This window comes from Callorhinchus milii, unplaced genomic scaffold (assembly GCF_018977255.1).
Source record: "Callorhinchus milii isolate IMCB2004 unplaced genomic scaffold, IMCB_Cmil_1.0 Scaffold18, whole genome shotgun sequence".
Classification (NCBI taxonomy): Eukaryota; Metazoa; Chordata; class Chondrichthyes; order Chimaeriformes; family Callorhinchidae; genus Callorhinchus; species Callorhinchus milii.
In genome coordinates, this window is record NW_024704759.1 from 1,396,058 (window position 1) to 1,462,296 (window position 66,239).

General features: G+C 47.4%; 2 protein-coding genes across 2 annotated transcripts in view; one reads left to right on the forward strand and one right to left on the reverse strand.

Annotated features, from left to right (window-relative positions):
• The window catches only part of sdc4 (syndecan 4), an 11,146-nt gene extending 9,350 nt beyond the window's left edge, over positions 1 to 1,796 (forward strand). The window contains exons 4-5 of the mRNA XM_042341795.1: positions 280 to 460; positions 1,431 to 1,796. Of these exons, the coding sequence (XP_042197729.1) occupies positions 280 to 460; positions 1,431 to 1,582 (333 nt within the window). The 3' untranslated portion in view covers positions 1,583 to 1,796. The remainder of the gene's footprint in view (positions 1 to 279; positions 461 to 1,430) is intronic.
• Positions 1,797 to 45,459: 43,663 nt separating this feature from the next.
• Positions 45,460 to 60,441, reverse strand: oser1 (oxidative stress responsive serine-rich 1). The gene is made up of 4 exons (XM_007911510.2): positions 60,340 to 60,441; positions 50,564 to 50,673; positions 48,140 to 48,259; positions 45,460 to 47,767 (listed from the first exon to the last, which is right to left on the reverse strand). Exons 2-4 carry the CDS (start codon positions 50,641 to 50,643, stop codon positions 47,083 to 47,085), a joined length of 885 nt encoding a protein of 294 aa, XP_007909701.2. The 5' UTR covers positions 50,644 to 50,673; positions 60,340 to 60,441; the 3' UTR covers positions 45,460 to 47,082.
• Positions 60,442 to 66,239: the final 5,798 nt, after the last annotated feature.

Consider the following 66,239-nt stretch of genomic DNA (forward strand, 5'->3'; position numbering starts at 1 on the left):
TCAAATTCCCTGTTGCCTCAGTGACTATTCTCTCCCGTCAGTCCGTCACCTTCACCCTGTGTGTCTATGTGAAGACCCTCCTCTTCTACCGTATCTCCAGTCAACCCCCCCCCCCCCCCCCCCCCACCGGCTCGGGCTCGTGTATCACCACTGTCGAGCGCTCTGGAACCCTGTGTGAGGTGCGTTGTGTAAGTGTGTGTATGTGCGAGAGAGAGAGAGTGGGGCGGAGGCGAGTGCTGAGATTCGGGGTGTGATGGGAATCTCTGTGTGCTTTCCCAGCTTGACGACTTGGACAACATGATTAACGAGACTGACCCCTGGGGGTCCAAGGAGCTGGAGGAGGTGCAGCTGGGAAATGAGGTGGGGATCCTGAAGAAATCATCGCCAAACCTCCAGAGCAATAGTGTGTCCATGGCCAGCTCCCACGGCAACCTGCTGGACAGCACCGAAGTGGTGGCAGGTAAGCAACTGCCTCTCGTACCCTCTGCAACCCGCACGGGGCAGCTCACAGCGGGGAGGGTGGTGTGTGTCTGTGGTTAAGCGCTCTGAGACGCTACCTTCCCTGTACGGGGCTATGTAGATGCATGGTGGGGGGGTGGGGGGTGAGCGTGCATATGCGGTGTGGTGTAGTGAGGTGGTGCTGACTGTGTGTGTGTGTGTGTAGTGAGGTGGTGCTGACTGTGTGTGTGTGTGTAGTGAGGTGGTGCTGACTGTGTGTGTGTGTGTAGTGAGGTGGTGCTGACTGTGTGTGTGTGTGTAGTGAGGTGGTGCTGACTGTGTGTGTGTGTAGTGAGGTGGTGCTGACGGTGTGTGTGTGTGTGTGTAGTGAGGTGGTGCTGACTGTGTGTGTGTGTGTGTAGTGAGGTGGTGCTGACGGTGTGTGTAGTGAGGTGGTGCTGACTGTGTGTGTGTAGTGAGGTGGTGCTGACTGTGTGTGTGTGTGTAGTGAGGTGGTGCTGACGGTGTGTGTAGTGAGGTGGTGCTGACGGTGTGTGTGTGTAGTGAGGTGGTGCTGACGGTGTGTGTGTAGTGAGGTGGTGCTGACTGTGTGTGTGTGTGTAGTGAGGTGGTGCTGACTGTGTGTGTGTAGTGAGGTGGTGCTGACGGTGTGTGTGTAGTGAGGTGGTGCTGACGGTGTGTGTGTGTGTAGTGAGGTGGTGCTGACGGTGTGTGTGTAGTGAGGTGGTGCTGACGGTGTGTGTGTGTAGTGAGGTGGTGCTGACTGTGTGTGTGTAGTGAGGTGGTGCTGACGGTGTGTGTGTGTGTGTAGTGAGGTGGTGCTGACGGTGTGTGTGTGTGTGTGTAGTGAGGTGGTGCTGACGGTGTGTGTAGTGAGGTGGTGCTGACGGTGTGTGTGTGTGTAGTGAGGTGGTGCTGACTGACTGTGTGTGGTGAGGTGGTGCTGACTGTACCTGGTTATGTGTCCGCAGCACTGATCGCCGGTGGAGCCATTGGGCTGCTGTTTGCTGTGCTGCTGATCTTGCTGCTAGTTTATCGCATGAGGAAGAAGGACGCAGGCAGCTACGACCTGAGCAAGAAGCCCATCTACACCAAGGCCCCCACCAACGAGTTCTACGCATAGACCTTCACACTCCCCCCTCCTCCCCGGCCTCCGCCCACCCCCTCAGGTGCCGCTTTCCTCAACAGTTCAGGTTCACTTTGTTCATCTCTGACTTAATGGACAGAAACAGACTGGAGAGCGAGTTCCATCACTACTGTACTTTCTGCGTCTTTTTTAACAAAGGACCTTTTTTTTCCCCTCTCGTTTTGTCACTGTTTTTATATAGAAAAAGGATTTTTATATAAATATATATAAAATAAATATATAAAAAAAATGCTCCTGCTGATGCGAATGTTTCCTCTCCCCACCTCCTCCCGTCTGAAGCAGATTTTAATAAATGTTAAACATTTTAAAAGAAACTTAAAACCAGACCAAAAATCTGACAATTTGTAGTATTGACAGAACTGTAATTATTCTCTCCCCGACTCCCACCCCACCCCCCCCATCCCCTAAATGGGTCTCAAGTGAGTTGCTTTTGAGACGAACATGATTGAAATAATTGTGTTTTTTCTAACCTGCTGTCTTAACGGAAATGTTGTGATATCGTGAGATTGTAGGGGGAACCACACTTTCTCACTTTTCTGTGTAAGCGCCATATTTGCAGGAATCCTTGTATACGCACCAACCCCCCTCCCCACTCAAAACACTAGCTATGTCTACTATCTGACAGTGGGGGGAGGAGATGAGAGTGGGACAGGCAAAACAAAGTCGCAATTCAAACAAAATATCGAAGGGAACGCAGTACCAATTTGGGGGAAGGGGGAAATGGTATGAATGGGATCAGTGGGATTGGCATGGAGGGCAGCGTGGTGTGTGAGCAAACCTAGGAGCGTTCCTCTTTTCCTGTGTAGTATATTTTGTCACGCGACCCCCCCCCCCCCCATGCGGAGGGAGATTCCTGCAGAAATGGTTGTTGTAAAAAAAATATTAATTTATCTCATTAATCAAGAATATTTTAATTGTCTTTTTCCCTTGTTTTTATTTTTAAGGTGTGATATTTTGAAAAATGAAAAGATTCAATGTTTATTTCCATGTAAGGACGCGTTGAATTCTAGGATTCCAATGTGCCCTTTATCTTTAACTGTAAATCTCGGTGACTATACTTCCAGCAAAGCTTCACCCCAACTCTCTTGTAGAAACCTCTTCTGCAAAACTGTAATGTAGTTCAGTTATTCTGGCGGTTAAAGGAATTCCTAGTTAATTTTAACCTGATAATTTTCTCCCTCTGGAAAAACACTGGGGTTTGCTTGTTGGGGAATTTTTTTGCATCCTGGGGATGTGTCCGCACCAGCGAGTGTACTGTTAAGTTGGGGGTGGGGGGGGGGGGGGGCTGATGATTTGAGCGTAGAGGGCCATGTGCTCAGAATGAGCTAACGAAACACTACAGAAAGGAGAAATTCTTGCACAATTCCTGTAGAAATCTGTTGTGTGCTGATTTCCTAATGAAAACCACAAATTGTCAGAATCACATTATTGGGGGGAAAATGATTCCTCATATCCGCAGCTGGGTTTACTTCACAACCCACCGCTTATTTCGCAAACTCCTGTGCGGGTGCACTCTCTCTCTCTCTCTCTCTTTCTCACTTGTGGACTTTTTTCTCTCTTTCCCTCACCCTCTCCCATTTTTTTGTGAAACCAAATAGTGTGGAGCTTTGTACGTCTCTGGGTTGGCTCTGAATTGCTCCCAGAATTGCTCCTGTCGCTCAGTGTTTAGAGCACTCGCCTCGCAAACCAGAGGACCTGGGTTTGATTCCCGGGCAGGGCTGAAACGTTGGGCAGGTTTCCTTACTCCACACACCTCTGTTTACCAGCAAGAAGTAGGAACCTAATTGTTAATCAATTGGTGGATCACATTTTCTGGGGGTAATGATCCCTCCAAAAAAATAATGATAATTTGGTCACTCAATCTACAACTGCTTGTGGGGCACTGCTGTGTGCCATGTTTTGCTCACAAACTTTCTTGTACCAAACAGGAGGAGAGCACATTCTCAGCGATGGTTTCTGAAGCATTTGATGGGTGTGGTGTGACTTGGTGCTAAATGTCTTATTTTCAGGTGGGGGGAGAGAAATAGAAGTTCATGTCTTCTCCCCTTCACAGTAAATACCTCCTCACACTATCCCATTCCAATTTTTTTTTGGGGGGGTGGAGTGGATAAAGAGACCAACCTCTTTACTTTTCCCCTTCTCCACCTTCCCCCCCAACTCACCACCACTTTGTGGCTTAAACTCTTTTTTTAATCTTGTTTGTCTTTTGCACAATAGTTCTGAGGTACGGGTTGTAAAGCACATTTTAAAGTGAGCAGATGTTGATGTTGAATTGGGTGCGTTATGTTATTTTATTATTAAGCTGCATTGATGGAGAGGATTTGCCACACAATAATAAACTCCAGCATCATTTTTATATTAATTCTCCAAGCTGGAGGGTGGGTGGTGAGGGGAAAGAGCTTTTATAATGTACAAAGAGCAGTGTTGACTTGCCTGCTCTCTTGCCTTCGCCCCTCTCTTGCCCCCCCCACCCCCAGCCTCTGGCAACTACTAATTGAAGTGTGAGTCCCCTATATTCAATGGGGTGATCTCTCTCTCTCTCTCGCTCTCTCTGTTGCTCTCTCTCTCGCTCCCTGTGATGTAAGCATTTGTTAGAGCATTTGTGATACTGAACCGTGTTCTTAATCTTGAACCAAAAAGAACTTGAGCAGAGATTGGGCTGTCACTCCCTTCTCTGTTCGTTTTGGGACCCGGGAGCCTGGTGGTGGGTGAGTAGGGGTGGGGGGAGATGGAGATAGGAGAATAGAAGGGGTGAGAGTAGGCTTGGATGTGGTCCTGGCACGTGGAGTGGGAAGAGCCTGGCTTTGTGTGTGATGGGTGGTGAGGCCCAACGATATAAACCATTGGTACTCTGTCCACATGATCTGCCCTGATATTGGGGGGTAGGGGCAGAGAGTGGGGTTGTTGTTATAACCAGCCAAAGGTACAATGTCTCCTAATACAATTGTTCCTCGTCTTCCAGTTGACTAATTTTATCTGAATAAAAAAGTTTTGTTTTGCTGTATTTTTTCCCCCCTCCAGATCTGTACATATTCATATGTTTTAATTTGTTCTGTTACTGGATGTATTATGTATAAATAAAACATTATCTTTACATCAGACCAGTACTGGGGGGTTATTTTAAGGGGCGGGGAGGAGGCGCGGGGCAGTAATAATATTTCTTGCATTTGATGCAGCGCCTTATGTCGTTGAGACGTCTCAAAGCGCTTCACAGGATACACTGTATACTGCGCCGCAGGATCTTTAAAGTCCTCCTGAACAGGCAGACGGGAGTTTGGTTTAACGTCTCATCCTAAGGACGGCATCTCCAACAATGCAACAGCTCCCCGCACACCCAGAGCGTCAGCTTAGCCTATGTGATTCCAACATCCTTCTGACTCCGAGGTAAAAGCGCTACCGCTGAGCCAGGCTGACACGCAAACAAACCATTGTGTAGTGCAGCGACTGTATTTTGTAGGTGAACGAGGCAGCCAATTTGCAACCAGCGAAGCAATGTCCCACATGCAGCCATGAAGTGAATGGTCAGGATAAATGGGTGACCAGACAATACAATAAATTAAGGTGGCAAATTTGAACTCACTTGTTCAATACAACTCAATATTAATCCTTCACACAGTTGAATTATCACTCGGCCATTTCAGTTCCTTTCTCTTTCCCTCCCCACCCCACCTAAAGCCGCCCTCTCGTTAGCGGATTCCTCGTGTTTAATGGAAGCCTGGCTCCGTCCACACATTTGCTCTCTGTTGTTTTACTTGCTAAGGGTCCCTTTGGTGTGACTCACGTTTCAGAGGAACAGAACAAAGGAGCAAAGGTTACTGGATTTAATGACTTCAGTGCAACACAGCTGGGAGTTGGAGGAGAGAGAGCGAGTGTGTGTGTGGCGATGATCATTGCCTGCTTCCCTCCCAGGAATTCATCATAAAAAGGAGACTGGGGGCCGCTCTCCTCCCCCCCCCCCCCACACACACACACTTTTGCTCCAATACTAACAGTGCTTATCAGATCTCATGTCAGGTCTTTGAGAGAGGAGCGTTGTCATAAGGTGCCATCCTCTTGGATGAGACATTGAGGCCGGGAAGAGAATTTCTCTCTCTGCTGGTGTCCATTGGAACCATTGAAAACCAAGCCTGGATATAGAGGCCCAAGGCCCTTGGGCAGTGATCATATATAGCCCACCAGTCCTCTGGCTGCTGTGTGTCCAAATCTGATCCCAGGGATGTGTGTGGTTCTCTAATCTGACACACCAGTCCCTGTGTCCTCTGCCTGATGCAGGTTACTCAACCCTGTGTCACCGTCCTCCCCCCTACCCTCCAGCCCTCCTGATCCCAACCCGCAGCTCAGGTCCTAATCCCTGACTCTCCAGTGCCTTAGGACCTCCTCCCGCTGTGAAAGATGACGTAAATAGCGACAACTTGTATTTACTTCTACATATATTTCACCCACAAAATATACACTACTTTTCAGTATATCCTGTGAAGCGCTTTGAGGCATCTCAACAATGCGATAAATACATTTTATTTAGGAAACGTTATGAAGCTCTTTAATGTGTTTTGATGTAACGACAGGCCCTGTGCCAAAATTATTTATTTGTGATCACAAAAAGGCACATGTTTTCTCCGCTTGGCTTTGCCTAGCGGATCCAAGACTGTAAGGAGAAGATGTGTTTTGCAGAAAAGTGAGGGCAAGTGTTCTGGGGGAAATGTTCAGGGAATATTCTAATCCAGGAAGTTCAGCTTGGCTTCGGAGTCACATTTCCAGTATTATTCTTGGGCCCCAAGTTTTCTGGGAATGAAAGGGAAACAGTGTGGAGTGGGGCCGGGCGGAGGTGCAGTATATCAGGCGAGTGCGGGCGGATTTTAATGGGATTGGGATCAGAATTGCCTTGGAGTGACAGGTGAGTGGGTTCATTCCTGGCTCTGCTGAGCTTCTGTCACGACCCCCCAGGGTTCAAACCCTGGGGGAAACACTGGGGAGGTGGGATATGAGAGAGCACAGCATTGTCAGATGCACTGTCCTTCAGCTGAGACATTAAATCCGAGTTTCCCACATCTGCGCCTGTTGAGCTGGAGTCAAAGATCATGGGACGCTATTGGGAAAGAGAAGGGAGTTTCTCTCTCTCTCTGCTGGTGTCCTGGCCAACAATCCCCCCAATAAAACTGGTCGTTCACGACTATTATGTGCGCAAATCGGTTGCCTTAGGCAGGTTTCCTTACTCCACACACTCTGTTCACCCAGCAGTAAGTAGGAGCCCGGTTGTCAGTCGATTAGTGGATGGCTTTTCGGGGGGTAATAATCCCTTCAAAAATAATAATAATGTGTGTGGGTGCTCCTTGTGTGTGTATGCGCATGTTCATGTGTGTTTGTGCATGTATGTGCACGTGTGTATGTTAGTGTGTGTGTGAGTGTTGGTTATTCAGGAGTCCTGTTGGGTTCATTTCCAGGCAGAGGGCAAAACCTTGGGCAAGTTTCCTTACTCCACACGCTTGATAATAATCCCTCCAAAACAAAACAATAATAAATTGGTCATTTTCAATCCACGACTGTTTGTGGGACGCTGCTGTGCGCAATTGGCTGCCGTGTTTTGCCCACAAATATACAGTCAATTCACAACAGCATATTCTGGGAAACGCTTTGAGACCTTCAACTGTCTTTTCTTCCCCACATCCAAGCCATGACCCGCTCTGCCTTCCCTCACCTCCGTAACATTGCCCGACTCCGCCACTACCTCACCCCTCAGGCGCTGAAACTCTTGTTTATGCCTTCATCACCTCCAGACTCGACTATGCAAACGCCCTGTTTGTCGGCCTTCCCAACTCCTCCCTCCACAGTCTGCAGATAATCCAGAACTCTGCAGCCGTGTCCTCTCCCGCACCAAACTCCGTGACCCCATCTCCCCCATTCTCGCCCGACTCCATTGGTTCCCTATCCTTCAGAGGATCCAGTTCAAGATCCCGGTCCTCACCTACAAAGCCCTCCATGGCCTCACCCCACCCTACCTCTGCGACCTCCTAACCCTCTACCGACCCGCCCATTCCCTACGCTCAGCCGCTCTGGCTGCTCCACGTCCCCCGCCCCACCGTTGGCGGGAGAGCCTTCAGCCACTGAATCCCCAACCTCTGGAATTCCATCCCCCAATCTCTCTGCCTCGCCCCCTCCTTAGCCTCCTTCAAGTCCCGCCTCAAGACCCTCCTCCTTGACCATGCCATTGGCCACCCCCCCTCCCTTCCCTTCTCCCCCCTGACCCCAGCTCGGGTCTGAAATGCTGTACACTGTACAGTGAGTTGGGACATCTTCCAGATGTGAAAGGCACTATACAAATGTAATTTTGTTGTTGTCTAGAAGACGTGAAAAGTGTTATATCAAATGCAAGGATTATTATTATTATTATTCGATCCACGACTGTTTGTGGGGACGCTGCTATGTGCAATTGGCTGCCCCGTTTCGGCCACAAAACACAGTCACTCCACTTTACAGTATATTCGCTTTGAGACGTCTGAACGACCTGATAAGGCGCTGTATCAAATGCAAGAATTATTATTGTTAGTCAGACAATCCAGTCAGATCTTTAATGTCTCTAATGATTGTATTGCTCAGCAGTGTATCATCCTCCGCCTTCCCCTTCCCGCCCAGCTGTGAGCTCTTACTCAAGTTCCTGTGGACTCATTCATCTGTGCGGGGGCTGGAGGTCTGCGACTCAGTGTGTGATGTGTGAAACAGCTGCCGGTTTGACTCAGGCAAAATAATCGTCAAAGATAGTGCACAAGCAAGTCAGTCAGTGTGTGTGCGTGCTGTGTGTGTGTGCTATGTGTATGTGTGTGTGCTGTGTGTGCGAGAGAGACCGAGTAACAGCAAAGGACATTCTGACGTGTCTCCCGATAATCAGACATTCCTGCCCTGGTGAGCAGCATTCCAGGGCATATCGACCTCCCTGTTTGGTTTGGGCCCCATCAGTAACTGCTCCGGCCTCGCTCCCCCAGGTTTTACACAGGGTTTTGGGGGGTGGGGGCGGCGTGTAATTCGGATCAGAAAACACCCAAACCACAAGTGCTTAATGGGAGCTATTGCGACGGTTTCTGATCACATCAACAAAGCACACGGCTCAATGCACAGTCTTTAACCCTAAATCCTTCGGCCACATTCTTATTCTAGTGTACAGTTGGAGTCGTGTAGCTCAGTGGTTAGAGCTCTCGCCTTGCAAGCCAGAGGACGATTCCCGGGTCAGGGCGAAAGCTTAGGCAAGTTTCCTTACTCCACCCGCCTCTGTTTACCCAGCAGTACGTAAGAACCGGGTTGTTAGTCAATTGGCCGATCCCTTTCTGAGAGTAATAATCTGTTCAAAATAAATAATAATAAAGTGGTTACTCAATCCTCGACTGTTTGTGGGGACTCTTCTGTGCGCAATTGGCGGCTGCGTTTCTCCCTTAAATATACAGTCACTCTACTTTGCAGTATATCGTGTGAAGTGATTTGAGACGTCCTACTCTCGCTCCTCCCCCTGGTTCACCACCCACCTCCGCTCACTGAAGAGCCAGGTGCGGGCCGCTGAACGCACCTGGGTCAAATCTGGCCTAACGGTCCACCGACAAATCTGGCTGGACCTCCTCAAAATCTACCGCTCCACTCTAGCCTCGGCCAAATCGTCCTTCTACTCCAGGATAATCCTGGAGGCGAAGGACAACCCCAGGCTACTGTTCTCTACCACATCCCGACTCCTCCGTCCCCCCNGCCACCCCGCGCAGGTCATCTCCTCCAACCTTCACTGCGAGGAGATGCTGGATTTCCTTGAATCCAAGATCAAGGGAATCCGCTCCGCGGTCACTTCCCCTCCAACATCCACCCACCCCCACCCCTTCCCTCCCACACTCCGACTCCTACCCATCCTCCCCTACACACCTTCGTACCCGTTTCCCCACCCTCTGTCACCAAACTCATCCTCTCCCTGAAACCACCACCTGCTCCCTTGACCCCATCCCCACTCCACTCCTTATCTCCCAGCTCCACCTCCTTGCCCCACATATCACAGACATCGTCAACCTGTCCCTCTCCTCTGGCTCTATTCCCATTCCCTTAAAAACTGCCACCATCACTCCCACCTTAAAAAAACCCTCCCTTGATGCGTCGCAGCTATCAAGCTACCGGCCCATCTCCAACCTCCCCTTCCTGTCCAAGGTCCTGGAACGAGTTGTCGCCTCCCAGCTGCGCTCTTTCCTCTCCAACCATTCACTATTCGAACCCCTTCAGTCGGGTTTCCGTGCTGCCCATAGCACAGAAACTGCCCTGGTCAAGGTCACCAATGACATCCTGACCATCTGTGACCAGGGCTCCCTCTGCCTCCTCGTCCTCCTCGACCTATCGGCAGCATTCGATACGGTCGACCACACTATCCTCCTCCACCGCTTGTCCTCCCACCTCAACCTTCAAGGCCCTGTCCTTGAGTGGTTTAGGTCGTACCTTTCTCACCGTCTTCACTTTGTCTCCACAAATGGTTTTTCCTCCACCCCCCGCACTGTCTCGTGCGGTGTCCCTCAGGGCTCTGTCCTCGGTCCCCTCCTCTTCACCCTCTATATGCTCCCCCTTGGTGACATCATCCGCAGACATGGGGTTAACTTCCACATGTATGCGGATGACACCCAACTCTACCTTTCCTCCTCTACCCTCAACTCCACGACCCCCGATGTCCTGACAGCTGCCTGTCCGACATCGAGTCCTGGACGAGAGACAACTTTCTTCAGCTCAACGTGTGCAAAACTGAGGCCCTCCTGATTGGCTCACGTCAGCGCCTCCGCACCTCAGGCGCTGACAGCATCAGCATCCAAGGCTGCACTCTCCACCTCTCAAAGCCAGTCAGGAACCTCGGGTTCTGTTCGACCCTGAGCTGTCCTTTCTCCCTCATATCCGCACCACAACTGGCACCGCCTTCCATCACCTCCGGAATGTCGCCAGACTACGGCACTACCTCACCCCTCACGCTGCTGAAACTCTGGTCCACGCCTTTATCACCTCAAGGCTGGACTATGGGAACTCTCTCCTCGCCGGCCTTCCCGCACCTCCCTCCACACTGCAGGTCATTCAGAACTCTGCAGCTCGTGTACTGTCCCGCACCAGGCTTCGCGACCACATCACTCCCACCCTCGCTCGCCTCCACTGGCTCCCCATCCCCCAGAGGATCGAATTCAAGATCCTCATCCTCACCTACAAGGCCATTCACGGCCTCGCTCCCTCCTACCTCTCCGACCTACTATCCCCCTACCTACCCGCCCGTACCCTCCGTTCCTCTGGCTCTGGTCTGCTCCACATCCCCCGCCCCAACCGCCCTACCATCGGTGGCCGGGCCTTCAGCCTCTCAGCCCCGAGACTCTGGAACTCTATCCCCCAGTGCCTTCGCCGCTTCCTCCCTTTCCTCCTTCAAGGCCGGTCTCAAGACCTTTCTCTTTGACCGAACCTTCAGCTCCCCTCTCGACTCTCTACCCCCTCCTCGCTCCCTCCCTTCCCTCCCCTCACCCTGACCATCTCCCCCCCAATGCTCGGGTCCTGACCCAACTGTACAGCGCCTTGGGACGTCCTCCCGACGTGAAAGGCGCTCAATAAATGGAATCTTGTTGTTGTTGTTGTTGTTGCTAACAACGAGATAAGGCGCTGTATCAAATGCAAGGATTATTATTTGTTCCTTCCACCCATATACCCTTAGCTTCCTCCACAGACACCCCCCACCATAGACACACAGCACCAGTCATCTCCACACCCCCCACTCCCCCACCCCCATACTGGGACACCAGGTTGGACTGTCAATGTGGGGCTTGAACCCACAACTTTCTGACTCACGAGACTGAACCAAGATTCAGCAGAACTAACTCATGGGGGGGTCAACTGCTGAGCTGAGGGTGGGAGGAAGGGGAGGAAGGGACTGCTACGTTTTTGAAGGTAGAGTTCTTCAGAAGACATGTTAAACCGAGGTCCCGTCTGAACTCTGCCCGTAAGTAGCCGGGAGTTTCCAGCCTGTAAATCAGCTGCTGAGACCTTCACCGAGGCCCCAGGTCCCGCTGTGTCTCTGCTGATCGTATCTCTCTATCTCTCTATCTCTCTATCTCGCTCAGCGCGTCTCAGTTAACTTCAGGGCTTTCTAAACGAGGTTCTGTTAAGCTGCGCAATGGGCTGATCTCAGCAACTCGCCTCGATAAGATCACGCTGCTGGAAATGTGGTTTCTGATTTCTCTCAATTGTGTCTGTGTGTGGGTGCTGCTTGTGTGCGTATACCGCACGTGCATGTGTATTTGTGCATGTATGTGCACATTTATATGTTAGTGTGCATGTGTGTGTGTGTGCGTGCATGTGTGTGTGTGTGTACATATATGGATGTGTGTAGCATAATAATAATAATAATAATCCTTGCATTTGATATAGCGCTTTTCACGTCGAGAGGACGTCCCAAAGCGCTTCACAGAACACACTGTAAAGTGAATTGACTGTATATTTGTGGGCGAACGCGGCAGCCAATTGCGCACAGCAATGTCCCACAAACAGTCGTGGATTGAAAATGACCAATTTATTATTGTTTTTGGAGGGATTATTATTAGGCTCTGTGTGGAGTAAGGAAACTTGCCCAAGGTTTCGCCCTCTGCCTGGAATTGAACTCAGGTCTCTCACTTGCAAAGCGAGTGCTCTAACCACTGAGCTACAGGACTCCACTGTATGCATACATATGTGTGTGTGTGTATGTTTTTGTGCATCTACATGTGTGCATGGCATGGCGTCCTGTAGCTCAATGGTTGAGCACTCACTTCGCAAGTGAGAGGACCTGGGTTCAATTCCCGGGCAGTGTGAAACATTGGGCAAGTTTCCTTACTCCACACACACACACCTCTGTTTACCCAGCAGTAAGTAGGAACTCGGCGGATCGCTTTTCCGGGGTTAATAATCCCTTCAAAATAATAATAATAAATTTGTCACTCAATCATAGAATCATACAGCACAGAAAGAGGCCATTCGGCCCATCGCGTCTGCGCCAGCTCCAAAAAGAGCTTCCAACTCAATCCCACCGGCCGCTTTCTCTCCATAGCCCTGCAATCCCGTCCTCCCCAAATACCCATCTACTTCTCTCTTAAAAGTTGTTATTGAATCGGCTTCCACTACCCTTTCAGGTAATGCATTCCAGATCCCAACACCTCGCTGGGTGATATTTCCTAACCTCCCCTCTGTTTCTTTTAACAACTATCTTAAATTGGTGTCCTCGGGTTACTGACCCACATGACAGCGGAAACAGTTATTTCTGGTTCAACCTATCAAATCCTCTCATGATCTTGAAAACCTCTATTGAATCCTCTCTTAATCTTCTCTGCTCTCGGGAGAATAATCCTAGTTTCGCTAACCTCTCCTCATAACTAAGATCCTTCATTCCGGGTACCATCCTGGTAAACCTCCTTTGCACCCTCTCCAATGCCCGAACATCTTTCCTAAAGTGCGGTGCCGAGAAGTGAGCGCAGTCTCCAACTGAGGCCTAACAGCATTTTATCAATATTCAACATAACCTCCTGACTTTTGAATTCTATGCCCCTATTTATAAAACCTGGTAACCCGTTTGGTTTTTAACAGCTGTATCTTCCTGTCCTGCCACCTTCAGAGATTTGCTTATGTGGATCCCCAGGTCTCTCTGTTCATTTGCCCCCTTTAGGATTGTACCATCAGCTTATATTGCCTCTCCTCATTCTTCCCACCAAAATGCAACACTTTGCATTTCTCCACATTAAATCTTATATGCCACGTTTCTGCCAATTTTACCAATCTGTCTAAGTCCCCTTGGAGTCTGGTGCTATCTTCCTCACCACTTTTCCTAGTTTAGTATCGTCTGCAAATTTGGAAATTGTGCTCCCACGACTTTTTGTGGGACACTGCTGTGTGCAATTGGCTGCTGTATTTTGCTCATAAAATATACAGTCACTACACTTTACAGTATATTCTGTGAAGCACTTTGAGACGTCTCGAAGACGTGATAAGGCGTTGTGTCAAATGCAAGGATTGTTATTATAAGAACATAAGAATTAGCAGCAGGAGTAGGCCATTCGGCCCTTCATGCCTGTGCCCCACCATTCGATAAGATCATGGCTGATCTTCTGACCTAACTCTAATTACCTGCCCTATCCCCATATCCCCTAATCCCTCTATTTGTTAAAAATCTATCAGTCTCAGCCTTGAAGGTGTTCAAGGACTGAGCATCTACAGCCTTCTGGGGTAGTGAATTCCATAAGTTCACTACCCTCTGAGTGAAGAAATGTTTCCTCAACTCTGTTCTAAAAGGCTGACCCTTAATTTTAAGACTGTGACCCCTGGTTATAGATTCTCCTCCCGGGGAAACAGTCCCTCAGTGTCTACTTTATCAGCCCTTTAAGAATCTTATATGTTTCAATAAGATCTCCCCTAATTCTTCTGTACTCCAGAGAATACAGCCCCAGTTTATTCAGCCTCTCCTCATAGGTCAGTCCCCTCATCCCAGGCACTAACCGAGTGAATCTACGCTGCACCCCCTCGAGGGCAAGTATGTCCTTTTTTAAATCATTATGATGATGATTATTATTATTATACATGTCTCTGCAGGCGTGTGTGAATGTGTTATGAAGAAACCTTGTCCTATGACTGTCCTGCCTATCGGGAGGGTCGTGGGCCCGAAACGTTGACTCACTTTCCTCTCTCCATAGATGCTGCCTGACCTGCTGAGTGTTCCCAGACACTTCTGTTTTTGTTTTCAGATTTCCAGCATCTGCAGTATTTTGTGTTTTGTTTGTTGGTGAGAACAAAAACACAGGGAAATAAAAACACACACACATTGAAGTAATTTAAAGCTCGCTATTTAATCAAATCTAATCTAATCTCGGGATGAGTGTTAATTACCCGTTCCTTGCTCTCGCAAATTATATGGGGGGGAAACATTCTTTGTTTTGGTTGAGGTGAGACAACAAAAACAACAACACGTGACACAGAGGGAGGACCTCCCAAGGCGCTGGACAGTCTAGGATTTGGACCCGAGCTTGGTGTGGGGCGGGGAGGGTGGGGGTAGGAGTGTTGACTGAAGGCACGGTCAAAGAGGAGGGTCTTAAGGCATGCTTTGAAGGACGCAAGGGAGGGGGCGAGGGGGAGGGACTGGACTCTGGATGGAGTTCCAGGGGGTGGGGGCAAAGATTAAGAAATCCCCACTTTGGATTTCATAATTACGAAATACAGCGAAATTGACAACTGACTTTTTTTTGGGGGGTGGGGAGGCTTTGCAGTGAACCTCTCAAGTGCTTTGAGGCGCGCCCCCCACACTGTGTGTAAAACCATTGTTGACGTAAAGGGCCGCAGAAGAGAATAAGAGAAAGGAGAGGGAGAGGAAAGGGTTAAAAGTGGTCGGAACCAACAACGGAGTCCAGTTACAATCGGAAAATATGAGAGGCCGCGTTTGCGAGGAGAATAAATTCCAAAGGCAAACTTCGAAGGGTGAACCAAACAAGAACCTGTGTAATTATTAGCAGATCCCAGCGTGGAAACCCGACTGGGATTGTGCGGGTTGGGGACCCGGAGCTTGGCGTTGGGTTACCGGTTATCTGTATTAGGAACCGACCAGCTGCCAAGAGCAACACAAAAGACTCTCTCTCTTTCTCTCTCTCTCTTTCTCTCTCTCTCCCCCTCCCTCTCCCCACAGACAAGGTTCCCATTGATTGTTTGGCCAGGGACGGTCTCTGAAACATGCAATCAGCCCACGATACCCACAGCCCCACACACTTTCCCACCAAGGTCACTGTCGTTTGACGAAACTCTACTGGTTTTTTTAAGTCCATTTTTTTTTGCTTAGGACAAAAGTGTTGACAAAGAGCCCTCTCCCTTTCCTCCTCCTTCCCCACCCCCACCACCGCCCACACTTTCCCCCACACCCCGCTCTCTCTCCCTCCTCCCTCTCCCCCAAAGCACATCACCACAACAACAACAAATGACATTAACACACAGCGCCTTTCACATCGGGAGGACGAATCCAAGGTGCTGGACAGTCAGGGATTTGGACCCGAGCTGGGGGTTGGGATCAGGAGGTCAGGAACTTATAGTTACAAAAGTAAATGACATTCAGCCTGAAATTTGCCTGGGTCACAGCCTTGAGACCGGTTCAAGTTTTAAAATCTAAGTTGGGTCAGAATTTTAGAACCTGCTTAAATTCGCTTTCAGTTTGCATGACTTTTTTTTAATCATAATAATAATAATAATCCTTACTAATAATTTGATCCAGCTCCTTATCACGTCGTTGAGACGTTCTCAAAGCGCTTCACAGGACATACTATGAAGTGGAGTGACTGTGTATTTTATTGTTATTATTATTGTATTGTGCAGTTTTCTGCTCGTCCAATTGTCGCCAGTGTTAATTTAAGGCGACATCACCCCACCGCCCCTCCGAGCCTGGTCTCAGCATCCTCGCCCTGTAATGCTCTCCTGTGTATTATACCCCGGATGTAAAGCAGGTAACATGATAAACCTCAATGCGTTGGGCGAACCTCAATGCCTCTTTTGTCTGTCATGTCCTCGCTGGACTTTGTAACAGAAAGATAAGAGAAAAAAACATAACAAAAGTAACACAGCTTGTTCCCCTGTGTGGAGCTTTACCTATTGGCCCCCCTTTGGCAAAGCCCGGGAACTGAGTCCAGGAAGGAGGAAGGAAGCGGAGAGGAGTGGGGGAAAGGCAGAGGGGAGGGGGAGAGGCGGTGGGTAGGTGGGGGAGAGGCCGAGGGAAGGTGGGGGAGAGGCTGAGAGTAGCGGAAGAAGCAGAGGTGGGGGGGGGAAACTTGGTTCAACCCAAGCTCTGAATTACAGTAAACACCTGATAGCCCCACCCTGGCTTAACCTGTCACCACCACTAAAGTCCTCACACTGTGAATATTTATTTATGTATTGAAGCATTTTTGTGGAATCCTGTAGCTCAGTGGTTAGAGCTCTCGCCTCGCAAGCGAGAAGACCCGGGTTCAATTCCCGAGCAGCGCAAAACCTCGTGCACATTTCCTTACTCCGCACGCCGCTGTTTACCAGGCAATAAGTAGGAACCCGGTTGTTATTCGATTGGTGGATTGCTTTCCGGGGGCAATAATCCCTCTCAAAACTAAATAAATAATAATTTGGTCACTCAATCCACGACTGTTTGTGGGACGCTGCTGTGCACAATTGGCTACTGGATTTCACCAGAGAATACACAATCACTCCACTTTACAATATATTCCGTGAAGCGCTTTGAGACATCTCAATGACGTGATGAGGTGCTACAGTTCTGAGTGTATTTTTTCAATCCCAATTAAAGTGCCTCACACCTCCGTCCCCTTGACAAAGTGGTAAGGCGCTATATCAAATGTAAGGATTATTATTATTATTATTAAAGGACCCCCCACCCCCCCCCCCATTTGCCATCACCCACAACCCCCTCCGAAACCCCCACTGACATGTGCGTGTGCATTCATGTGTCTGTGTGTAGTTTTTCCAGCACTATCTCCCCAGTGCAGAGCAACTGAAGTTTACGTCATGGGGAGCAGTAAGTGTGAGACCGACATGTGGGCGAAAAAGGTGTTTAAAGGTGAAATACAATCAGGGCTGATCTCTGTTTTGATCTGAATGGAAATCTGTGAGGGAAGAAAAACAATCTCTTGATGTGATTTGCTTGGAAAAATACTTTGGGGAAAGAGAGAGAGAGAAGAGAGAGAGAGAATGCTTCTGATAGATATGATGGAGGCGATAGGCTGGGGATGAGAGGTGGGTTATATTAAAGGTGCTTTGAATTAAATGCAAATTAGAGCTGTACTCAGGACTGAGAGCCCAGCGTTCATTTCAAGTCTCTCTTCACATCCAAGCACCAAGTTGTCTACGCAAGTCAATGTCACGGGGTGGGTGGGGCGGGGGTGAGGGTGGGAGTGAGGGGATGGGGAGGAGGTTGGCCCAATCTCCTCAGGTGAATATACAGTCTGTCGATTTTGCTCACTATAGTTACAGCGATAAACAGAGGCCTGGCTATATTCAACTTTTCCATCAAACTGTCTCTCTCTCTCTCTTTCTCCTGCAACACATTCCGCCCCGAGCAGAATAGATCTTAAATCATATATAAAAATATAATCTTCACTTGTCACCACCATGGCCCTTCACACCTCAAAGCGCTTCACAGACTATACTGTAAAGTGAATTATAGGGGAATTTTGTGGGTGAAACGTGACAGCCAATTGCACACAGCAGCGTCCCACAAACAGTCGTGGATTGAGTGACCAATTGTTAGGGGAGGAATTATTGCCCCCGGAAAGCAATCCACCAATCGACCAACAACCGGGTTCCTACTTATTGCCTGGTAAACAGCGGCGTGCGGAGTAAGGAAATGTGCACGAGGTTTTGCGCTGCTCGAGAATTGAACCCGGGTCCTCTCGCTTGCGAGGCGAGAGCTCTAACCACTGAGCTACAGGATTCCACAAAAATGCTTCAATACATAAATAAATATTGACAGTGTGAGGACTTTAGTGGCGGTGACAGGTTAAGCCAGGGTGGGGCTATCAGGTGTTTACTGTAATTCAGAGCTTGGGTTGAACCAAGTTTCCCTCCCCCACCTCTGCCTCTCCCCCCCACTCCACGGCCTCTACCTCCCAACCCTCCTCCACCTCTCCCCTCCTCCTCTCCGCCTCCTTCCTCCTTCCTGGACTCAGTTCCCGGGCTTTGCCAAAGGGGGGCCAAAAGGTAAAGCTCCACACAAGGGAACAAGGTGTGTTCCTTTTGTTATGTTTTTTNCTCTTATCTTTCTGTTACAAAGTCCAGCGAGGACATGACAGACAAAAGAGGCATTGAGGTTCGCCCAACGCATTGAGGTTTATCATGTTACCTACTTTACATCCGGGGTCTAAAGTCCTTGTGGTGCTGTTATACACAGGAGAGCATTACAGGGCGAGGGTGATGAGACCTGGCACATACAGCGCCATATCACATCATCGAGACATCTCAAAGTGTTTCACAGGAGATTCTGTAAAGTGGGTTAAGAGTTACTGCTGGTAAACAGGTGGTGGAATGAGGAAACTTGCCTCAGTTTCGCCCTGACCAGGAATCAAACCCAGGTCCCCTTGCATGGGAGGCGAGGGCTCAAACCACTGAGCTACAGGACTCCAAATACTACATTCTTCCCTGATTCCACCTCCCACTCTGCCCTTCTCCCCCCCACCTTCCGCGCTCCACCCCACCCCACCTCCCCCTCTCACCTCCATCTCCTTTCCCCGTCCACCCCCACCTCCCCCGCCACCCAACCTCACCTCCCCCCTCCCACCCCACCCCACCCCACCCCGTATCTAATGGAATGGGTTCCTGGCCAGAGAGAGCTAACAGGAGCCACCACGCTGTGCAATCCCGAGCATCAGAAGTGCGCAGCTGATAAAAAGGGCTATTTTTGTGTTGAAACAGGAACTGAAATTAACCCAAACACTTTGTCCCAACACGTTTGCGCGGGTCGGGCTTACTTGAAATGGGGACGGGCCGTGTTCTCTTCTCAAGTCCTTGGTTCTTTTTGTCTTTACTACAAGACGCACGGCCTGACACTAGTGATATTTCACTGTGATGATCGCGAAGAAACTGGAAAATTAGCCTTTTAAAATTTAGGTAAATTAGCAGTAAGTTCAGTGAGCAGGCGGTTGGTGTAGTAAAGCCGGGACGTGATGAAAGCGTGGATCAGGGTCTTGGCGTTCTGAGGTGAGAGGCGGAGGTGGGGAATGGCGGAACGGGTCATGGTACGAATGTGGGGTTTGAAGGATAGCTGAGGGTCGAAAAGCACACTGAGATTCCAGATTGGCTCAGTGAGGTGAAGAGCGCAGACGTGAATGGTGATAATGTTAGCAGCTGAGATATGGAGGCACTGCCAGGAGCCAAGCAGGAGGGCCTTGGTCTTGCCAACATTGAGCTGGAGGAAGTTGGCTCTCGTCCAGGACTTGATGTCAGACAGACAATTACCCAGGACATCAACGGTCCTGGAGTCGAGGGTGGAGGTAGCCAGATAGAGTTCAGTGTCATCCGCGTACATGTGGAATTGACCCCGTGCCCGCGGATGACATCACTGAGCGGAAACCTGCATAGATTGAAGAAGAGGGGACCGAGGGCAGAGCCCTGAGGGACGCCACATGTGACTGTGCAGGGGCTAGAGGAGACGCCGTTGGTGGATACATAATGCAGACGGTGGGAAAGGTAGGATTGGAATCAGGCAAGGACTGAACTGTTGAGGTGGGAGGTGAGAGGAGAGGCGTTGGAGAAGAATAGAGTGGTCGACATTATTGAAAGCGACTGAGAGGTCGAGAAGGATGAGGCGACAGGGAGAGCCTGGGCCGCAGGTGGGCAGAATGTCACTTGGTCACTTTGACCAGGGCTGTCTCTGTGCTGTGACAGACACCGGGGAGCTTTAAAAAGATTGTTTCCCATTTAACAGAAACCGCAGTAGGATGTCTGTCAGTTGCTGTCTGTTGGAGAGGATGTCCTCTCATATCGGGGCACTTCACACAGGGAAGTGAAAGCAGAAGTGAATGGAGATTGGTATCAGCTTTGCTGAAGTCCCTTTGGCCTGTTTGATCTCATCACTCCAAAATACACACACACAGCGCAGCATCAAGTTACTTTTTAAACATGTCCAAATGTCGTGGATTCAAATGCAAGGATTATTATTATTGTTATTGTTATTATTATTATTATTATATACAACCCCTTTTCGCGGACACCCTGTTACAGTCATTAATTACCCTCTGGGTAAAGAAATATTTCCTGGAGTCCGTCCTGAAATTGCCCTTTGCAACTCTAAACCCGTGTCCTTTTGTTCCACTGCCTCAGTGCTAACTGTCCATCCTCGCAAAAAAAGTGATCAATCAATTCCATGGCTGTTTGTGGGAGACTGCTGCGGCAATTGGCTGCTGCGTTTCACTACACTTTACAATATATCCGTGAAGCACTTTGAGACGTCTCAGTGATGTAAGAAGGTGCTGTATCCATGTGACTTCAGTTCGAAGTGTATTTCTTCAATCCACATTTAAAGTGCTGCCCACCTCAGTAAGATCCCCTCCGGCCCCTCTCCTCTTCTCTCAAGACTGAAGTTTCATCCCTGAGAAGTACGTATCAGGAGGAACCTTCCAGAAGCACACTTGAAGCCAAGCTGGATTGAGAAAGTAAACCCAGAAGAATCCTTTCAGATAATATTAATAATAATAATAATAATCCTTGCATTTGATGCAGCGCCTGTATCAGCGTCGCTGTATACAGACGTCCCAAAGCACTTCACAGGATATACTGTAAAGTGAATTGACTTTGTGTTTTGTGGGCAAAATGCAGCAGCCAATTGTGCACAGCAGCGTCTCAGAAACACTCGTGGATTGAGTGACCAAATTATTATTTATTTATTTTGGGGAGGTAATATTACCCCCGGAAAGCGATCCACCAATCGACTAATACCCGGGTTTCTACTTACTACTAGGTAAACAGAGGCGTGTGGTGTAAGGAATCTTGCCTCCCCAATCAGGGATAAAAATATCCTTTATAAAAAGGTATAAAAAGATCAGCCAAGGCAGCGGGGAGAGAGGGCGCGGAGTGAGGACCCTAGACCAGGGAGCGACTCTGTGCACAGAGAGTTACTAACAGCTGGGAGCAGTTAGCCGGGGAGTGTAAACTTATGGAACGGGCTCCCTAGGGAGATGGTGGAACCAGAAAATGTCATTTGTTTCAAGAACAAATGAGATCGATTTCTGCTAGAAAATAATATCTGGGGAGACAGGTTGGGACACGACATGTCAAGTGACGACCAGGGTGGTGGAAGATGAACTAGATGGACCTTGGTCTGCTTTCGCCAGCAAATTCTTATGTTCTTATGCCGTGTGGCTGGGGAGGGGACTCTGGCACGGAATTGAGAACGAGCTTGATGCCGTGATGGGAAGACAGTTGGGTGGGGATTCAGGATGGATGGGATCAGATCCAAACCTCTCTTGTGATCAGTCAAACTAATGAGTGGCGTATACTCTCCAATGAGGGAACAATGTAGTCTTTGACTCCAGCACTGACGTGTGTGTTGGATATTAAGCTCTGCTATAGAATAGGCTCCAAGGTGTCTGTGCGATTAAAGTGGGAGCCACAGCAATTTCCGCCTTGATTACAGAGGTGCTTATTGTCTTCTATGAGACACCTTATACCGTACGCACACTGAGTCAGGAGGTTGTGGGTTCAAGCCCCCACCTCGGGTTTCTGAGCTCACAGGTTCCGGAGATCATAGATTACAAGCCAGAAACTCACAATCTCCACATCGGGCAATGCTACCCACTCAACATAATAATAATAATAATCCTCGCATTTGATACAGCGCTTGATCATGTCTTCGAGACTTCTCAAAGCTCTTCACAGGATACACTGTAAAGTGAATTGACTGTATATTTATGGGCGAAACGTGGCAGCCGATTGTGCACTGCAGCGTCCCACAAACAGTCGTGGATTGTTACCCGTGGAAAGTGTTCCGCCAATCGATTAACAACCGGGTTCCTACTGACTGCTGGTAAACAGAGGCATGTGTGTGGAGTAAGGAAACTTGCCTAAGGTTTCGCCCTGTGGTACGATACAATACAATACACATTTACGCATTGTCTTTTCATGGCAGGAGTGAGAGGGGGGGAAAGGGCATCTCAAAGAACTTTGAAGCCTGGTGAGAGAGGTCCATTTTGAGACGTGTCGCAAAGGTGGGGGAGGGAGCGAGTGAGTGTGGATGCGTGAGGCGCGGGGCTGGGAAGGCGGAGGAGGGAAGAGTATTAGGGTGAGGTTTATTTTTATTTTCATGTAGAGACAGATGGCAGGTGAATGCAATCTGTCAGACTCCATCTCTGGCTGATGAGAACCAGTCAGACAGGCTGGTGGGACATGGCTTCTGCCTTCACACATCACTGTTAATGTTCTGAGCTTCACAAAGACGCCTGGTTTTATATTGCTGGGTGGTGGTGGGTGAGTGGGGGGTCCTGGAGGGTCGGGGGAAGGAGAGAGGAATCCTACCCCAGAAGGAAATCTCTTCCCTCTCATCTGTCTTAGACATGTATTAAAATGCTTTATACATTTGTGTAACACTTGCAGACAGACAGTGCCTCAAACACAACTCCCCAAATAACTCATGGATTTCAAGCTGTCACTTGACAAAGCCTCGAACTCACAGTTTCACAGAATGATATGATATGCACAAAAACATCCCAAACTAGTCCGTGCCGATGTCTATATTCCATAGGAGCCCACACCTTTCCTATTCCCTTCTCCAATACCCCTCTATTCCCTTCTCCCTCAAGTAATAACAACAATAATATTAATTATAATCCTTGCATTTGATATAGAGCCTCATCACCTCTTTGAGACGTCTCAAAGCGCTTCACAGAATATGAAAGTGAATTAATGACTATAGTTTGTGGGTGAAACGCATCAAAAAGTTAAAAAAGAAAAGTAAGCATCGAGTTTTCTCTGAAATACCTTGATGGCCTCACCCCTCGCTAACCACTGGGCTCCTTACACCGGCACCGTAACTTGTCCAGCGGGTTTTTGGCCTCAGTTTAGCTGAGAGAAAAGTGTTTGGTGGAGTTTGATGGTGGAGTAAAGGGATTTGGAAATTCAGTAGATGTGTGGAGATGGCAGATGGATTTTCCTGTGATGAGTGTGAAGTGGGGGAGAAGGCAAAAATATGTGTGTGTGTGTGTGTGTGTGTGTGGTGTGGGGTGGGGGGAGGTTGGATTCAGCATTTTGGGATGTCCTCCAGATGTGAAAGGCGTTCTATAAATGTAATTTTGTTGTTGTTATTTTGTTGTTGTTGTGTGGGGGGTGGGGGTTGGTTTGTGTGTGTGTGGGTGGGTGGGTGGGTGGGTAGGCAGTGAATATGGTTTGATTGGGAAAGGCAGAGATTCTGTGTAGATCTTGAGCAGACCTTCCGTTGACAGGAGCTCAGGCTATGGTCACGTGGATGGTCAGACCACGAGAATGCATCTTGTTTTATAATCCAAACATTAGACAAACACGGGCAAAGTTTAACTCCATAAAATACAACCAGGAGATCACAAGATAGGATCCAAGTCACATTCCATGCAACCAGCATCCAATAATACAGTACAGCCTGCTAACAAACCCGGCTTAACTAGTCCCTCCCGCCCTTCCTTTTCGATCGTGCATACGGTCACCTCCCCCGGGCTTAGGGTCAGACTCCTCCGTCACTGTGAAGCGCTCTGGGACACTATCCTGTGTGAAGGGCACCATATAAAGTTGTTGTTGTACTGTAGTTCATCCCCAGTCGCTGTTTTTTTAATGTTCTGTTATATTTCGAAGGCGAGTTTCAGAGTGATGGGGCAAGAGATCCCAGGAGATCCCAAGGGGATCAGGTGAAGGCCATTCAGCCCGTTTAATCTTAACCTGCCACTTGTTGGAGGGGTGAGTCTCAGGGTAAACGCTGACACACACAGACCACAGTTTAGTTCTAGAGAATTTTGTTGGTGGCCTTTTCCTAAGGTTTGTGTGTTTGGAGCAGGAGGGTTGGAACAGGATGGGGCGAGGGGATGAGTGGGGGGAGGTAGTCAGGGATATTTGAGGGCCTCTGTGTACAGTTGCCTGAGGTTATAATAATAATAGTAATAATAAATATAATAATAATCCTTGCATGTAGTATAACGCTTTATCACATCTTTGAGACATCTTCAAAGCGCTTCGCAGAATATACTGCAAAGTGGAGTGACTGTATCTTTTGTGGGTGAAACGCGGCAGCGACCCACTAACAGCCGTGGATTGAGAGTCCAAATGATTGTGTGTGTGGGGAGGGGAGGGGAGGGTGTTGTGTGTAAAGATGGAGGAGGGGATAAACAAATAATAGTCCGATGTCATGAATCCCAAGCTGGGTGAGGTTCTCAGCAGTTCTTGCTACACACCCATCATTACAGCACAACAAGATCAGTCTTGTAGCTTCTGAGGTGTGTGTTGACGATGAGTTAGTGGGACAGTGAGTTATCTCTCCTCTCTCCAGAAGACAAAGCCCGCAGACGGCCTGTTTCCCCACATGTTGTAATCAGCAGCGTGTCACGCCTTCAAAACTAGTTCTGTGATAATAACAGCCCTTTGGCGTCCACGTGTCTGAAACCCTTCACTGTGAAGTGTAGTGACCGTGTGTTTTGTAGGCGAACGCGGTAACCAATTTGCACACAAACAGCCATGAAGTGAATACGTGGAGTCCCCGTGGCTCAGTGGTTAGTGCGCTCGCCTCGCAAGTGAGAGGACCCGGGTTCGATTCCCAGGCGGGGAAGAACTGTAGGCAAGTTTCCTCACTCCACACACACACGCGCCTCTGATTATCCAGCGTTGTTGTTGTTGTTGTTGTAAGTAGGAACTCGGTTGTTAGTTGATCAGTGGATCGCTTTGGATAATAATCCCTCCAAAGAAATTTGGTCACTCAATTCACGGCTGTTTGTGGGGACACTGCTGTGCCAATTGGCTGCTGCATTTCACCCACAAAATACACAGTCACTCCACTTTACAATATATTGCGTGAAGCACTTTGAGACGTCTTCACGACGTGATACGGCGCTGTGTCAAGAGCAAGGATTATTATTATCAGAAGCAATTTTATCTGGGAGGAGGCACAGTGGGGAGGGTGGGGGGAATCATTGGCCAGGACACCGGGGGAGAGAAAGTCCCGAGTTCTGGATAGTCTGAGGCATCGCATGTTCTCCGCCGGCTGAAAAATTGGAGCTGGGACCTTGCTGGTGTGTGGGATTGTGTCCTGGACACACGGAACTCGGTGACTGGCACAGGGTGTTAACCACACACTGCTCCCCGGCACATGTGGTTCCAGGATGTTTACAAATTGAGCAAGAAACTGGAGGGTAGAGAACAAGGTGGGGGGGGGGGGGGGGGTGGAGGGGAAGGGGGTGTTTGGCGGGGGGGCGGGGGGTTTGGTGGGGGTGTGGAAGGGTCTCAGAGGAACAGCACGTTATGTACAGTTCTTTATATAAATATCTAAGTTCAATGACTCTTTGATTCTGAGCTCTCTCCCTCCCTCCCTCCCGACCGGGCTACTGCTGCCCTCTGGCAACCACACGCCCAAACACCACAAAGTCAGGCCTGTGTGTGTCACGCAGGGAGGTCGGCCCCCGAATTGCACCCAGTCTTTACCGCAAGATTGTTTTACCGTTTAAGAGGCTGCAAACATTGTGGAAAATCCTCCAATACGGTTCCGGGTTTAGAAACCGTCTGAAAATAAAATAATAATAATCCTTGCATTTGATATAGCGCTTTTCACGTCGGGAGGACGTCCCAAAGCGCTTCACAGTATATACTGTAAAGTGAATTGACTGCATATTTGTGGGCGAACGCGGCAGCCAATTGCGCACAGCAATGTCCCACAAACAGTCGTAGATTGAAAATGACCAATTTATTATTGTTTTTGGTTTTGGAGGGATTATTATTAGGCTCTGTGTGGAGTAAGGAAACTTGCCCAAGGTTTCGCCCTCTGCCTGGAAATGAACTCAGGTCTCTCGCTTGCAAAGCGAGTGCTCTAACCACTGAGCTACAGGACTCCGACAACAGCAGATTGGATTTACACAACTCCTTTCACGTCGGGAGGACGTCCCAAGGCGCGGGACAGTCAAGAAGAAAAGGGAGTCTCTTCCCTCCACTTCCCCTGCGCCCCCCTCGCTCTCCACCCCCCACCCCACCCACCCCATTCCCCCTCTGCTCCCGGGCTGACAATTCCCCAGATTGTAGAAAAATTCGTAGTGTAATGGTTAGAGCGCGAGGGGGGTGGGGGGGGCGGGGTGGGGATGAGGGTGTAGTGGGAGTGGGGTGGGGTTGAAGGGGTGGGGGTGGGGTGTGGGGTTGGGGTGGGGGTTGGGGGTGGGGTGGGGTTGAGGGGGTGGGGTTGGGTTGGGTTGAGGGGGTAGGGTTGAGGGGGTGGGGTTGAGGGGGTAGGGTTGAGGGGGTGGGGTTGGGGTGGGGTGTGGGGTTGGGGGTGTGAAAAGGATTTGCGTATAAATGAAGAAATCTGTTCAACATCTGCTGTACGTTACAAGTTTGAATTTAAAGTTGTTTATCAGTCACTCATGTAGGGTTCTGGTCGCTGACGGTCAATAAATGTTTCGGCCGAAGCACATGACACCAGTTTGGGGAGTGGGAGGAGGTGCGGGAGCGGTGGGGTGAGGGGGTGCAGGGGTGGGGGTTGCGGGGAATGAAGGGGTGCTGGGGGTGAGGGGTGGGGGGGGGTGAGGGTTGTGGGGGTGATGAGTGGATGTGTGGGGGGTGAGGGTTGTGGGAGGTGAGGGTGTGTGGGGGGGGGGGGGGGGGGGGGGGGTGAGGGGGTGAGGGGGTGGGGGGGGGGGGGGTGAGGGGGTGTGGGGGCAAGGGTGTGGGGGGCTGAGGGTGTGTGGGGGGTGAGAGGGTGTGGGGGCAAAGGGCGTGTGTGGCTGGGGGGGAATTTAACAAATTGCATCCCACGGCTGTTGTTGTTGTTGTTGCCATCAGATTGTTGTGATGGGATTCTTCACTGACGGCCTCAGCCTGTGAGCGGGACAATCAAATAAGTCAGCGCGTGCGTGTGTGTGTGTGTGTGTTTTGTGTGAGTATGTGTGTGGTGTGAGTGTCTGTGTGTATGTGTGTGCGGTATGTGTGTGTGTTGTGTATGTGTGTGCGGTGTGTGCGTGTGCGGTGTGTGTGTGTGTCTGTGTATGTGTTGTGTGTGTGTATGTGTGTGCCTGTGTGTGTGTGTGTTGTGTGAGTGTGTGTGCGTTGTGTGAGTGTGTGTGTTGTGTGAGTGTGTGTGCGTTGTGTGAGTGTGTATGTGTTGTGTGAGTGTGTTGTGTGAGTGTGTGCCTGTGTGTGCCCGTGTGTGTGTGTGTGTGTGTTGCGTGATGTGCGTGCTTCAAACAAACAAAAAAAATACAAACCAAAATAGAAGACGGAGTTGTTATGAAGGTATCTCATCACTTGTTGTGTCTGGTCATGTTTAATTGGATGCTCTGGAAGGGTTTGTGTCATCTCCAATTATTGGGTTGTATGTCGACAGTTGATTTGGAAGAGGATGTGAATGACATGTCGGGAGGTGTTGCCCAATGTGTAATGAGTCAAATATCTCAACGTGTTTCCCGGAATATCATGTTCCATCCGGGAATAAAGTGCGGTCACTCACTCCACGGCTGTTTGTGGGGACGCTGCCGGGCACAATGGCTGATGCCTTTCGTCCACAACGTACACAGTTAATCCATTTTACAGTATATCCTGTGACGTGATTTGAGACGTCTCAATGACATGATAAGGTGCTGTATTATTATTATTATTATCCCGCCAGTGTGCAGGTTCTCTGAACAAGTGAATGGTTTAATCCCACTTTGACTGAGCCGATGGATCACTTTCAGGAAGCAAAAGTGGAACAGAGGGTGTGGAAAATAAAAGATCTGCCGTGGTCTAATGAAGTGGCAGAATGAGCTCGACGGCCTGAACAGTCTCGCTCTATTGTCCCCGAATCGTGTTCGTCACCAACCTACAGCTAATTATTTCCAGGATTAGGCAAACAGGGTGGAGAGAATGAGCATTATTCTCATTTATTATTATAAATAATAATAATAATAATAACCTCACACAGATTATCATTTTTTTTACATCTCTCACAGCGCCTTTATCACCTCGTAGAGACGTCTCAAAGTGCTTCACGGGTTACAGATGCAGAGCCCTCGCCTCGCAAGAAAGAATCTTGGGTTTGATTCCCAGGGCAGGGAATCCGCACTCCGCACGCTCCTGTTTTCCCAGCAGTAAGTAGGAACCCGGTTGTCGGTCGACTGACAGATGGCTTTTCCGGGGATAATAGTTCCTTCAAAATAAAAATGTGGTCACTCAATTCACGGCTGTTTGCGGGGACGCTGCTGTGCGCAATTGGCTGCCACGGTTCGCCCACAAAATACATTATTATTCTCATTATTATTATTATGATTATTATTACACTGCAAAGTGGTGTGATGTGCAGGTGAACAGTCGGGCAACCAAATCAACCCTTTCTTGTTGTGTCACGTGCCAGGGAGATCGGTGCCACCAGCCACAGCTGATCAATCATGTTGGTAGGAATCGTGAGACAAAACTGTTTCCCCCTCTCTCTCTACCCCTGTAGCTCAGTGGTTAGAGCACTCGCTTTGCAAGTGAGAGACCTGAGTTCAATTCCAGGCAGAGGGCGAAACCTTGGGCAAGTTTCCTTACTCCACACAGAGCCTAATAATAATCCCTCCAAAACCAAAAACAATAATAAATTGGTCATTTTCAATCTACGACTGTTTGTGGGACATTGCTGTGCGCAATTGACTGCCGCGTTCGCCCACAAATATAGTCAATTCACTTTACAGTGTGTTCTGTGAAGCGCTTTGGGACGTCCTCCCGACGTGAAAAGCGCTATATCAAATGCAAGGATTATTATTATTATTACCCTTCCCCCATCCCCGCCCCTCTCCCCCCGAGAGGAGGGCAGATTATTTGCTGCCGGCAAATGCTGCGTCAAAAACAATATGACATTGGCAGCCATTACTTAAGACACTTTACGGAATCTTCCCAAACATCTCAGCCTTGAACTCGCTCCAGAAAGCTCGGCTGAAAATATCTCCGGGGTTCTCTGATCAGCGAGTATCAGATAGGGGCAGCACGCTCCGCTCCCCTCCCCCCGACTCCCCCCCTCTCATCCCCCTTGCCCCCCGCTCACATCGTGCTCCCCCCGCCACCTCCCCACACGCCCCTTACTCCCCACCGCCAGTCACTGAGTTCCTGATCTCGGCCTTGGGACGTCCTCCCTGACGAGTGTCATTTGTTGTTATTGTTGATTTCATCCCACACAGCAGTCTCAACACCCACCCCCCACCCCCCGACCCCCACACCGTGCACCCACAAGGAACAAGGGAAAGGGGCAAGAAGACATTCCCCCCCACCTAACGAGGAGCCGGTTTCACGGCAGAGAACGGCAGAGAGAATTGGAAACACACTGTGCTTCACGGGTTACATTTCTACAGAACAGTCATTAAAATGCAGGAATGTGGAAACACCCACCACTGTGATTATGGTTCAGCAGAAAAGACACACACAGTGGCCAAATACACACACACACAGCAACCAGATACACACACAGCACACACACAGCAACCAGATACACACACAGCAACTAGACACACACCACACGCACACACACACACAGCAACTAGACACACACCACACGCACACACACACACAGCAACTAGACACACATACACACACACACCACACACACAGCAACCAGATACACACACAGCAACTAGGTACACACCACACGCACACACACACACAGCAACTAGACACACATACACACACACACCACACACACAGCAACTAGATACACACACACCACACACACAGCAACCAGATACACACACAGCAACTAGACACACACCACACGCACACACACACAGCAACCAGATACACACACACCACACACACAGCAACCAGATACACACACAGCAACTAGACACACACCACACGCACACACACACACACAACCAGATACACACACAGCAACTAGACACACACCACACGCACACACACACACACAACCAGATACACACACAGCAACTAGACACACACCACACGCACACACACACACACAACCAGATACACACACAGCAACTAGACACACATACACACACACACCACACACAGAGCAACCAGATACACACACAGCAACTAAATACACACACAGCAACTAAATACACACACAGCAACCAGATACACAGACAGCGGCCAGATACACACACACAGCAACCAGATACACACAGCAACCAGATACGCACACAGAAACTACACACACACACAGCGGCCAGATACACACACGGCAACCAGACACACACACAGCAAACAGATACACACACAGCAACTAGATACACACACACACAGCGACTAGGTATACACACACACAGCGACCAGACACACACACACATACAGACACACAGCGACCAGATATATACACACACACGCGCACACAGGCAGTGACTAAACACAGGCACAGACACAGGCAGTGACCAGACACAGTATGAATGGACAGGGAGGAGGGTGGGGTGAGGGGGATTGATGATGGAAGCTCTCGAGCAATGAGAGTAATTTTGCTCAATTGGCCTCTGATTGAATCACGTGGAGGCGTTTTGCAAACCTCATTTAAAAACATTTTTCAATGATTTCGAGACTGATAACACCCACCAGCCATTCCTCATCCTCAGGGGAGCAGGCAACAGTCTTTTGAAGGGGCATCGTCTAAATTTGTTTGCCCTGTGAAAAACATTATGTGTGGGTGGTGGTGGGGGGGGGGGGGGGAGTGGGGGGCATTAATTACTGACAGGCAAAAGGACAACAACAATTAAAATAATAGCAACAAATAATAATAATAATCCTTGCATCTTATCGCCCTCGTTGAGACGTCTCAAAGTGCTTCACATGACACACTGTACAGGTGTAGTGACGGTGTATATTGTGGGCCAAACGCGGCAGCCAATTGTGTACGGCAGCGTCCCACAAACAGTCGTGGATTGACTGATCACAATTTTTGTTGTGCCAACAAGAGTGAGTCAGTGAATGAGCAAACGTGAGTGAGTGAGTCAGTCTATCAGTGAGTGAGTGAGTCAGTCAGTTCCCAAAGGAAAGTGAGTTGGGAGTGGTGGTCACAGTGTGGAATAGGTGTGGAATGGCTGATGCGTGTTATCAGTCTTGAAATCAGCGTCTCTCTCGCTCTGTGTGTGTGCAGGCTGCTGGCGCCAGGGGCCATGTTATGGCTGAGGATTATTTTAATGAGGAAACAGAGCGGACGATGAAGTTCACAAGATAATGGCGGGTCCCTCACGGTTTATCAAAACACAGTATTCACATTGCGCCTATTTTATAATAATATTATAATATATAATAATCCTTGCATTTGATATAGCGCTTTTCATGTCTTCGAGACGTCTCAAAGCGCTTCACAGAATAGACTGTCAAGTGAATTGACTGTAAATTTGTGGGCAGAACGTGGCAGCCAATTGCACACAGCAGCGTCCCACAAACAGTGGTTTCATGGTTTAATGCAGAACAATAATGTTATTAATGGATCATACTGTTTATTAATGCGGTGTTCAAAAGGGAAATATCTATTTGGAAAATAAATGAAATGTTACTCCTGTCTGAAAAAATGTTGCCGAGATCCATCATGTTTGCATTTCGCCCACAAAGTACACAGTCACTACACTTTGCAGTGTATCCTGCGAAACACTTTGAGACGTCTCGAAGATGTAATAAGGCGCTGTATCAAATGCAAGAATTATTATTATTTTTGGCCAACGAGCCCACCCCCCCCCCCACTCTGATTAAACTGATCATTCCTGGAGTCCTGTAGCCTAGAGTGGTTAGAGCACTCGCCTCGCAAGTGAGAGGACCCGGGTTGGATTCCCGGGACAGGGCGAAACCTTAGGCAAGTTTCTTTACTTCACAAGCCTCTGTTTACCCAATAGTAAGTAGCCTTTGGTCAACCCTCCTAAATCCCACCCTCCCTGCCCTCCTGATCCCAACCCCCAGCTTGGCTCCAAATCCCTGACCGCCCAGCGCCTTGGGACGTCCTCCCGAGGTGAAATGCGCTGCGTAAATGTCATTTGTTGTTGCTGCTGTTGTTGTCATTCACCGGAACAGAAGCGAAAGAGGATGAACACTGAGATGGTGCACAAATCAGGCAGATCAATGCACCATTCCTACTCCATGGTTTCACTTCTTCTAACAGCTTCAGGGGTGGTGTTCGTGTGTGTGGGGGTTGGGGAGGTGTGTGTGTGGGTGGGGGGAGGTGTGTGTGTGCACGGGGGGAGGTGTGTGTGTGTGGGTGGGGGGGAGATGTGAGATCTTAACACTGATGTTCAAAGATGCCTCACTAACCCAGATGTGTGTTTGTGGTATGTAAGCCGGCCGGCGGCAGGTATGTTCCCTGTGAGTGGGTGTTCACTTCTTGATAAGCAAAACACATAGATTTTCTGCTAACATCGCAGATTATTATTTTAGCAGCTTGAACCTTTGCAGTCCCGCTGGGACATTCCCGCTCGCCCACCCAAAAAAATAAAGTGGTCATTCTCTCCACGACCGTTTGTGTGCCAGCGTTTCGTCCACAAAATACAGTCACTCTGCTTTACAGTATATTCCATGAAGTCCTTTGAGACGTCTCAATGACATGGTAAGGTGCTGTGTCAAATGCTAGGATTATTATTTTTTAATTACGCCTGGTAATCGACTAACAACCGGGTTGCTGCTCACGGCCGGTTTCCAATCCTCAATTCCTCCTTCCTGAGACCCCCACCCCACTCCGAGACCCCCACGAGCAAGTGGTGAAATTCCGAGGCATTCCAAGAAAAGTTTGGTAAATCAAGCACGTGTGATCGCGAGCCCAACTGGAGGAGTTTTTAATAACAGCGTCTGCCTCACTCGTGGGTTGGCAACAACTTCTGGGAAGCATTAAAAAAAAATGCAAACTCAAGAGCAGAACATCGTGTGAGACGAAAACTGCAGGTTCAGACACACAACCAACAGGAAAACCCCCACTTCTGGGAATGGTTCCCGGCAGCTGCCGTCAATCAGCGCTTAATCTCCTCACCAAGACACGCAGCCGGGAAATCAACTCACCTTCAAGTAAAACTAGGATTCATTTCTTTCTGTGGAGTTTTTCTCTCTCGCTGTCTCGCACTCACACCCCACCGCCCACCCCACTCCAGCCTCATCTCTTAATAACAAGCCTTGCATTTGATACAGCACCTCATCACGTTGTTGAGACGTCTTAAAGGGCTTCGCAGCGTATACTGTGAAGTGGATTTTTTGCGGGTGAAAAGCGGTAGCCTGTTGCACTCGACAGAGTCCCCCAAACAGTTGTGGATTGAGTGACCAAATGTATTTATTTATTTGGAGGGATTATTACTCCCGGAAAAGTGATCTGCCGATCGCCTAACGCCCGGGTTCCTGCTTACTGCTGGGTAACCAGAGCAGGAACCTTGCCCTGGTCCCCTCGCTTGCGAGCTAACCACACCACGCAACTCCACTTTGAGACATCCTCCCGAGGTGAAAGACGGGGTATAAATAAATGTAAACTGCTGTTGTTGAACGAAGTGATTCGTAAAGTAACAAATTACTTGAATTCCTGTCAGTGAAGGCTTGTGGCGATACTATTGTATCTGTGGGCATTAATGTTACTGCTTCCCCACCTGGCCTTGATTCCAGCTCTCGATCCCTATTCTCGCTGTTTCAGGGGTTTTGGGCAACTTATTTTTCCGCTCGGCTATTTGGGAAATAAGCGATTTGCAAATATATCAGCGGATACATTCCAGGGTCATTTCTGCAGAGATGTTTTTTTCCAATGCCTTCTCATGAATCACATTGTCATAAGTGTTGCAATATCTGTGACCCACCCACACATTAATGCCTGCTTTCTTTCACCAGGTTTCTGTTTACACCGCTAATGCACCGCAGAAGAGTCGTGCTGTGAGACGGTGAGGTCAGGATCCGAGGTTTATGTATAAGAGCAGGGAATGGGGTTAGAGTAGAGAGCTCCAGTGGGGGAGCGAGCACCAGCACAGACACGATGGGGAGAGAGGGAGGAATGGGGCTGGAGTAGTTGGACCACCCTGGTCTACATTGACACTCCAATGCAGTGCTGGGTGACGGTTGCATTGTCGAAGGTGCCGTCCTTTGGATCAGGCGTTGAACTGAGTTCAGGTGGACGTTAAAGATCCCACTGCACTCTTCTAAAAGCGAAAGGAGTTTCTCTCTCCCGGTGTCCTGGCCAACAATGGCCCAGATAAAATTGGTCGCTCTCATCACGGCTGTCTGAGACATCGCTGAGCTCCACATCCACCTAGTTACGACACTGGAGTGTGGTCACGTGTGAAGGTTTAATCTGGATAAGGCGCTGTGAAAACATGAACCTAACAGACTCGTAAGGCGAAACTAAAAAAAAAAGCTATTGTAAGTGCGAGAGTAAAATGATCTCATTCAATCCTCCACCAGCCAACGGCAACCACCCAGATAAGTTTTCCAATGGGCTAATTATGGCATCATTCTGAGATTCTAAAGCTAAATACACCAGAAATTTTCTACAGTAATATTAATCCAATAATCCTTCTAGACATCTCAAAGTGCTTCACACTATATGCCTTAAAGTGAATTGACTATATTTTGTGGACGAAACGCGGCAGCCAATTGCGCACAGCGACATCCCACAAATAGTGGTGGATTCAGTGACCAAATTCTTCTTATTTTTTTGAAGGGATTATGACGCTCTGACAATCGACTAACAACCGGGTGGAGGCGTGTGGAGTAAGAGAACTTGCCTAAGGTTTCGCCCCACTTTGAAATTGAAACCAAGTCCTCTATCTCCTGCTCTAACCAATAAGCTACAGGACTCTACAAAGGCACCAGGGAAGAGCCCATGAAACAGGGACTTGAAGAATTACAAGCAAACGCTCACAGCTGAACCAATATGGTCCCGGGATGAAACTGCACCAACATGAAGAGAGGCTTTATTCAGGGCTCATGCTGACGATGTTCCTGCAATGCAAATAATGTCTGTGACTGTGCAAAGAAGGACTCACAGAGACACAGCGGAAATCGGATTCTATCTCAGTTGTCTTTGTCCCCCTCATGCCCACCCGTTGGCCTGGAGATGGAAATTTGGGGCACGAAAAGCTTTCGAAAGTCAGCGATGCTTCAATTGCTCATTGTAGTGACTCAGTATTGCCATCTGTTAAGCACCCTGTCTCCACACACTGCTCTGGCTGTGACTGCTGCCAGCGGTAATGGGATAAGCAGGATCACGGTACCCAAGTCACAACTGGGTTTAGGGTGGTGGACACTGGCTTCTTTCAGGGAGCAGCTGGTTGTGAAACGATCATCTCGTGAATAATCGTCATCCTTGCATTTCACATACTGTTAGTCGATTGGCGGACACTTTTTTTCCAGGGGTATTAATCCCTTTTTTTAAAAAAAAATTGGGTCACGACTGTTTGTGAGACACTGCTGTGGGCATTTGGCTGCCGCGTTTCGCCCACAAAATACAGTCACTCCACTTTACAGTATATCCTGTGAAGCACTTTGAGACGTCACAACAACGTGACAAGGCGCTGGATTATTATTATTACTGGAGTGCCTTATCATGTCAAAACCTCTTGCAGCGCTTCACACTAATTACTGTCAAGAGTACTGACTGCGTATTCATAGGCGAACGTCAAAAACAGCCATGAAGTGAATAGCCAATTGTATTTGGAGGAATTGTCGGTCAGGACATTGGGAGAGAGAAACTCCCTTTTCTTTTCCAATAGGGTCAATGGGTCTTTAAAGGCCATCTGAACAGGCAGACAGGACCTCGGTTTACCATCTCATCTGAAGAACAGCACCTCCGATAATCCAGAAACCCCCCCCCACACAAGAGTCCTGGAATGTCAGCCTAGATCACATAGAATATACATGACAGAAAGAGGCCATTCAGCCCAACTGGTCTATGCCGGTGTTTATGCTCCATATGAGCCTTCTCCTGCCCTTCCTCAACTAAGCCTACCAGAATATCCTTCTATTTCTTTCTCCCTCATGTATGTACCTGGCTTCCCCTCAAAGGAGGTTCTAACCGATCGATTACCGACCACTAGGTGGCTTCTCAATAAAAACAAGAAGAAGGAGCGATATTTACCGCAGTTTAAACATTAAAGGTTATATTTTTATTTTGAGCCACATGAAATACTTTGTGCATCAGGCTTCGTTTTCAATTGGATTGAATAATGACTCACTCCATGGCTGTTTTTTGGGGGCACGGGGGACACTGCTGTGCGCAACTGGCTGGTGCATTTCGTTCACAAAATACACAGTCACTGCACTTTACAGTATATCCTGCAGGACGTCTGAACGAGATGGTGAGGCCCTATATCAAATGCAAGGATTATTATCGTTATTATGTGGTTCTATCGGCCATCGGAGGTTGCACCTTCAGCCTCTCCACCCCCATCCTTTGGAACTCCATCCCACATTCCCTTCGCCTCACTCCCTCCTTTAAGGCACTTCTCAGAACCCTCCTCTTCAACTGCGCCTTCGGCCACTCTGCTACCCTCCACACTCCCTGATCCCAACCACTCCCCCCACCCCCACCAGCTCGGGGCCAAATCCCTGACTGTCCGGCACCTTGAGGCATCTTCCTGACATGAAAGGTGTTGTATTTTGTATTGTGTCGCTCCTTCCTCTCATCACTTTGATAATGTGCGAGAGAGTCAGAGCAACCAAATAAACTAGGGGAAATACATGCAAAATTTTTTCAAAAACTTTTTTTTCTAGGAATGTGGAACAAACTAGTGGAACAAGCAACCCCAGTTTCGACAAGGAACTAAAACTATTGGAAATGGTTGTGGGTTATATAATAATAATAATTGTCCTTGCATTTGATACAGCACCTTATAACGTCGACACGTCTCAAAGCGCTTCACAGAATATATTGTAAAATGAATTAATCGCTCTGGGACACTACCCTGCGTGAGGGGAGCTTTATAAATGCAAGTTGTTGTTGTTGTTGTTGAATCGACTGTGCATTTTGTGGGCAAAAATGATGAGGTGGAACGTGAGGAAAGGAATCTTTTGGGAATTTAGAAGAGCAGTTGAAAAGCTCGATTAACCTCGGCCTGTCTGAAGCAGTGACCATGTATACAAACAGATTGGAGGATCAATCCCTTATCACTCAGCTCAATGTCTTCCCACAGTGGTGGCACCTCACCCTCACATACCAGTGTGCCCACGAACACTATGGCAAGTCTCTCTCTTGTAAAACAGCAAACTCTTTGAAGTGATAACCAGAAATCGTAATCTTTGGGGGGTAGGCGGGCTTTCAGCCTTTCTGCCCGCACCCTCTGAAACTCCATCCCACAGTACCTCCACCTGGCCCCCTCCCTTGCCTCCTTCAAGACCCGTCTCAAGACCCTCCTGTTTGACAGTGCCTTCGGTCACCCTCTTATCCCTACCCTCCCTGCCCTCCACCCCTCATGATGCCAACCACCAGCTCGGGTGAGGATCCCTGACTGTCCAATGCCTTGGGACATCTAATTTATGGATAATAGAATCCATTTCCCTCCCTTCTCTCTGAACCTATTTAACCCTGTGTTGTGGCACAGTAATGCTCCCAAGGGGTTTCTGTAGGACCCCTCACTTTGCTGCGACAGCCAATTGTGCACAGAAACCGACAGCGGTGAGGTGAATGACTAAGCCAAGTAGAAAAAATGGACTCTTCATATGACTTGAATATATTGGGGCAAAAGGGCCAAATCTCAACTCAGGAGCTGAAGGGATTCAGTGTCCAGTGAACCACCAGAGACATTCTGTGTGTCTTCTTTTTGGTGTGAAGGAGTTAAGTATTTTACATACCATTCTTTTTTTTTAAACAAAGATCTTTCACGTTTCGAGACACCAAAGGCCACAATCCAAGAGAGCAACGAGATGTTACTTGTAATCATCCCAAGCCACAAAAGCGAGTTGTAACTTAAGGCACTTTGAAGTTTGCCTGTTCAGGCAGATGTTAAAAGACCCCGCAACACTATTGGAAAAGAGAAGGGAGTTTCTCTCTCCCTGTGTCCTGGCCAACAATCCTCCAGATAACATTTATCTGATTATTCACTTTTTGGCTGTTGCATGACCTTGCTGTATGCAAATAATTGACAGCAATGAACTACCAAGCACTCAAGCCATTTGGAAACTCTAGTAATTGCTTCAAATTCAAGGGCAATTATTAATATGTATAACATGCTATTTCTGATAGGTCAACTTAAAGTGATTTAAGGTGCTCAAGCATGCACTTGATCATATAGGAACGTTAATAATAACTGCCCACCTTCCTCCATTCCTCACAACCGACACAGTTGAAACCCTCGTGAACGCCTTCGTCACTTCCCAGCTGGACTATTCCAATGCCCTCCTCGCTGGTCTCCCCAGCTCCACCACACACAACATCCAATTAATTCAGAACTCTGCCGCCTGGATTCTCACCTGCACAAAACTCCATACCTCCATCACCCCAGTCCTTGTCAGGCTCTACTGGCTCCCAATTACTGTACAGATTGACTTCAAGATCCTCTCATTTTCAAATCACTTCATTCCCTTGCACCTCCCTACCTAACCGACCTGCTTACACCCCCACTCCAGCACCCGCTGCCTCCAGCCTACTATTTATCCTTTGCTCCCTCCATTTCACCGCTGCTCCCCAAAACTCTGGAGCTCTCTCCCTCCCTCCCCACCTTCAAATCCCACCTAAAGACCTTCCTTTTTGATCGTATTTAATGTCACCTCCCACTTCGCTCTCCATCTGGCTCGGGATCAGTCTCCGCCACTGCCAAGCGCTCTGGGACTCCCACGTGAAGGATGCTATATAAATGCAAGTTGTTGTTGCAAGCTACAGGATTCCACAAACCAATGTTACTACAGATTGTAGATCAATCGGATACAACACTTAGCTGCCATTGGACCTAGATGTTATGTTGGATCGGTTCAATGGACAAACAGGTTACTAAGCTCATTGGAACCAAGCCACCAGAGGTAAAGTGAGACTCATAAAAACACAGGAAAACAGGACAAGCCAACCAGTTCCACCAGTTTTTAAGATGTTGGCAGATCTTTTAAGCCTAGTTGTTGACACCTTTACCATCAAGTTAACTGTTGTTCACCCTTCGGTGACCTACACTCGCTGTGCAGACGCACACCATTAGGAATTGCTATTCGATACACGTTTGAGGGTTGGGGTCCACAATGGCAGCTCTGTTTGACAGGAAACCAGACACAATGAGCTACACATCAGAGAGAGAGAGAGAGAGAGAGAGAAACAGTGCAGAAATTTCCCAACACGTTTTAATAGGTCAATAGCTAAACACAGGACAACCAGCTATATCTACCATCCTTCGTGTTCTGTCCCAGATAGTGTTGCAATGATGCAAGTCTATGACTATATGAATCGAATACATAATCTATGTAATGGAATATCCACTGGGTTTGAAGCACAGGCGGTAACCTGCCAAGACTCAGAAAGAATCTGGTTTTAATTTGATACTGCATGTCAGATCTAAATCTCCAAAAAATTCAATTCACTTTACAGTATATTCTGTAAAACACTTTGAGATGTCTCGAAGATGTGATAAGGCGCTATATCAAATGCAAGGATTATTATTATTTATATAACGCACACATACAACAGACTCCAGCAAAAACAACTGTTTTGTCCTAAATTAACATTAAATAAAAGGATCCATTGGTGGCGTGGGCCACTATAACTGCAATAAGTCACTTTCCAGAACTTAATCTCCTGACCCAACTGTACAGCGCCTTGAGACGTCCTCCCTTACGTGAAAGGCGCTCAATAAATGGAATCTTGTTGTTGTGGAGCTAAGTGGTTAGAGCACTCGCCTCGCAAGTGAAAGGACTTGAGTTTAATTCCGAGACGGGGCAAAACAGTAGTCAAGTTTCCTTACTCCATACACCTATTTACCTAGCAGCAAGTATGAACCTGGTTGTTAGTCGATTGGCTGATTGCTTTTCGGGTAATAAACCTTCCAAAAAAAAATGATTTGGTCACTCCATCCAAAACTTGTTTGTGGGGCGCTGCTGTGTGCAGTTGGCTGCCGGGTTTCGCCCACAAAATATACAGTCAATTCGCTTTACGGTATAAAAACAGAAGTCACTGGGAACACTCAGCAGGTCAGGCAGCATCTTTGGAGAGAGGAAAGTGAGTTAACATTTCAGGTCGATGACCTGTCATCAGCACTTTAAGATGTCCTCCTACAGTGAAAGGTGTAAACTTGTATTGTGCTTAAATGAATGAACAATGAAGGATGTGCTTAAAGCAGCATTCTGCCAGACTGATTTATTTTTTAATAAAGTCATTTCACACAGGGCTTTTTGCTAATCAGATTTCACCAACATCGAAACTGTGTAGGCGTTTGCCTAGAAAATAAGCCACCGCACAGTAAATCCTGCGAGACGCTTTGAGACCTTTCAACGATGCGATAAGGCACTGTATCAAGTGCAAGCATCTTAGCATGAGTCAGAGGTGCAATAGATTTATTTTCCACCTCTTTAAAAGCTCAGTATAAATCTATTTTTAAATGATATTAAATTGGTGAAATAAAGGAAATGCATCACAATGCCTTTCAAAGTTATCGGCAAGTCTTTTCTTTTCCTCCTGAAAGCGATGACTGCTGCTAGCGACTGCTAACCCGACAGACATCATGGTCCAGGCTTAGCAATTTAAACCAGAGGTCACTGGGAGGCAATAAGGAGTAGGAATCCTTGATATCCCATCAAACCAACCATTTTCATTCGTTTAACCTTCCTCACGCCAGGCAGCGTCCCAGAGAGCAGAGCACGACGCCAAGCCAGGGGGAAGGGGACCATATACGCTGTTGTAGAGGAAGGTCTTCTAGCACAACGTGAAGATGGGGAAGGAGGGGGAAAGTCAGAGGGATAAAGGAAAACTATTCCAGTTTCAGGGCCTAGTGGCTAAAAGCACAGCCAACAATGGTGGAACCTAATCCAAGAGCAGAGGTCTATCAACGTAACCTCAATCGCTGTCATTAGAGATCAAACTAGCACAGGGTGGGATTGGAGGCATCAGCCCCTTGGTCTATGTGGTTCAGCAGTGTATAGGTCAGCAGTATAGACACCATTTAGAGACACCTTTTGCTGGTGGAACCCACCATGAGAGAAATCCACTTTGGCAGATATTGTAATGTTCCAAATAAAATATTGTACCAATTTCACCAGTACCCACTTTAAAAAAATGCTCTAAACCCACACTAGCACAGTGGTTAGAGCACTCGCTTTACAAGCGAGAGACCTGGGTTTGATTCCCGGTAGGGTGAAACCTTGGGCAAGTTTCCTTACTCCACTCACCTGATAATAATCCCTCAAGAAAAAAACCAATAATAAATTCAATCACTTCAATCCACGACTGTTTGTGAGACGCTGTACGCAATTAGCTGCCGCATTTCGCCCACAAATATAGTCAATTCACTTTACAGTCTATTCTGTGAAGCGCTTTGAGACGTCTCGAAGATGTGAAAAGCGCTATATCAAATGCAAGTATTATTATTACACTCCGACACTACTCCACTTTTTTGCCACTTGACTGCCAAGAGTGGATATTTTGGTTAAATGTGCCCTCGATCAGCTCTTTTGGAAAGGAAGCTATGTGTTGAGTCGGGCCTCACTATAGCTGGGTGCACACGCCAACCCTATGCATTGGATTCTTTGGGTGAGAGACCCTACGCTGTGTGCAATAAGGCTGTCACACTTACTTACAAATGCGCAGTCACTATAATGCACAGCAATTTCCTGAGAAGCGCTTTGAGATAATGACATCAAAGTGACGTTCCAATTGTGCCATAGTACTTTCCTCGACGAAGTGCCTTAAAAATCATGTGTGTGGAGTGGTGTTCGGTGTTGGTGGTGGGGGGGGTAAGAAAGTACTAAGATCAACAACAAAATAAAACCCACAAAAGAAAATGTTAACAATAAAGCAGCAAGTTTTATAATTTGGGAAACATTACACATTTTGTACAGTTTTGAAAGGATGTCATGCTATCTCGAACTGCAATATCAAGTGCTGAATATTTTTGACATTGACATAACAACAAAGATCTGCTGCCAGTCACTGAAACTCACTTGCTGCTAATCTGCTGCGCTTTGGCAAAGGTTGGCCAAACTCTTGCCTAGTTTGAGGCTCAATGGGGGAAACCCTCTGGTTCCATTCAGCAATTTTTTTCCCCCTTAACTGAATAATTAAAACGAAACTCAAATACTGCCATCGCAAAGCAAACCATTGTCACAACGAAAAGCATTCACCAGAATTCAATTTCCCTCTCCCTCCACTACCCCCTCCCAGACCAGCAGTCAAATGGGGGAAGAAACATCAAATATCAGTCCATTAAAGCACATGTTGGAGGTTCCTACACACTTTTGGAACAATTTATAGTGAAATTGAGTAGGTCCAATTTTTTTTTTAGCTCTGTCCCTGGTTTTGCCTCTACCTGTCTCTCTGCCTGTCTCTCTGCTCCTGGTCGCCAGCTCCATCGCACAGTGGATTATGCCACAAGCACTGGTTGCCCTCCAGTGGCCATTATCCAGGTGTGAATATTGGCAGGCGAGTCAACCACCGATTGAATGTGTCACAACCAAGCCAGACTTCTCACTCGGCCAGCCACACGCATTACCAGCCGAGGGGGAATTCAGGAGGGACTAGGAGCAGGAACTCAGCTGACTTACCCTTCTTCAACCCTGGGAAGATCAGGATTAATTTTGCCTCCTGTGCAAGCCTGGCTGAGACCAGCAAACAATTCAAACTGGAATTCAAACTAGTGAGGTCCTGGTACACGATACAGTTCCTCAGCTCTGCTACATCATCAGGGCTGCCCCAGGATTTAACAACTTAAGGCGATTTCAATCCCCATTTTACTTAGACCGCTGCATTTTCTCCTCAAAAAAGCCATTTCATGCAGCGAAACCTCAAACTCGGTAGTAAATTGGCAACGATAATTGTGAAGTAAAATAATAGTGTTTGTAGCTTGCTGCAATTCCGTGTTTAGTGATCGGGCGGGCGCTGCTAGATGTGTTTTTGTGCATTCTCCGAGGGCTTTAGACCATAGGCCGACACGCATCAAATCACGGAAACAATTAACCCCGGAATCATCATACCAAATAAAGAAAGAAAAATGTCAAAAGTACAATCTGTTGTTCTATTTAGTACAGCGATGATGATGATGATGAAGATAGGCTATAGAGTTGCATTATCCCATGATTTCCAATCCTAAAAAAACACCATTGTTGCCAGTTACAGCTGAGGGCCATGATGACTGCAGGCAGAGGGTGGAGCACCACAGGCAGGCACGGCAGCCACGGTGAGGCAGCCTGACAGGCAAACCTTGTGACCTCAGTGGGGTTCAAGTTGCTGACTTGACAGCTGAATAAAGGGGAAAAGCAGCAAAGGTTTTGTCAGGAAGCTGCAAGAGGTTACTCTGACAGGAGGGCGGAGGGCCTGAAATTTGGTGACTCAAGATCCGTTCCCCTCCTAGAACCGAGCAAGCCTGTTACACAAGGCAACCCTCGATCTCTGGAAAAGCTGGTCGGAGCAAGAGTGTCCTGGGAGTCAGTTATTTTATCCCTTCCCTACTTTGTAAGAATTAAATTCAGAGCCTAAATGCAACGTGCCACAGAGTCTTAGGAGTTTTACACGGCGACTTGGATGAAATTTTGAGAAGGGGGTGGCTTTCTCAACGTTATTCAATCTTACGATTTCGTCAGCGAGTTACAAGATCAAACCAAATTACTTTATTTTTTTTTAAAATGGAAAACATCTTTCAAGAAAATAAATTAGATAAGACTGCTGTTAGCAAATAATATCTCAGGATACAATATACAGTTTGGGACATGACATGCCTTGTGACTGCCAGGATGGTGGAAGGCGAACTGGATGGACCTTGGTCTTTTTCTCGCCTAGCAGATTCTTGTGTTCTCGTGGAATGTCACCCTAACTCTGTGGTGAGTCGGGTGCTGGGAATCTCTGGACTTTGGTTCACGACTGCTCTGCCCATCGGCAGGTAAATTATCCCAGTCCTGTTTACCAGAGTGATGAGAGGCAGTAAACAACCCTGTAAAATTCCTATTGATAAGAGCCTTGGGGAGTGCGTCATGATATCATGCGAGAGACGAGATATTATTAAGCATAAAGCTCATAAAGCTTTATAAAAGGAGCGAAGGACTGGCTGGGTGATAATGTGAAGTTGCTGTAAAACATGCAGCGTTTCAGTCAACTACTCAACAACACACCTTGTCAAACACCCAGATGTTAACCTCATGGCTTGCCCTAAACCCCTCGTGCACATCAACACGAGCAGTTCTCACCAGCACAAAAAACAACCTTAAACACATTAAGATTCCTCAAAATGTTTGCCTATAATGAACACAAAGAAAGGCTGCACGCTAATCACTCATAGAACTCAATGCTATTGGAACCCCGTAATATACTGAGGTTTCCATGATTCAGTTAATTCCCTGCAAATCCCCAATTTTTAACTCGTCTAAAAAAAGGCATTAAAATGTTCACACATTAAAGGCGAGCAATGTCAATGCTGGAAATGGGATAACTTTCCCACTTTTTGGCGCTGTGTGTCAGCATCAAGCCCTTCAAGGTAAAGGGCAGCACAGGTTAGATGCAAAATAAAGCTCCTTCTGTCCACCACAATAGGACACCCTGACATCCAACAGAATGCATCGTTTTCATTCCCTACAACCATCCGTGTGGCAGCTCTGAGCCAGGCTCGCAATTCAGCCAAACAATGGCCAGTCTTGTCCTGCAGGCTCACAACCACTCGGATCTGTTTCAGTGCTTTGGGACAACAACAACAAATTACATTTGTACAGCACCTTTCACATCAGGAGAACATCCCCAGGTGCTGGATAGTCAGGGATCTGCACCCGAGCTGGTGGTTGGGATCAGGAAGGGTGGAGGGCGGGGAGGGATAGGAGGGTGACTGAAGAGGAGGGTCTTGAGACAGGTCTTGAAGGAGGCAAGGGAGGGTGGGGGCAGAGAGGGTGGGGGCAGAGAGGGTGGGGGCAGAGAGGGTGGGGGCAGAGAGGGTGGGGGCAGAGAGGGTGGGGGCAGAGAGGGTGGGGGCAGAGAGGGTGGGGGCAGAGAGGGTGGGGGCAGAGAGGGTGGGGGCAGAGAGGGTGGGGGCAGAGAGGGTGGGGGCAGAGAGGGTGGGGGCAGAGAGGGTGGGGGCAGAGGGTTGAAGGCCCGTCCGCCAATGGTGGGGTGGGTGAGGCAGAGGACATGAAGGGTGCTATATACAAATGTAATTGGTTTTCTGTTGGTTGTTATGACTGCCCCCCAATTCATCCCAGCAGAGAAGTGGAGAGACCTGCATTCCATTGGTGTGGATTGGATTCAAACTCAACCAGTTAGTCAGTCCGTCCATTGGGTGGACTGATCAATTCAATGGTAAAAGGACCATGCAGCTGCAATTCAATCAAATGACATTCCGATTAGCTAAAGCTTTCCTCGAGAGAAAAATTAAGATGCAGCAATCCTAGCGAATAAGAAAATAAAAGTCGCCACAAGGTAGTAGCTGTTCATCAGTGCACACTGGCTTTTTTTTCTGAACGATGGAAATTGGCAATTCCTATTGCTGTCATACACTTATAGTTAAATAAGATCTTAAATAAATAAAAAAAAGAGCTATTGTGATTAGACTGTGCACTAGATTCCAGGAGCAACTTCAAACAGTGCAGGATCTTAAATCGAGACACGTAGGATTCAAAGGCCTCACTTGTGGGTCAGGCGTGTTACACATGGAGTCATACGGCAGGCAATTAGTTTACACTGAATTATTAGTGTTCCTGAACACAAATTAGATTAACATGCAGCGGTCACATGCTGTCAACCACCTGACACTAATCTCACTCTGACATTGCGTAATGTCTGACTGAGACACTAATAACCCCTTTGACCCATGCACAAACGCCAGGAAGGTGTTCATTTTGATGGGGAATGGGTGGTGTGGGGGGGGGGGGGAAGAATTCGGCCACCCTTAGGTAGGGAAAGGCTCAAGTCTGGGTTTCACTGGAGGGTTAAGTGTGCCGGGGGAGCTTACTGAAGTTCTGCGTTTGAAAGTGAAGTTAAACATTTTCAGATTTTGTTTCTCTCGCTCCCCCCACCCCCGAAACATATCCAGCAACAAATACAATATTAATAGAATACACAGCCTGGCCTATGCGCACATATAATGGGGAGTCAATCACTCCCACAATCTTAAAAACCTTACTCTTACTGCAAGGGAGGAGGGCTGCAAGGCGTGATGGTGGAGCCTTTGTGTGCAACACTCTGGACTAGTGAATGAGGCACCTATGACTAGGTCTATATCACATGGCATGCAGTGTTAATACTTCAGATTGAAGGCTGATCAGCATGTTTATGTGTAGAATGCCAGGAAAATACTTCTGACCTCCAGATAAACATAACCATATATAAGGTCACCAAACAAGCACTGAGAGACATTGTTCCTCTCTGAGTGCAGGTGTTCCTCTCTTAGGAGTGAGCGTCACTGCTCCAGACACCTTATGTAAAAGTAATAGTTTTTTTCTCTCTCCCTCCCCAGTCACTTGATTGTTCACTTTATTGGGCAAAGAGTTAACCTCAAGCAGATTCCGCCGCTGTGCTGCAAAGTACATTAGTCTAACAACGTCACACCTTACCCACAGGACTAACATGACTGCAAACTACAATGAGGGCCTAAACAAACAGAAAAGGATGTTTAAAAAACAAATCCCCCCAAAAATTGCATAATTCCTTTAAGCCACTCTTCTCTCCAATACAGTTCATACCAGTCAGTCACGTTAGTTCACAAAAGCAGCCACTTGTTGAGTTGAGGGTTAACATCTTAAGTGTACATCATCTCCGCCATGTGTGACATTTTCTTGGGAATGTACAGGTAATATTCCATATATCCCGATAGGTCTTCGATTGTGATGTCTTCCACAAATGTTCGGGCTTCCTCGGAGCAGGACCGCAGGGAACCCGAGGCCCCAGCCTGAGTTCTCCTCTGTGGTGACGTGTGCATATCCCTCTCGCACTCCGAGATGACACTGCGGAGGCCAGTGAAGGAGTACACCTCGACCTCCTGCCAGGGCTTGCAGCGACACTCCTTCTGCTCGCAGCAGCACCGGTCTGTCTCGTGGAGCTTGGAAAGCGACTCAAAGTCGGACGTGGGGCCGGACTCCTGGCGTGACTCCAAGGCTGCGGCCAATTTGGGAGCTTCCCCCAGGGCCTCGCTGCTGGGCTCGGTGACGCTTCCACCAGCAGAAGCTTCTGGAGACTCCAGACGGAAGACACTGGGGACTTTAGCGCCGAACACGGGGTCAGACTGTCCGGCTTTACAGCAGTCTTTGGGAGACTGTGTGCTCAGCCCCTGGTAGCTGTCAGCCTGGCTGGCGTGCTTCACCTGACAGTTGGGGGCGGAAGAGGCAGAACTGCAGTACGTGAACTTGGGAGGATGGAGAATAGGCGACTTGGAGCGTCTTCTGCGCTGGGTTCTTATGACACCTCGTGCAGGCTTTCTGGTCGACCTGTTTATTTGGGGAGGGGGTGGTGCAAGGGGACATCGGACAAGAAGAAATCATCATCTTAGAAATATAAAACCGGTGCTTGTAATTTCACAAGAATCCATCGACTTAAAAGTAGTTTTTTGATTTTAAAAAAAACCCACAGAAAATATAACTTAAAGCCAAGTCAACACAACTATCCAACAAGGCCACTGAATTCTGGCAATGCTCCAACAGCCTGCTGGTAATTTTCTACTGATTAAATAACACACACACAACATTCGGGGATTTCTATACGAAAGTAAAAGCACACAAATGTCTGAAACTCCCTTCTATGTGCACTTTAGTGCCAGCTGGCCATTTTCAGGCCGTAAGGTGGAGTTAGCCATGGCTTACCCATGCCAGCTTTCCTTCGATGAGCACACCAGCCTCGGCTTAGCTACTTCAGGGCTGCCTCGCACACACGGCCTAGGAGTTGGCGTTTCTGCATTTATTCGGACTGACGCAGCCGCAGCACTGTGAAAACAAACAGCGAATCTCAGGACTGCAAAGAGCTTTGAGGTGTTCTTTTACATGAAAGGCAATTTATAAATGCAGGTTAATGTAGAAAGCATGTTGCAAAGCTTTTTTTCCAGCCACTATGTCCTTCCTCTCTACAAAATCCTTTCCCAAATCCCTCCGCCTCATGCCTGCCCCGTCTCCCCAGTTTCATAACACTACAATAACCCTACCTCCTTGACTAAGCTTTCCTCCAACTTTCTGCTGTGCTTGAAAAGCCTACAAAATATACAGTCAGTTCACAGTAATTATCCTTCAGCAAACTCCTGAATGTGAAAGGTGCTGGATCAAATGTAAGAATTATTACTATTTGTCATGAATCACATTGAGCCATTAGCCATTGTGACAGGCGCCCAGTGAAAATTGTTGCTGGCTGTTTAGAATTAGGAATCCCTTTAGACAAGATAATGCAATGATTTTCAGTTTGCAGTCACTTGGCCTCAACATCGATCGACAAAGACAAAGAGGCGCATGCAAAACCGAAAAAAAAGCTCTAACCTGCAGTTAGTGAGCTTTATAATAACACTTCCATCACATCAAAACAATTTTGGGGAAGGCCACCACAAAAGAACAAAAAATTAACATCTGGTCTTCATCAGGTGCTGATTGATTAGTTTCAATACCAGCATTTTCTATTTCTCTCACTTTCGTTTTCAGTTTATTTTGTTTTCAATCACAATACTCTGCTCAGATTCTTTTTGTTGAGGGCGAAGCAATCACACAAACTACGTGGTTGACAACGAGTCAAAAATTCCAGGAATTGTAATCTAATTATTGCTCATTTAAATCTAAAATAGAGCCCTAGAGGTACATTTCCTAGCAAGGTCTGTTGGTATGTGCCGGCTGTTCCCCATCCCATTACTCCACCATGGTCAGGCCAGCTTTCAGTCCCCCACCCCAGAAATGCATCCCAGAGATCCTCCGACTCGCTTCTCCCTTCCCACCATCAAAGCCTGCCTCACCTCTAACTAGGGTCATCTCACAGCCCCCTCTTCCGCTTCCCCCAAGGCTTTGGAACATCCTGAAAGGCGCAAGATAATTGTAATTTTTGTCATGTAAAGCCGTTACCAAAATAGTAAAAATACTCCCTGTTTAACACAGCATCTATAATGTTGGAACATCTCAATTTTACATTACTTAATAATAATCCTTGCATTTGCTATTTGCATTTACTTCACAAGTAATTGTGATTAAGTGTAGTGACTGTGTAATTGTAGGCAAATGCAAGATGCCACAAATAACCATGAAGTGAAAGACTAATTTTACCTGGAAGATTGTTAGCCAGTGTGCGCTCAAGATCTGATGTGGGCTTGAACCCACAAATCCTGAATCAGAGGAGATTGTTAACTGAGGCACGCTAAAAATTGAGGAAAAATTTAACATGATATAATCGGGGGAAGTGTTTCTCCACACCTAGGACTGAATTGCAGGTTATTCATTACTGAAATACATTTATGGGGTTGCTCTTGCAGCAGAACTTCCCGGGAAGGGCTGACAGTACGTGTTGGTGCCTGCATCTCAGTCATGTCACTAATCCCACAATCTCCCAATCTTGTCACTAAGCAGCCTTGGGACAGTGCAGATGCCGTAACTCTAATTTACCAGCATTTACCAGCAATGCAAATGTGTCCTCTTGGGAGAACAGGACGAGGTATTGTTTGGCAAAAAGCACATGACACCCAAGTTGAACGCCTGCTACCCTGTGCGTCTGCCTTTTTGGAGTCAAAAGGAAAACGCAATTGGTTTACAGAACCGGTTCTTTGTCAAATTCATTCCCCAAAATCTTTGTGCTTCCTCATAAACTATCAGCTCTTGTGAGACTCTGTGCAAGCACAATACAAAAGGTTGCAATTCCACACAGTCACATCCACCATTACTCTTTCCTGAAATTCCAGCTAGCGAAACACTGCTTATATTTATCACGATTGATTGCTGGCACTAGCCTCGTCTATGCTGACACTCACCCACCGTAGTGCAGTACGTTAGAGGTGCCCAGGTACCAGGCGAGACATTGAGTCAGCTTGTTTGGGGAGGATATTAAAAAGATTCTATGACACTAATTGAAAAGGGAAGTGAATTTATTCCCATGATTCTGCCTGACAAATCATCCACATTATATGACTCATCACCTCATGACCACTGATGGAAACCTGGCTGGGGTATTTGCCTGCAAGAGTCATGTTCAGAGCTTCAAGGCATTTTACCATGAAGCGGCGCTATAAAGATGCAATTGCTCTCTTTACGACTGCTATTCAGACTTGCCTCTCAGAGTCCACCTTTAGCTTTTTGAACGCCATTTGAAGGCTCTCTTCATCCTCGCCGCCTTTCCCCTCCGACTCCATGTTGGCAGCAACAGCTTCAGGCGACGCTACCTGAGAGGGCCACAGAATCCGAAAGTAGCGTTAGAATTCCGTCTCAACTCAAAACAGTCAATAATTTAATGTTTTTTAAAAATACCTTCTTCAAAATCTGTCTTACAAAACACTCAACGCAGACTTAATCTGAAAGCAGATGACAAGTGCTGGGCAATAGAAAAGTATGGGAATGTTTGCCAAAAATTGCAGGAATGTTTGCCGATGGTGCGGGAACTGCGGGGGAATTTTGATAATTTTTGCAGTAAATTGCAGGGGTTTTGATTGGTGCTATTGCAAAACATTTTACTGGCAACCTACATTTTTACACTTTATTAATAAAAACTAAACATGAGGAAAACATTGTTGCAATAACTGGATTGGCCATGGGGTGGGGGGGGAAAGAGACCAGCGCACCAGAGGCCTGGAGATCCAGCAAGAAATGGACACTCAGGACCAGTGACCTGATTGCGGGGTTACAGTTGCTCACCGTCTCTCAGGGACCAGCAGCGCACAGACACAGAAAGAGAGAGACACACACACCCCTAACCGTAAAAAAANGTGTGTGTGTAAATACGTTTGCAAAGTGTTTCTGTGGCTCGGTGTAATTTCACAATAATTGTATAATGAGAGGGATAAACCATTCACACTTGTAGGTATTTGGTGCCATCGTGTGGCTAACAATAATCAGCAAGCTCACACCTATTACTAGATTGCTATCAGAAAGTCAGCATTAATGACAATTAACACCTGGGTCAATTATACCGAAAGAAATACAGTCAATTCACTTTACAGGATATTTTTTGAAGCGCTTTGAGAAGTCTCAATGATGTAATAAGACACTAGATCAAATGTAAGGATTATTATTGACTGTTGGGACAGACGATATCCTGCAACCCCTCTGAGACCCTAATCCCCAGTTTTTGCTAGCCTGCGCCTAATGCTTTCTGTAATTAGATAAACAGGATGCATCCTTCCAGGGAGAGTGCACATTCCATCCCAACAAATATCTCTGGAATTTCCATATATAACTCTCAGTTTGGTTTGGATACACTTTAAGCACTGTGATGGGTTTCCGCATGTGTCACACACCCGGTTGACCAAAAAAATACCGTAACTGAGTAACACCGGAACACATGGGTTCCCATGATTGCTGCAATTGATTGCTACACTGCTTTTCACAGTGAACTCACACCCCATCTTTCTCAACATCTTTCCCTGGGACACAGATTACATGAAGATTCACCCTCGGAGCAGATCGTGCTCTGAGAAGAGAAAGCTGCAGTTGTTAGTTCTTAAAACAATTTGGTATACTGTAGTTTGAAGAAAGGCCAGACAGACAGCAGCTGCAACACACTTAACTGTGGAGCATCCAAAATACCGGTAAACAAGATTTGCAAAGACAAAGAAAAGCAAAATAAAAACAGCCTGAACAAATGGGATCAAATCTTGCTCAGCATTTTCCAATTTCACTTCACTTATAAATACATTCACTTTACAGTAATTTCTGTGAAGCGATTTGAAATATCTCAACAACGTAATTTTTGAGACTTTTTTGTAAATTTTCTTCCCCTGGCTCGGTGGTAGACTGTCAATCACAGCGGGAAGCTACCCAGCATGAAGGCCACTACATAAATGCAAGTTGTTGTTGTAATAAGACACTACAGTATAGTAAATGTAAGGAATTGCAAGGACGTTTGGGCCATATTGTATCCTGTGATCACACCGACTCCCCCACCCCACCCAGCTTGCAACTGGTCTCAATGCGTTGTACATAAAAACCCAGCTCTCCTGCCCTCCCAAACTGCTGGGTGGATATCAAATGTAATGAAATGTTCACTGGCATCCGACAGAGCAGCTGCAGCCGGGATTCAATTTGATGCCAGAATTTACCAATTACACGCTCATAGATCAAGGACCCGATGCTTCCATTCCAGGGTAGAACGGCTGCACATTCATACCATGCCTTCCAGTAATAACAACTTGTGCCTATATTGTGCCTTTCATGGGCACAATTATTATTATTTTAATAATAGTTAGGAAAATGTCTCAAAGCTCTGCGATGTGGATCAATGAGCTATGTGAAAAGAGGTTTGAAGATGTTGATTGAGAGCATGGTACAGACCCTAAGATTGTTCATTTACTTCACATACAGTACAACAAATCAGGTCACTGAAGAGTTAATTTGGCTGTTCGTGCTCCAGAGGAATTCTATTTGTGGAATTAGGAGTCAAAACGTGTATAATTTCTATTTATAATAACATGATAAACGAGACACCCGGATTCAATTTCAGGCAGGACAAAACCTTGGGCAAGTTTCCTTACTCCACACAGAGCCTAATAAAAATCCCTCCAAAACAAAACAATAATAAATTGGTTATTTTCAATCCACGACTGTTTGTGAGACACTGCGGTGCACAATTGGCTGCGGTGTTTCGACCACAAATATACGGTCAATTCACTTTACAGTCTATTCTGTGAAGCATTTTGAGTCATCGAGAAGATGTGAAAAGCGCTATATGAAATGCAAGGATTATTATTATAATAATCTTTGCATTTGATGTGGCATCTTATCACTTCTTCAAGATGTTTCAAAGGACTTCACAGAATATACTGTAAAATGAATTGACTGTACATTTAGTGGGCGACTATTTATAATATAAAGAAAAATACACCATAGACCCACTGGATAAATACTAATTATTCAACGAGTCCCCTGATTTCTTGCCGCTTTATACGCTGTTGTGATTGTTTCCAGTCACTTGGTGGTGCTATGTCTCAATCTAGTCATTAAATTGCAGTTAAACTTCTCCACAACACCACCAGATGGTTAGAGTTGAGCATTGCAAATGCAAGGATTATTTCACGTAAAAGTATGACATTTTGAAACTTCATATGAAGTATGCCAATTTGTCTTCTTATACTGAATCTTATGTCCAAGAATTGATAAGATAAACTAGACTAGCACATTGCAACATGCGACAGGTATAAGGGTTTTTTCTGGTCCCTTCTGATCAGGACAAAAGTTAAATGGAACCTTGAAAAAGCCAAAGATCATGCCTCACTTCGCAATAACAATATACATTGGTTTAGCACCTTTCATGTCGGGAGGACATACCAAGCCACTGGACAATCAGGGATTTGGACCGAAGAAGGGGATTGGGACAAGGCGAGGTAGAGGGCAGGAAGGGTAGGTGTACGAAGATGGCCGAAGAGTTGGGACTTGAGACGTGCCTTGAATACAATAATAAATTATAAACAACACAGATTAGTGATGGTGTAATGGAACAGTCATTTGTGAATTAATTTGAAAATAAGAGGATCGCCATAGCAATTACGGTCTCAGACATGTAGCAGATTATTAAAACCCATTGATCCTTTGCACTCAACCTAAACAGGAACAGATTAGAGGCACATGGAGAAGCCAAGCAGAGAAATGTAGTTTAATTAAACAGGAGATAATAACTACATTCTGAATACCCATGAGGTAGGCGTTACAATCCACTTAATCCACTCAAGACCCTGAGCCCATTACACAGCAGGACAAGATGAGGTTCATGCACATGGGCACCTGATATTAATTCCCAAATATCAACTAGCAGATGTCCTAGAAACAAGAATTTCAGAGAGAATAGACATTTATCTTACACAGAGTGTCATTGGGACAAAGAACACCTGACTGACTGAGGCACAAGCCACAATAGCTTTTTAAAAGAGTATTTGATAAATATATGAAAGAGAAAAATATATGTGGAGGTTGGGGGAAGCTCTTTCAGAGCCAGCACAGGCACGATGAGCTGAAGAGTCTCTTTCTGCTCTGTAAAATTTGAGGATTAAATGGATTTAATTTCTGCTGATAATAGGACTTTGGGCAGGCTTTTTGCAGCACACCTCGTAAAATGTGCTGAACAATGACCGTGCCTTTGGTCACCATTAAATGTTATAGCTCTCTGTTTGATGCTGTCCTCACAGAATGCCAGTTAGACGTATACATCAAGTCTTGTATGAAAGCTAACTTTCTCCTGTTGAATGTCAACAAGACCGCGGCCCTCCTCACCGCAGGCTGATGAGACCCTTATCCAAGTGATCATCACATCCAGGCTTGACTATGCAAATTCCCTGCTTGTCGGCCTCCCCAAGTCCTCCCTCCACAGATTGTGGATCATCCAGAACTCTGCAGCCCGTGCCCTCTCCCGCACCAGGCTCCGTGACCCTATCACCACCATCCTCGCCTGACTCCACTAGCTTCCCATCACACAGGATACAGTTCAAGATCTTAGTCTTCACCTTCAAAGCCCTCCATGGCCTAGCTCCTCTGTGACCTCCTAACCCCCTAGCAAACTGTCTGCTCTCTCCGCTCAGTGGGCTCCAGCCTGCTTCACATCCCCCACCTCACCATTGGTCAGGTGCTGATCCCTGACTCTCCAGTACCTTGGGACGTCCTCCTGATGTGAAAGGCACAATACAAATCTAATTTATTGTTGTTGATGTCCATTAATGTACACCTCTCATGCTTTGAGAAGATACTTTTTTGTAAGTTCATAGAAATGCAGGGTGTTCAATGTCAACTTAACCAGATCAAAATAATCATAACGGAGAGCTATGGACATTTATGGAAACACATGGTAAGAGCCCGCCCAAGGTTAACCTGGGTTGCTGGCAGATTCAGGGTGTAGAGCTGAGAGGACCAGAGAATCAAATCAACGTGATTTTGGATTTCAAGATCCTCACACTCGTCTTCAAATCTCTTTATGCCGTGGCACTGCTCTACTTCTCTGATCTACTTACTCTCTAATCCACTACCCCTCACTTCTGCTTGATTGGCTCCTCCTTCTTGTTTGTCCCTCGTGCCCTTCATTCCACCGTGCCGTGCAGCCGTGCTCTCAGTTACTATGGCCCGAATCTCCAGAACACTCTCCCTCTATCCCTCCGCCTTGCCCCCTTCCTTATCTTCAGGTCGCGTCCAAAGACATTCCTCTTCAATGGTGCTTACAGTCACCACACCCCTCCCTCTGGCTTGGCATCGTGCTCCGCCACTGTCAAGCACTCTGGCACGCTACTCTACCTGAGAGGCACTGCATAAACGCAAGTTGTTGTCAATGTTTGGGACCTTCTATGGAGACCTTCCTCATCGGCCTTGCCAACTCTTCCCTTCACAAGCTGCAGATCATCCAAAACTCTGCAGCTTGTGTACTCTTGCGCACCAGGCTCCATGACCCCATCACTCCCACCCTCGCCCGACTCCACTGACTCCCCAACCCTCAGAGGATCGAGTTCAAGATCCTCGTCCTCACTTTCAAAGCCATCCATGGTCTCGCCCCCTCCTACCTCTCCGACCTGCTGACACCCAACCAACCTGCCCGCTCCCTCCATTCAGCGGGTTCCTGCCTGCTCCATGTCTCCCTCCCGACCATCGGTGGCTGGGCTTTCTGCCTCTCTGCCCCCACACTCTGAAACTCCATCCCACGGTCCCTTTGCCTCGCTTCCTTCCTTGCCTCCTTCAAAGCCGGTCTCAAGACCCTCCTCTTCGATCGTGCCTTCGGTCGCCCTCCCACCTCTCTGCCTTCCCTTACCCCTAACTCACCCCTCCTCCATGCTCGGGTCCTAACCCCTGACTGTCCAGTGCCTTGGGACGTCCTCCCGATGTGAAAAGCGCTCTATAAATGTAATTTTGTTGTTGTTGAGGCAGCGGTGCCAATCAGTAGCAAACCTGACTACTTCTCACTGGAAAAAAATAAAATGTAAACTCCTCATGAATGCTCTTCACACTTGCACTCTTCCTTAATCGGGTTTCCAATTTCAGTTTGACAAACACAATGCAAAACTACAACCATTCCAACACGGAAATGACACAATGAGACATTTACCCCACATTCAAACCCAACACACAGTTGTCAAGCAGCACTTTCCTGAGTATAGCCACGTAAAAAAACACAAGAGCCAATTACTGGCTACAGAACATGTTTAAATAATAATAATCCTTACATTTGATATAGCACTTTATCACATCTTTGAGACACCTCAAAGCGCTTCACAGAATATACTGTAAAGTGAATTGACGGTGAAATGGGCAGCCAATTGCACACAGCAGTGTCCCACAAATAGTCGTGGATTGAAGTGACCAATTTGTTATTTTTTGAAGGAATTATTACTCCGGAAAAGCGATCTGCCAATCGACTAACAACCAGGTTTCTACTTACTGCTAGGCAAACAGAGAAGTGTGGAGTATGGGAATTTGCCCAACATTTCACCCTGCCAGGAATCAAACCCAGGTCTCTCGCTTGTGAGGCAAGTGCTCTACCACTGAACTACAGGATTTCACAAAAACAACAGTCCCGGGCTGGAAGGCCACTCCCTCACGATAACTACACTGCTCTAAGCACCTGTTGTATTCTTCCAGAACCTCTAGTCTGAAACTCACGTGAGCCATCACATCATCGAATCAATACACATTTACACAACTCCTGGAATTGGGTAAGCTTAACCCACTAATGGTTGTCCATGTGGCAATCCACTGTATATAAACGCAGTAAAATACATATAAAATTACATTTGTATTTTTTATAGCACCTTTCATGTCGGGAGGACGGCCCAAGGCGGTGGACAGTCAGGCATTTGACCCGAGCCGGGGGTGGAGTTTGGGATCAGTGACGGTGAAGGGCAGTGGCGGGGTGGAGGTTGGCTGAGAAGTGTCTTGAAGGAGGCAAGGGAGGGAGCGAGACAAAGTGAATGTGGGATGGAGCTTGGAGTTCCAAATGGTGGGGGTAGAGAGGTCTGAAGGCCCGACCCCTGGTGGTGGGGCAAGACAGTTGGGCCAGAGCCAGCTGAGCAGAGGGAATGGACAGGTTGCTAAGGGATAAGCAGGTCACAGAGGTAGGAAGGGGTAAGGCCATGGAGAGCCTTGAAGGTGAGGACAAGGATTTTGAACTCTATCTTCAGAGGGATGGGGAGCCAGTGGAGCCGGGCGAGGGTGATTGGGTAATGGAGCCTGGTGTGGGAGAGGTCATGAGCGGCAGAGTTCTGGATGATCTGCAGCTCATGGAGGGAAGAGTTGGTAAAGCCAACAAGCAATGAGTTGGCATAGACGAGCCTAGACATATTGAATGCGTTGATGAGGGTTTCGGCAGCCTGAGGAGTGAGGCAATGGCGGAGCAGGGTAATGTTGCAGAGATGGGGGAAGGCAGAGCGGATCATGACATGGACGCGGGGGAGAAAGGACAGTTGAGGGTTAAACAAGACGCCTAGGTTCCGAACTGGCTCAGTGATCATCATTAAGATGCCCGTGCAGCTAGGAACTGATACTGACAAGAGATACTTTATGCTTAAATTTGGGGTAAAATGTACTGAACAGTTGACTGTAAAACAGTGTTGTATCTTAATACGAAGGATCTTAAGATTCTGCAATGTAAAGGTGGAGGAACCACCAGCAAAATGAAATGTGCAACATGCCTCCATCATAGTCAGAATCGTTCGCATTAGAGCTCAACAGAAAATCAAACACAAATTTTCATTCCTGAAGATATGAATAAAATAAACTTACAATTTCTTGACCAAAGAATTGTGTGTAAAAACTGGATTCCAGTTGTCTAATCCTTCAATATACCATCCCTCTTTTATTCCCCACCCTTTATAAACACTTGACACGAAGCAGTCATATAAATAAGTGGACTTTCCCCGCATTCAGTTTCTAAGCGTCACTGTGATTTTTATCTGAACAGATATTTTTATTTTGACCATGTTTGACTAGCCTGGTCAAACATTGGAAATCAAGAAGCTGCTGTTTTTCCCCTTTGCATACAAGTCAGTTTTCAGCAATTGGACATTTTTAAAATTGACATTTTAATATAAAATAGAATAGAAAATTCTGAATCTAAATCCATTTAAATATGAAAATGATATACCCAATTTTCACAGCAGCGCAGAGATCCACAGACCCAACTAATATTGAGTAAACATGGATTATATGCCTGATGACTTGAAGGATTGATCAATGCATAATAGCTCAAATAAAAGATCTCTAGCCTCCAGTTGTGGATTCAAGCCCCATGTTAGAACTTTTGAGCTCGGTCTAGGTCAAAGGTCTCCAACCGGTCGATCGATGCTAGGTAGTGTCTTGGGCTTGATCAAATAGACAAGAGTAAGGAGGGATGGAACTACGTAGTTATTGAGTCCAATTGAAAACGAGATACAAAATAGAAAAATTACATTTACATGGCACCTTTCACTTCGGGAGGGCGTCCCAAGGCGCTGGACAGTCAGGCAATTTGGACCCGAGCTGGACAAAGTATTTCATGCATATTGAAATAAAAATATAGACGTTTAAACTGTGGTAAATATCACTCCTTCCTCTTGTCTTTGCTAAGCATGTGCAAGAGGACACCTAGCTGCAATCAGCTGGTTGAAGACACTTGGCCTAGGTAGATACTCCAGTGTAGTACTGGGGTAAGTGGTGAATTGTCAGAGAAGAGCCTTTTGGGTGAGGTGTTTAGCCTGTCTGCCTGTTTAGATATATATTAAAATTTCCATCATGCTATTTAGAAAGACAAGGGCCAAAATCCTCAAATGGTCATTCACTTCATAATGACTTGGGTTCACAAACTGGCTGCAGCATCCACTCAGAAGGCAGTCAATACATTTTACAGTAAAATCCCGAGTCATCATCCTGACATGAAATTTACATCAAATGTAGGGATTTATGTTAATTATTATTTTAAGACATTTTAACGTATAAGGAACTATATCAAATGCAAGAATGATACGGCACAGAAACAGGCCATTCTGGGCAAGTTACAAGGAGTGGAAGCTGCCACTCGTGAAACAAGCAGCTCAGGCATTAATCAGCACTTTCAGGAAAGGAGGGAAAGAGAAACTACAGAAACAGACTGTAAACCAGAATGGTGAATGGTGTTTAATAAGGAAATGTTTCATTTTATGATTAATAAGGAAACATTTCATTTTAAAAGTGTCACTACATCAAAGAATAACTTGAAAATCACTCTCCCCATAGATTACATCAAGGGGTACAGCAGGCCTCTCTGTTGGCAGCAATCCTCTTCCCCTTAAGGCAATTTGAGCAACAATTCTGACAACGGCAGCAAATTGTATTTACTGTATATAGCACCGTTCACATCAGGAGGACAGACAAACATCCACCTCAGAAGCAACGGTGACTTGCTGTTTCCACATTAACCTGCCTCCCCCTCAGACTGAACCGACACTGTCTGTCCTTTAGCCCGAAGGCTGCATGGAGCGCAATAGAATCAGAGTGGGTTACAGTACAGAAGTAGGCCATTTGTCCCATCGTGCCTGCGCCAGCTCTCTGAAAGCACGATCTGCTCAGCCCCAATAATAGTCATAGTGATAACAATCCTTGCATTTGATACAGCACCTTGAGACGTAACCGAGAGCTGGACAGAATACACTGGAAAGTGAATCGACTTTTGTGTATTCTGTGGGCGAAACACGGCGGCCAATTTACGCACAGACCACCTGTCATTACCTGTTTTCTCTCTCTCTGATATTTATCTATTATTATCAAAACTCTTCAATCCTGGTCATTTTAAATTTTCCCGCGCACCCCCCGCCCTCACAAACACACACACACACACACACGGACACACAGAGACAGACAGACACATAGACAGACAGACAGACAGACAGAGACAGACATCCGAAGGTATCCCTTACCTCTCGCCCCCTCTTTATGGCCGCTGGCTGTGGAAGCCGGATCCTGAGAGACTCAGGCCGCGGGGTCTCACCTCATCAACACGTACGGGGAGGGAGGAAGAGGGGGAGGAAGAGGAGGAGGGGTTAGGATAAGGATAAGGGGAGGGGGTGGGGGTAGGAGAGGCCGAGGCCTGAGTTGGGCCTAGCGGGCGGGCGCGCGCGCCTTCCTTTCCTTCCAGCCCCGGGGGAGGGGAGATAAAGCTGTGATTGTGAAGTAATTACGTCAATTGTTTTTAACCCTCACTCTCTCCCCCTCACCCCCCGCGCGCACACACACACACGCACACGCGCTGTAACTGAGCTGACGTAACCCCGAGGCGTCGGGTACCGTCAGGCCCGCGGGGGAACCGGCCTCTTGTTTACATTCACACAGCGAGAGGCGGGGCGGGGAGGGAGCGCGGCCGCACTGCGCACGCGCCACGACAGGAGCGCGCGAGCCAAAGGGAGGGGGGGGCCGGCCCCCCCCCCGCCCGCGCGCCACTTATGCGCACGCGCGCCACACATCCAGCCAACAAGATGGGGGGGACATGCGCTCATGGAAAGTCCCCGCCTTCCCTCCCGCCCCTCCCCCGGCACGTGATCAGGGTGCTGACTTACTGAGAGGCTGGGCTGGGAAAGGAGGGCGGGGCTCCCTCTGCACGTGACCTGGGTGTTATTCATCAATCTGGTGGGTGGTGGGGGGGGGGGAGAAAGTGGATGGAAAACGCCATTATTATCATTACCTTATAGTTTTACGGATTTCGCAGCAATTTGGGATGGTGCGTTGGGTGGGTGGGCGCACCGTGGTGGGGGGGGGATGGGAAAAACTCCTCCAAACTCTTCCAAATAATAATAATAATAATAATAATCCTTGCATTTGATATAGCGCTTTTCACGTCGGGAGGACGTCCCAAAGCGCTTCACAGAACACACTGTAAAGTGAATTGACTGTATATTTGTGGGCGAACGCGGCAGCCAATTGCGCACACAATGTCCCACAAACAGTCGTAGATTGAAAATGACCAATTTATTATTGTTTTGGTTTTCGAGGGATTATTATTAGGCTCTGTGTGGAGTAAGGAAACTTGCCCAAGGTTTCGCCCTCTGCCTGGAATTGAACTCAGGTCTCTCGCTTGCAAAGCGAGTGCTCTAACCACTGAGCTACAGGACTCCATAAAGGTGGAATAGAAGAAAGTAAAGGGCAAGCAACCCCTCCAGCCAATGCTTGCACCAATAACAACAACAAAGTATATCTGTACAGCGCCTTTCACACCGGGAGGCGCTGGACAGTCAAGGATTTGGAGCCAAGCTAACTACACTGATCAACCTGCCCGCTCCCTCCGTTCAGCGGGCTCCACCTGCTCCATGTCCCCCGCCCAACCTGCCCTACCATCGGTGGTCGGGCTTTCAGCCTCTCTGTTCCCACACTCTGGAACTCCATCCCACAGTCCCTTCGCCTCACTTCCTCCCTTGCCTCCTTCAAGGCCGGTCTCAAGAACCTCCTCTTCAATCGCGTCTTCAGTCGCCCTCCCACCTCTCTGCCTTCTCACCCCTACCCCACCCCTCCCCCATGCTCGGGTCCTGACCCCTGACTGTCCAGCGCCTTGGGACGTCCTCCTGATGTGAAAAGCGCTCTACAAATGTAATCTTCTTGTTGTTGTTATTGATCAATCCACTTGTGAAGTCCTTCAGGTGTCAGCCTGGCTCAGTCAGTAGCTCTCTCGCCTGTGGGTCAGAAGGCAGTGCGTGCCAATGGCAATCCCAATTTTAAGACCTGAGCACTGCCACGTTCCCCTACGTAACACACTTTACCGTAAATCCTGTGAAGTGCTTTGCAAATTCCTGCTCACGTGAAGGGTGCTGAATGCAATGCAAGGAGTATTGCTTGGCAGTGAAGTCCTTTGAGGCATTTCAACATTACAAGTTGTGTATTAAATGTAAGAATTATTTATTATAAATCCTGTCCTCTACAGTTCACAGTTCAACCAGTAGATGTCACTGCTAACTCCTCTGTCAGTCCAAGATACTGACAGTGAGCACTTCAGAGAGATCATTGCTTGTGTATATTTATTTCCATGAAGGATGGATAATAAATAGATCAATGCACACGTTATTACAATCCACAATGTTCAGACACTGGCTGGAGATATATAAGGTCAGCGCACAGTGCTGTAACTTGATGCAGTGGTCACTAAGAGTCTCACTTTACCACTTAGTCTTGTGTCAGGATATTGAGCTCATTGTCCAGGCTGACACTCCAACGCAGTGCTGGGGGGAGCGCTGCATTGTCAGAGCTGCCGTCCTTCGGATGAGTTATCAAACTGAGGTCCTGTCTGTGCCTGACCAAATTGCAAAGCTCGTGTGTGACAGTAATTATTGTGAAGCGCTTTGAGAGGTTAGGGCTCTTGTTACCAGCGCTGGTGCTCACCAGCAGAAGCTCCTCAATTAATATTTATTATCAGTGACCAAAGTCGGAGCTGCATCTACAGGCGAGCCTTCAGCCTTGTAACACACCTCAATGGACTGAACCAGACTCCGATGCAAACAGACAGCAATGAATGGGTGCCCTGTACTGAGCGACTCCTATTTACACAAGACCAGTTCTCGTCAAGAGTCATGAGTGGAAATAAAACCCATTGAACACAGTGGCCTATTCAGCGATCAACTAGAATGTCTTCTCGCACCTTCTAAAAATAGACAAAAGCATTAAAAAAACTCATTATCAGCTGCTAAATAACCGATCGGGGGGCTGGGTGATTGAATGAGGTGGAAATATACGAAGACAAGACTCCCTCATTTAATAATCAGTAACTTTAAAGGAAAGGATTCAACCATTTAGTTTGGCGTCACAAAGTCTCAAAGCGCTTTCCAGAGAATTGCTGCCAAGTGTAGTGACTGTCTGTGTTTGTAAACAAACATGGCAGGTACGGAGGCAGTGGGGATGATTCTCTGTAATGCTAGGGCAGTCGCCTGATGTCACAGTGTTCAGAACTGTATGCAGTACATTGGGTGCAACCTGGCAAGAGCACTGTACAGCTTGAGTATGACTCCTGATCTCACCTCAACCGATTTGGCAATATATTCAGGTATACAATCGGCCAATTTTTCAATCAGCGATAAATCCTGACCTCCCTATTACAAACCCCAAAACACACACCTCTCCCCACCTCTGTCCCCCACACTTCTCCCCTTGCACACACACAAAGTATTCACATTGCCTGCACTCAAGCAAAGAGTTCCTTGTTGTGGACCTGGAAGGAAGATAGAGCCTCAATGAGCAAGCGTGTGGCTTTGCTTTCTTGGAAAGCTGGTGATCATGTGGTAGACCTCAAACTTAACGACTGAAATGACCTCTTTGCAGTGTGGTTTCCTCCGCTCATTAATGGGTCTGAAGTCTGTGACCGAGTCTTTGTTGGAGCGCACAGGTAAGGGCTTCTTCGATGGAGGAATGCCAGTTCCTTTTAAGAGGTGAAGAGCTGAAAGCTACAACTCCACCAGTTACATATAGTTAACACAGATGGCGTAGGGACAGATTATTCAGCCCAGCTACTCCAGGCCTGTGTTTATACTCCACACTGACCTCCACCCTCTCTATCGCCTTGTGTATATGCATCAAGTTAGCTCTTAAACACGTTGAGGCTTTTGTCTTCAGTTCAATTTGGTTTAGCTTGAAAGATAGGCAGCGAGCAAATATATTGCCAAATCAGTTGAGTTCATACCACCAGAAGTCATACTCAGGATGCTTAGTGCTCCAGTCAGATTGAACCTCGAGTACCTCATTACAGGTCTGGTTATTGTGATGTAAGAGGATGGGCCGGCAATATGGAATAGAGAGGAGAGGGTCATCCCAATGTTGGAAGAACAACGACTGGACAAACTCGGGCTTTTCAGTCTTGAAAGGAGACAGAAGGGACTTTATAAAGAGGTATACAAACATTTGTGGATTGAGTGACCAAATTATTATTACCCCCGGAAAGTGAGTAAGGAAAGTTGCCTAAGGTTTCGCCCTGCCCGGGGAATCAAACCAGGTTCCTCTTGCTTGCGAGGCTGTTGTCTGACCAATACGCTACAGGACTTCACGTGACATCTCATGAAGGTGAGAAAGTTAAGGAGAGACGGAGAGTTAAGGAGGACCTAGGTGATGTTCATTTACTGTTTTCAATCTGCTTTCAGTGGTATTATACCTTGAGGCAAAATATTGATTGTCAATGAAGCTATTTAAGTGCAAGTAGAGAATTGTCCCGTTTCGAGGCTGATTATTGAGAGACTAATCGTTTTGGATCAATCACTAGAACAAGGAATTTAATTGACGGACAGGTCATCAAGCTTATTTTAACATCTAACCAAAAGCTTTTAAAATTCCAGCATTTCCTTCTCTTTCAAATAAATCATGAAGGAAAGGAAATCATTTAATAAAACATGGCTTTTTTTTCTATTTGCCCGACCTTTGCGGAATATTACACAGCCATCAAGATTTCTCATTATTCGTGTAAATGTTAAATAAATAAATAAACCTACAAGTAGGAGCCCAAATTTAGGCCATGCCAGCCCCAAGGGGCAACGCACACACAGTTAAACCTTGTTACTGCCACATGGCCAGCTATCCTACTTGCTATTTCATTTAACTTTTTTTTAGCCCAAGACCAAATTAAATATTTACTTTCTTCCTGGTGTGTAGATGTCCCCAAGGAGAAAGCAAGCACTGGTAGGGGGGAGGGATGGGGGTTTTGGACGGCGAGAAGGATAAAGTCCCCCATTGCAGGCCCAATCCAGGATTGCTCACTTTCTCCCCACTTTGGACTATTTTCCCCAGATTCCCCCTGTAAGGGTTAATTAAGTTTGTGACCCTGTGGTGAAGTAGGAACTGACACAAATTTCCTTTTCAAGCAGTAAAATTTAATAAAAGATTAGTAAAGAAATGCATATCAAAGTTATATGATTCATCGAATCAAATTAATACAACAACAACTTGGATTTATATAGCGCCCTTCACGCCGGACGGCATCCCAGAGCGCTTCACAGTAACGGATCCCGGGACCGAGCCAGGGGGAGGGAGAGGGGGGTGCCGGGGAGAGGGGGATGTGGGGGGAGGGGGAGGAAGGTGACCAAAGGTGTGGTCGAAAAGAAAGGTCTTCAGCCGAGACTTGAAAGTGGGAAGAGAGGGAGCGAGGTGAAGGGAGTGAGGAAGGGAGTTCCAGAGCCTCGGGGCATAGTGGCTGAAGGCACAGCCGCCGAGGGTGGAACGGAGGACTTGGGGGATGAGGAGGAGGCCAGACCCATAGGAACGAAGGCAACAGGCACTGTTTTGAGGAGAGAGGAGGTCAGAGAGGTCGGGGGGTGCAGAGGAGTGGAGGGATTTAAAGACAAGGGTGAGGATATTGAAGTCGATCCTCTCTGGGACAGGCAGCCGGTGCAGTCTGGCCAGGACTGGGGTAATCGTGGAGTGGGGTTTGGTGCGGGTAAGAACGCGGACGGCAGAGTTTTGTATGACCTGGATTTTATGAATGGTAGTTGAGGGGAAACCAGCGAGGAGGGCATTTGAATAGTCCAGCCAAGAGGTGACAAGGTATGGAACAGGGTTTCAGCGGCTTTTGGAGTGAGATATTGGCGGAGACGGGCGATGCGTCGGAGGTGGAAGAAGGCGGTGCTGGTGAAGGACTGGATGTGGGGGAGGAAGGATAATTGGGGGTCGAACCTGATGCCTAGGTTGCGTACGGGTTTGGAGAGTTTTAGTGGGAGGTCGGGTAGGTGGAGGAGGTGAGAACCGTGAGATTTTAGACGTTGATGAGAGCCAAAGAATATGGCTTCCATCTTGTCAACGTTCAGCTGAAGGAAATTCGCGCTCATCCAGCTCCTGAGGTCTGACAGGCAGCTGACAGAAC

What these genes read in the sequence shown, in the direction of transcription:
- oser1 (XM_007911510.2), bottom strand. Translation starts at nt 50,643, where the DNA reads ATGGAGTCGGAGGGGAAAGGCGGCGAGGATGAAGAGAGCCTTCAAATG. An exon ending in CTAAAGGTGGACTCTGAGAG is followed by an intron (nt 48,260 to 50,563) that starts GCAAGTCTGAAT and finishes TTGTTTTCACAG; the next exon opens with TGCTGCGGCTGCGTCAGTCC. An exon ending in TCGAAGGAAAGCTGGCATGG is followed by an intron (nt 47,768 to 48,139) that starts GTAAGCCATGGC and finishes CCAAATAAACAG; the next exon opens with GTCGACCAGAAAGCCTGCAC.